Source organism: Lithobates pipiens, unplaced genomic scaffold, assembly GCF_037356315.1.
Source record: "Lithobates pipiens isolate NorthernLeopardFrog02 unplaced genomic scaffold, aLitPip1_a1.2 Scaffold_13, whole genome shotgun sequence".
NCBI classification, from domain to species: domain Eukaryota; kingdom Metazoa; phylum Chordata; class Amphibia; order Anura; family Ranidae; genus Lithobates; species Lithobates pipiens.
Genome location: NW_027507718.1, coordinates 220,938,930 through 221,011,018, shown reverse-complemented (window position 1 = coordinate 221,011,018; position 72,089 = coordinate 220,938,930). Strand labels below are relative to the sequence as shown.

The 72,089-nt window shown below is 42.8% G+C and overlaps 1 protein-coding gene across 1 annotated transcript; it reads right to left on the bottom strand.

The window, feature by feature from the left end:
- Positions 1-29,515: 29,515 nt before the first annotated feature.
- Positions 29,516-55,825, bottom strand: DUSP4 (dual specificity phosphatase 4). Its single transcript, XM_077476243.1, has 4 exons — positions 55,203-55,825; positions 38,962-39,098; positions 36,851-37,070; positions 29,516-33,622 (listed from the first exon to the last, which is right to left on the bottom strand). Exons 1-4 carry the CDS (start codon positions 55,681-55,683, stop codon positions 33,246-33,248), a joined length of 1,215 nt encoding a protein of 404 aa, XP_077332369.1. The 5' UTR covers positions 55,684-55,825; the 3' UTR covers positions 29,516-33,245.
- Between the last annotated feature and the right edge of the window lie 16,264 nt (positions 55,826-72,089).

Sequence of the window (72,089 nt, the reverse complement as noted above, 5' to 3'; positions counted from 1 at the left end):
TCATTTCTGATTTTGTGTTTCAAACTTTATCATACCCGGGCTGTCTACTAGACTCGTTTGGACAGATTTAACACATTGTACCGCTTTGAAAAAAATCTAAAATAATCATACCGCCAGGGAGGTTAAATAAAAACAGTTCATGTGAGGTAGGGGGTTCCACAAGAAGATTGGGGGGGGGGGTTGTGTTGGGAAGGGGATTCTATGAAGGGAAAATTGATGTGGGGGTGCTAGTAGTGGGGATTTTTGGGGGATTTGTGTTGGGGGATTTGTGTTAGGGGGGTGGAGGAAGATAATTTGTGCTAAGAGGGTGGATTGGGGGGGGGGTTGTGCTAGAAGAGGTTATATGGTGGAGGAGGGAGGGGATTCGTGCTAGGAAGGGTATTTATTTTTGGGGTGGTGTGCTAGTAGGGATGTTTTGGGGGATTTGTGCTGGGAGGAAGGATTTGGATTGTGGGGGTTGGGGTAGGATGTGTACTTAGAGGGGAAATTTGAGGGCTAAAGAACTTGTGTTTCCTTTTGGGGGTTGTGGAGGTTTGTGCTGTGGAAAGAAAGAGAGGATTTGAGCATAGAGGAGGGGGAATTTATGCTTAGAGGATTTTTGGGGTTGGGGGGGGGATTTTTGCTGACACATAATTCTTGAGGGGAGGGGTGAAGTTTGGTATGTTCGCCCTGGACTCTAGATCAGTGTTTCTCAACTCCAGTCCTCAAAGGCGCCCCAACAGGTCATGTTTTCAGGATTTCCATTATTTTGCACAGGTGATTTGATCAGTTTCACTGCCTTAGTAATTACCACAGCCCTTTCATCTGAGGGAAATCCTGAAAACTAGGGATGGCCGAACTGTTTGCCCGGCGGTCGTTTCGCTGCGAAATTTGCGTGTTTGCGATTCGCCCGATTGGCAGACTATTGCCGCTGTTCGCCTAGCGGACATATGTGTTTACAGTGTGAAAGAACTTTGACCCATGATGACACATCCATCATGGGGTACAGGACAGCCAATTGAGACATTTCAGCACATGGACAATTGGACATTCCCCCTATCTTATAAATAGACCTGATCTGGCGGCTATTTTATATTCTGTCTTATTTCAGTGTAGGGACAGGACGCTGTGTGGAGCAGGGAGAGACTGTAGTGACACAAATCGCTAGCTATTAGGTTCACAAAAGTCCTTTTAAGGACTGGTATGGTATAGGTGTAGTACAGTATATAGGGTTGAGTGCACTGCTGTGCTGGTGATTGTCTTTTGTCTTTTGTCTTTTGTCAGTGCAGGGAGGGACAGGACGCTGTGTGCAGCAGGGACAGTCAGTTTAATCACTAGCTATTACTATTAGGTCCACAAAGGTCCTTTAAGGACTGGTATAGGTGTACAGTATATAGGGTTCAGTGCACTGATGTGTTGGTGATTGCAGCAGCCTGTCTTTTGTCAGTGTAGGGAGGGAGAGGACGCTGTGTGCAGCAGGGACAGTCAGTTTAATCACTAGCTAGCTATTACTAGTAGGTCCACAAAGGTCCCTTTAAGGACTGGTATAGGTGTACAGTATATAGGGTTGTACACGTATAATATACTTTCTTCCAAATATAGAAAGAATATTATACTTGACTGCTGCCCTATTCTGCAGCAGTCCTTTATCAGTGTAGAGACTTAGGTACAGTCTGCAAATCACTAGCTACTTGGTCCACAAAGGTCCTTGTAAGGACTGGTATAGGTGTACTATTTGGAGGGTTGTGGTGCACTGCTGAAGATTGCTGCCCTATTCTGCAGCAGTCCTTTATCAGTGTAGGGACTGAGGTAAAGTCTGCAAATCACTAGCTACTTGGTCCACAAAGGTCCTTGTAAGGACTGGTATAGGTGTACTATTTGGAGGGTTGTGGTGCACTGCTGAAGATTGCTGCCCTATTCTGCAGCAGTCCTTTATCAGTGTAGGGACTGAGGTACAGTCTGCAAATCACTAGCTACTTGGTCCACAAAGGTCCTTGTAAGGACTGGTATAGGTGTACAATATATAGGGTTGTGGTGCACTGCTGCAGATTACTGCCCTATTCTGCAGCAGTCCTTTATCAGTGTAGGGACTGAGGTACAGTCTGCAAATCACTAGCTACTTGGTCCACAAAGGTCCTTGTAAGGACTGGTATAGGTGTACTATTTGGAGGGTTGTGGTGCACTGCTGCAGATTGCTGCCCTATTCTGCAGCAGTCCTTTATCAGTGTAGGGACTGAGGTACAGTCTGCAAATCACTAGCTACTTGGTCCACAAAGGTCCTTGTAAGGACTGGTATAGGTGTACAATATATAGGGTTGTGGTGCACTGCTACAGATTGCTGCCCTATTCTACAGCAGTCCTTTATCAGTGTAGGGACTGAGGTAAAGTCTGCAAATCACTAGCTACTTGGTCCACAAAGGACCTTGTAAGGACTGGTATAGGTGTACTATTTGGAGGGTTGTGGTGCACTGCTGAAGATTGCTGCCCTATTCTGCAGCAGTCCTTTATCAGTATAGGGACTGAGGTACAGTCTGCAAATCACTAGCTACTTGGTCCACAAAGGTCCTTGTAAGGACTGGCATAGGTGTACAATATATAAGGTTGTGGTGCACTGCTGCAGATTACTGCCCTATTCTGCAGCAGTCCTTTATCAGTGTAGGGACTGAGGTACAGTCTGCAAATCACTAGCTACTTGGTCCACAAAGTTCCTTGTAAGGACTGGTATACGTGTACTATTTGGAGGGTTGTGGTGCACTGCTGAAGATTGCTGCCCTATTCTGCAGCAGTCCTTTATCAGTGTAGGGACTGAGGTACAGTCTGCAAATCACTAGCTACTTGGTCCACAAAGGTCCTTGTAAGGACTGGTATAGGTGTACTATTTGGAGGGTTGTGGTGCACTGCTGAAGATTGCTGCCCTATTCTGCAGCAGTCCTTTATCAGTGTAGGGACTGAGGTACAGTCTGCAAATCACTAGCTACTTGGTCCACAAAGGTCCTTGTAAGGACTGGTATAGGTGTACTATTTGGAGGGTTGTGGTGCACTGCTGAAGATTGCTGCCCTATTCTGCAGCAGTCCTTTATCAGTGTAGGGACTGAGGTACAGTCTGCAAATCACTAGCTACTTGGTCCACAAAGGTCCTTGTAAGGACTGGTATAGGTGTACAATATATAGGGTTGTGGTGCACTGCTGCAGATTGCTGCCCTATTCTGCAGCAGTCCTTTATCAGTGTAGGGACTGAGGTACAGTCTGCAAATCACTAGCTACTTGGTCCACAAAGGTCCTTGTAAGGACTGGTATAGGTGTACTATTTGGAGGGTTGTGGTGCACTGCTGAAGATTGCTGCCCTATTCTGCAGCAGTCCTTTATCAGTGTAGGGACTGAGGTACAGTCTGCAAATCACTAGCTACTTGGTCCACAAAGGTCCTTGTAAGGACTGGTATAGGTGTACTATTTGGAGGGTTGTGGTGCACTGCTGAAGATTGCTGCCCTATTCTGCAGCAGTCCTTTATCAGTGTAGGGACTGAGGTACAGTCTGCAAATCACTAGCTACTTGGTCCACAAAGGTCCTTGTAAGGACTGGTATAGGTGTACAATATATAGGGTTGTGGTGCACTGCTGCAGATTACTGCCCTATTCTGCAGCAGTCCTTTATCAGTGTAGGGACTGAGGTACAGTCTGCAAATCACTAGCTACTTGGTCCACAAAGGTCCTTGTAAGGACTGGTATAGGTGTACTATTTGGAGGGTTGTGGTGCACTGCTGCAGATTGCTGCCCTATTCTGCAGCAGTCCTTTATCAGTGTAGGGACTGAGGTACAGTCTGCAAATCACTAGCTACTTGGTCCACAAAGGTCCTTGTAAGGACTGGTATAGGTGTACAATATATAGGGTTGTGGTGCACTGCTACAGATTGCTGCCCTATTCTACAGCAGTCCTTTATCAGTGTAGGGACTGAGGTAAAGTCTGCAAATCACTAGCTACTTGGTCCACAAAGGACCTTGTAAGGACTGGTATAGGTGTACTATTTGGAGGGTTGTGGTGCACTGCTGAAGATTGCTGCCCTATTCTGCAGCAGTCCTTTATCAGTATAGGGACTGAGGTACAGTCTGCAAATCACTAGCTACTTGGTCCACAAAGGTCCTTGTAAGGACTGGTATAGGTGTACAATATATAAGGTTGTGGTGCACTGCTGCAGATTACTGCCCTATTCTGCAGCAGTCCTTTATCAGTGTAGGGACTGAGGTACAGTCTGCAAATCACTAGCTACTTGGTCCACAAAGTTCCTTGTAAGGACTGGTATAGGTGTACTATTTGGAGGGTTGTGGTGCACTGCTGCAGATTGCTGCCCTATTCTGCAGCAGTCCTTTATCAGTGTAGGGACTGAGGTACAGTCTGCAAATCACTAGCTACTTGGTCCACAAAGGTCCTTGTAAGGATTGGTATAGGTGTACTATTTGGAGGGTTGTGGTGCACTGCTGCAGATTGCTGCCCTATTCTGCAGCAGTCCTTTATCAGTGTAGGGACTGAGGTACAGTCTGCAAATCACTAGCTACTTGGTCCACAAAGGTCCTTGTAAGGACTGGTATAGGTGTACTATTTGGAGGGTTGTGGTGTACTGCTGCAGATTGCTGCCCTATTCTGCAGCAGTCCTTTATCAGTGTAGGGACTGAGGTACAGTCTGCAAATCACTAGCTACTTGGTCCACAAAGGTCCTTGTAATGACTGGTATAGGTGTACTATTTGGTGTGTAATACACATATAAAATACTTGCACATATAGAAAGCATAGTATAGTGCATTTCCACTGTGCAGCATTGTGACTGCTGAGTGGTTCTGCAGCGATACTACAGAGAGCGACAAACACAAAAAAAAAAAAAAAAGTATTATAGACCAGTGGCCCCCAAAAATAACAGATTGAAGTGGGGTGTTATATACCTTGTTCCACATACATACTGCACTTCTCTAGAGACTTTTGTCACAGGGTCATTTAAAAAATGACAGGCAGAGGAAGAGGCAGGCCCTTCTGCAGGGGTGGTAGGGGTAGGGCAGGAGCAACAGACTTGAGCCAAAGTGCCAAATTGCAGAAGGTGCGTGCAATTACGTCAAAGGACGCACCAGACTTGGTTGAGTGGCTCACTCAGCCTTACTCTTCTGCACCCTCCTCATCCTTTCGATCTGCACCTTCTTCTTCACTCTCTGCTATGTGCACCCCCAAAGACACTACCACCAACACCACCACCACCATATACCTTCCGCTTGAGTCACAGGAATTATTTTCGGATCCATATCAAGACATTTCCGATGCGCAGCCACTCTTGGCATTGGATCAGAAAGAGGAGGTAGCAACAACCGCCGCTCAGCAGTCTGAGGACAGTACCCAGATCAGCCCAAGGAGGAGGTTTGTCCCTGCTGTTGCTGACTACTCTGAGATCTCTAATTATAGCGGTGGGGAAGGTGATGTCATTGATGACGTGTCTAGTGATGCCACGTGGGTGCCCACAAGAGAGGAAGAGGAGGGGAGTTCAGAGGGAGATATGGACCAGCAGATAGGGAGGAGAAGCAGGAAGAAGTGGAGGAAGTGCTCTATATCACGGTGCTGGTGTCAGTGCTCTATATCACGGTGCTGGTGTCAGTGCTCTATATCACGGTACTGGTGTCAGTGCTCTATATCACGGTACTGGTGTCAGTGCTCTATATTACGGTGCTGGTGTCAATGCTCTATATATCACGTGCTGGTGTCAGTGCACTCTATCACGGTGCTGGTGTCAGTGCTCTATATCATGGTGCTGGTGTCAGTGCACTCTATCTCAGTGCTGGTCTCAGTGCTCTCTATGATGGTGCTGGTGTCAGTGCTCTCTATCACGGTGCTGGTGTGGTGTCAGTGCACTCTATCACGGTGCTGGTGTCAGTGCTCTATATCACGGTGCTGGTGTCAGTGCTCTATATCACGGTGCTGGTGTCAGTGCACTCTATCAAGGTGCTGGTGATCATCTCCTGCACCCTCGTCATAGCCTACCCTGACCTTTCCTCTCCTCCATTGCCTTCATGCGCTCCTGAGTCCTGAATTGTCAAAATTTCACATATAAAAAAAGAATCCTTGTAGTTGTCGATGCCAGATTCACTTCATACATGTGTTATGTCAGTGGCCATGTGGTGGGACTATGTGTGCACAGCTAGTAATTATTTTGTGGCTGGAAATATGACCTGTAGGTTTTTAAAGTTCGCCTGCCATTGAAGTCAATGGGGCCCACTGCAAACTTTGCGGTTCGTGAACTTTCGGCTACGTTCGCGGTTCACGTTCGCGAAACATCCCGTCGGAAGTTCGTCCATCTTTACTGAAAACATGACCTGTTGGGGCACCTTGAGGACTGGACTTGAGAAACACTGCTCTAGATGACCTTGTCCCCGGCACTGCTGGGTGATGTACTATAATAGTGTGCAATTATAGCACACTTACCTGTGTGCCCTTCTCCGACGCATTAAAGTCTATGGGGCCAAGAATATGCAGTTTTGCTCAAAAAATGAGGTGGGGTAAGGGACACAATGCTCAGAGGTAAGTGGGCCTATTGGAAGTCTTCATTTTATGCATTGTTGCAATTGAGGAATCGCACATCCAAATGCTCAGGTGGGATTGGGGGTTTATGTAGCATTTCCACAAACTCAAAAATACTGCTAATCAGTCAAAAAGAAAAATGTTTTGCGAGCCAAAATAAAACATGCGTCATACAATAGCAAAAATACGCATCAATAAAAGATGAGGGCACTATGTAAACCGCTTCCTCTTTAGAGTTCACGGCTTTTTGACAAAATAGGAAAGCTTTTCTGTGATTGTGAAGCAGGGTATTTGTCGTCATCCTGATCCGAGTTATGAAATAGCCCTGATTCCCTCTTGTTTGTGTTACATAATTCCACATCTGCTGGCTGTAGCTAAGCGCTATGTGAATGTTGTGATACAAATGCAGAGAGACCAGGCAGAATCAGATCATCCGGACTTACATAGAAAAAAAAAATCTCATTGGCACATTCATTTGCTTTAACTGTCTCTGACTGAAAGCCTATTGTGCAGCACTCTGTTTAAAGCTAGACTCCAGGCGAATGTAAAAAAAAAAAAAGCATTTCAGACATGTTATGTATTAATAAAAACATCATTCAATTTTTTATTTTTTTTGTAATGCAAGCAGTTTGGTACCAGAATATGCTTTTACTTATCTTCCTGTGATCTCTTGCACTGCATTACTTAGCCTGAGAGAGAGAGACACCTTTCTGAGCCAATCAAGGCTCTAATGCTCTTGTCAGTGCTGTCAGCAACGCTGTATCCTGGCCTAGGGCAGCACTTTGCAGGGGTGCAGCACGGAAAGAGTCCCCGCCGGCTTGCGCTGCACTGTTAGTGTAGTGCCAGTCTTATGGGGCTGACTGGCCTGAGAGGCAAATTAGTCTAGCGCCCCCATAAAATGGCTGCACTGCTTGCATATGCGGGCGGCCGGCATTTCGCAACTGTGGGAGGGGGGGGGGGTCGCCGCTTCTAATTTTGACTGTCCTCTCATCCTGGACCTCAAACCTTCCTCACTGTGCTATGTTTTCTGCTGCACCATTGGCATGGTTATATCTTCTTAGTTCTCTTCATAAAATTATCAGAAATTTGTGCTTAACCACTTGCCGCCTGCCCTATAGGCAATTGACGGCTGCAAAGTGGTTGCATAATCCTGACCGGACGTCATATGATGTAATCAGGATTATGAGCCGCTGCGCGCCCCCGGGGGCGCGCATCGCGGCGATCGTTGTTGCGGGGTGTCAGTCTGACACCCGGCAACTACGATCTCGGTAAAGAGTCTCCGACGGAGACTCTTTACCACGCGATCAGCCGTGTCCAATCACGGCTGATCACAGTGTAAATGGGAAGAGCCGGTGATCGGCTTTCCCTCACTCGCGTCTGTCAGACGCGAGTAGAGGAGAGCCGATCGGCTGCTCCTCTGACAAGGGGGGTCTGTGCTGATCGATTATCAGCACAGCCCCCCCCCCGAGGATGCCCACACTGGACCACCAGGGACGCCACCAGACCACCAGGGAAAAGGTAATCCTCCCTAGACCACCAGGGATGCCAGTCAGCACAATGGATGCCAATCAGTGCCCATAATGGATGCCAATCAGTGCCCACAATGGGCATCACTGATTGGCATGCATTATTGTTTGGCACTGATTGGCATCCATTACTATAGTATAACACCAATGCCGCCTATGAGTGCCCACCTGTGCCGCCTATGAGTGCCCACCTGTGCCGCCTATCAGTGCCCACCTGTGCCGCCTATCCATGCCCACCCATGCCCATCTGTGCCGCCTATCCATGCCCATCTGTGCCACCCATCCATGCCAATCCGTGCCAGCTATCAGTGCCAATTTGTGCCACCTATCAGTGTCCGTCCGTGTCGCCCATCCGTGTCGCCCATCCGTGTCGCCCATCAGTGCCGCCTATCAGTGCCACATATCAGTGTCCATCAATGCCACCTCATCAGTGCCACTTCATTGGTGCCACATTGGTGCCCATCAGTGCCGCCTTATCAGTGCCCATCAGTGTAGCCCCATCAGTGCCCATCAGTGAAGGAGAAAACTTACTTATTTACAAAGTTTTGAAACTGAAACAAAAAAAACATTTTTTTTTTCAAAATTTTCTGTATTTTTTTATTTGTAGCGCAAAAAATAAAAACCGTAGAGGTGATCAAATAACACCAAAAGAAAGCTCTATTTGTGGGAAAAAAAATGATAAAAATTTCATTTGGGTACAGTGTAGCATGACCGCGCAATTGTCATTCAAAGTGCGACAGCACTGAAAGCTCAAAATTGGTCTGGGCAGGAAGGTGTTTAAGTGCCCTGTATTGAAGTGGTTAAAGTAGAACTATAGGCAACACTTTTTTTATTTTATTTTGGATAGCGTAAGGGAGGGTTATAGCCCCTATCAGTTTATTATTTACCATCCCTGTCCCATTACAGAGATTTCCCTTCACTTCCTGCCCCATAGCCAAACCGGAAGTGAGAGGGAATCTATGCAAGTTAAGGGAATCCATCCTCCCTCCCCCAGGCCCTCAGAACTAGTGTCCCCACTTTAAAGTTTCAGGGCGGGTCTTAAACAGTAAGGGGTGTGGCCTTGACAGGAAGGGGTGGGTCATATTTAAATTAGGGGTGCATGAGTTTAGTCAGCCCTAGGGCACCACAAAACCTAAATACACCACTGGTGGCAAGAATGGGAAGTAGAAAAATATAAACCTTAGTGCCTTTGGATGAAAGAACTGATCATCAAACTCCAGCTGCAGTAAAAAAACTTGCTAATAAGCAAATGGCAAAGAAGCAAAGTGAGAATGTAAAAACAGTTTGCTGCGCTTAGGGCTGATCTTAGTCATGTAAACATGCAGAACACACAAAAAAAGTCCCATCAGGTGATGAAACAAAGTGCTTGTGCTTAAATTTACATCTCCTGTGCAATGGTGTTCAGACTGGGTGCTCCACATAGATGTACACGCACCCTGGATGTTGACCAACTATCGCTGGTATGGTCACTTAGGCATGTGGGGATACCCCTAGGGAGCCTGTTAAAATTACGTCTCATGCATATATGCACCTCATAAATATGGATGGAAACGATAAAAGGAGAATCTTCATTGCGCAATGCCGTAAAACCAGGTTTATTAAATACACAAATTTAAATAATTCGCTCACATTTAAAAGTGCCTTATAGTCCTGGCACCTGGCGTGTGTAGCAGTTGATTATTTTTTATTTTTTTTTCCATAAAGATTTTATTGAGGTTACAATAAAGACAAGTATAGGTACTTACAATTTAAACAGGTACAGTGGACAATGCAGTCAAAGACACAACTTATGAAAAGCCAGGAGTAACCTCCTGGGTGTACCCAGTTAGGTATAGGGGGAGAGATTCCCGTTCCAAAAGCTATGCTAGCCTTAATTCAAATAGCACTGCGTATGAATACTAGTGTTGGAGGAGGTGACACGGGCGACTACCAGCCCACGTCCATGACGCCGGAGGGTAAGTGTATGGGCCAGAGGGTAGGGTAAAGAGAGGCAATGACAGCGGGGAAAAAGGAGAGAAGATATAGGGCAGTGATGGCGAACCTTGGCACCCCAGATGTTTTGGAACTACATTTCCCATGATGCTCCACTACACTGCAGAGTGCATGAGCATCATGGGAAATGTAGTTCCAAAACATCTGGGGTGCCAAGGTTCGCCATCACTGATATAGGGAGACGGGGCAACGGGGATCGAGGGGGGGGGGGCAAGGAGGGGGGGAGAAAGAAAGAAAGAACGGGGTGTAGCACCTCGCCCAATGTCCGTAAGGGGAAGTGGGGAGGGGTTGCAAGTTCCCGGGGGAGGGTCAATTCTTAATCGGGGGGAACATGTTGTTTGAATTCTGGGGTAGTTTTAAAGTGAGACCAGCAGGCCCAGGTAGTCGAGAATTTCTCCATCCTTTCTTGTGCGATGTGGATCAACTCTTCCATGTCACCAATCCTGGAAATGGTCCCAAACCATTCGCCCAAAGTTGGGGTGTGGGTAGTCAGCCAATGTCTGGGGATACACAGTCTTGCGGTATTGACCATGTGCATGGCCAGGGATTTGAAGTAAGCCCTTTTGGATAGAGACGTGTGGTGGAGGAGAAATTGCGCCGGTGTAAAGTCTAAAGCAAAGGTGGTAACTGTTAAGATGAGTCTATGGACTTCCCTCCAGAAAAGTTGGATGCCTGGACAGGCCCACCAGACGTGTATCATCGTCCCTACATCAGCGTTACATCTCCAGCAGATGTTCGGGATGGCAGGGGAAAATTTGTGGAGGCGGGAGGGGGTCCTGTACCATCTAGTAAGAATTTTGTATCCATTCTCCTGGATAGCGACATTCAGTGAGCCACCGTGTGCGTATTCGTGGACCCTAGTCCATTCCCCTGGTGTTAAGGGGGTCATCAGGTCCCTATGCCAGGAGGATTGCGACAGAGAGAGGGTCAAGTCACCCGGGTCCAGGATAAGAGCATACAGGAGGGAGATGAGATGTTTTTGAGGCGTCTTACGGTTGCATAAGTCCTCGAACGGGGTGAGTCGTCTCGTCCAACTGTCTGAGGCATCCTGAGTGGATAGGAAGTGGCAAATTTGTCGGTACGTCCAGAACGAGAAGGACGAGGATCTCGAGAGGTTCCTAAGAGTATCAAAGGAGGCAATCCTGCCCCCCGGGTAGAAGTGAGAGGCAAGGACGTCCTCAAAGGGCCATTCCTGCCTGAGAAAATTAGGTGAATTTCCAGGGGGGAAGTCAGGATTGCCCCGCAGTGTGGTTAAGGGGACCGGGGTCAGGGCGATAGGTATGCTGGCAGGGATTTTCTTACATAACGTCAGGGAAGTGTAGATAAACGGGTGTGTGGCAAGCGTTTGTGGCCATTGTTTCGGGAGCAGCCAGGGAAGAAGATGGACAGGAACAGGAGAAAAAGCGTTTTCCAGAGAGACCCATAGCTTTTCAAGGGGATGGATATTCCAGTCCGCAATTCTGGTGAGGTGGCAGGCTACATAGTATTTATGTAGATCTGGGAGGGCTATACCTCCTTTAGATTTGGGTAGCGTAAGGCGAGCATATTTGATCCTCGGGGGTGAATCCCCGGAGCAGGTCTTCCGGTAGAAGAAGAAGTAAGTGGGTAAGGCCATAGGAACGGTTTTGGATCAGGTATAGGAAGCGAGGTAAAACAATCATTTTGATCAAGGCTGCCCGGCCAAACCATGATACATTTAAATGCTGCCAGTCCTTAAGATAGTTTTGGGTTTGGACCAAGGCGGTATGAAAATTGAGTGGAGTAGTTGAGTAGAGGTCTGAAAGACTACGTGGGAGTTTAATTCCTAGGTATGAGATCGCGGTGCGTTCCCATTGAAAGGGAAAGGATTCTTGGAAATGGGCCACATCCTGGGTGGGTAAGGTGACGTTTAAGGCATGAGATTTGGTATAGTTGATTCTGAGGTTGGAGATCTTCCCGAAGGCTTACAAGTCCAGAAGTAGTGATGGCAGGGAGGTGCGTGGCGACGTCAGGGAAAGCAAGATGTCGTCAGCAAAAGCTGAGACCTTATACTCCCTGCCCTTCCCCAACACTCCCCTGATATCAGGGTTCGCTCTGAGTTTGTTTAAAAGGGGCTCTAAAGTAAGGATATAGATCAGTGGGGAAAGGGGGCAGCCTTGGCGAGTGCCATTGTTGATGGGGAAGGTGTTCGATAGGTGGCCATTAACTCTCACCTCCGCGTTGGGGCTGGAGTACAATGCCATTATGGAGGCGAACATGCGATCCCCCAGTCCCGTTGCTGCCAGGACTGCTCGCATGTAGTCCCAGGCTACTCACAGCGCCTAGAGGCGATTCAGTTCGCATTGTGCGCTATACAAGTATTTCGTTCATTCGTACTCTATCGAACGCCTTCTCGGCATCTAGTGAAAGAAAAAAGCCTTGGGTTTTGGAAGAGGTGAGCCAATGATGTAGGTTTAAAGCACGGGTGTTGTTGTCCCGGGCTTCCCTGCCCGGGACAAAGCCTACCTGATCATTGGGAATCAAGCCAGAGATCAGGGGCAATAGCCTGTTGGCAAGGATCTTGGCATAGATTTTTATGTCTACGTTCAACAGCGATATTGGCCTGTAATTTGCTACTAGGAGGGGATCTTTGCCTTCCTATCTGGTTGCACTTGTGGATCGGCCAAGGCGTTAAACGTGTGTAGAAGGTTAGGGGAGAGAATGTCTAGGAAGGTCTTGTAATATTGGAGTGTAAACCCATCGGGTCCCGGGCTTTTGCCGACTTTCATTTGTTTCAAAGCTGTGTCGAGCTCAAGGGGCGAAAACCGTGCCTCGAGAGATTGCACACACGGGGGGGGGGGAATGGACTTGGGACCATGCAGAGAGAGAAAATCCGCGATAAGAGTGTTGTGCGCATCACGAGCGGTCTGGAATTGTCGGTGTGGGTGAAGGTTGTAGAGCTTGGTATAAAAGTTTCCAAATTCGTTCGCAATGTCCTCGTTTTTGGTCAGTAGAGAGCCCCTGGGGCTGCGTAAATTATGGACAGTGGAAGACAGTTTGGCCGATTGGACCGAGCGCGCCAAGAGGCGGCCACACTTGTTGCCATGTTCATAAAAGATCCTTTGGCCGAGGATATATCGTCTTTTAGTGCGCCTGCCCAACTCCTCTGCGAGTAGAGTGCGGGTGTGAATCAGGTCTTGGAGGGTAGTCTGTGCTTGTGATTGTTTGTGAGACAGTTCCAGAGATTTTAACTGCTTCAGGAGGGTCGATACACGTTCCTGGTGCAGTTTTTTGGCGTGTAAGGACATAGCCAACAATTCTCCTCTGATCACGCATTTGTGCGCCTCCCAGAGAGAAACCGGGGAGACAACAGATTCTGTGTTTTCTTGAAAGTATAACCGAATACGCGTGCGTATACGTTCCAGGGCGAGGGGGTCCTTAACTAGAGATGGGTTAAAGCGCCAAATTTTTGTTTTGGGACAGGATTTGGGGAAAGATAGCGTGAGCGTGATAGGGTGATGGTCGGAGAGGAACATGGGTTCAATGGAGGAGTATTGTAAGAGGGGGAGGTCGGTCTGGGACAGAAAAAAGAAATCAATTCTGGAGTATTTTTGGTGGGGGGGGGGGGGCGAAAAGTATGTATAGTCTTTAGTGGAGGGGTAGAGGGGGCGCCAAGCGTCATGGAGAGATAAGGCTTGGAGTTGGGATTTAATCTGGCGTAGGGCTTTGTATGTCAGTGAGGATGTCCCGGTAGACGTATCCAGCAGGAGGTTCAGGGGTACATTGAAGTCTCCAGCCAGAAGGAGCATTCCGCTCTGGAAGGAGGCTAGAAGGGCGCAAGTTTTGCGGAAAAAATTACCTGGTGTTCATTGGGGCAGTAGATGTTGGCCAACATGATCGGTGTGGATGCGTAGGTACCCTTAAGGAAGATATACCTGCCTTCTGGATCTATCAGGGAATCGGTCATATGGAAATTAGCATGCTTAGAGATAAGGATGGAGACGTCCTTCGATTTCGCGACAGGATTGGTGGCATGGAAGGCGGACCTGTATATGTGGTTCAACAGCCTGGGAATGGCGTCAGAACGGAAGTGTGTCTCCTGTAGGAGAATAAAATGTGCTTTGAATTTGGTTAGGGAGGAGAGCACATGGGACCTCTTTTCCGGCAGATTGAGACCCTTTACATTAAAGGATACACACTTCAGCTTCAGAGGGCTACTAATTGGGGGAGTGGGCTGCATTGTAGGAGGCTAAACGGAGGGAGAAGCTGTTACCCGGGGGTGAAGATGTAGGGTTCTGTACGGAAGTAGAAGGTGGGGAGTGGAGGCAGTAGAGAGGAAGAGGAGAGGGGGGTGTAAGAGGCGGGCAGGGAAAGAGAGCAGGGGGGGGGGGCAAGGGGAAGGGTAGGGAGGGAGAGAGAAGAAAAGAGGAGGAGATGGAAGGGGGAGAGAAAGAGGAGGCAAGGGTGGGGAATCTGGGGGAAAAGAGTACCAGAGGTAGGGTTAGTCCAGCTACCCACCTGAAGGGGCGGAGGGGGGGGGGGGCTGGTATGTCAGCCTGATCTCAGAGAGACTGCTGTGTGGGGACTGTAGAACGGGCAGGGACCACGGGATGGCCGTGGTCTGGGGGGCTAGATGGAGGTAGGAGGGACCTCACCTACACTAAGGTGGGTCCAAGCGTAGTGGGGAGCCTACCAATGAAGGGGAACCTGAAGAGAGAACAAGCATTTAAACATCAATAATAAACCTTGAAAACAATATAACTCAGCAATCAGAAATAACGGGCTATAAGCCACAGAGCATGAACAGTATGAACACACTGTAGAAACAGTTCGGCCAACAATCAAAACACATTTCAAAAATGGAAACTGGCCAAAGAGGGGGAGGCCTGTGGGGTGACCTGCTCGAGTACCAATCCCCCCAGGAAAAGGCTAAGGAAATTACCCAACCAAGGTTGGAGTGTTGAGCCCAGGGAGGAGGGGAGGGAGGGGAGGGGGGTGAGGAGGGAAAAAAGGGGGGGAGAGGGGGAAGAAGGGGGGGGAGGGAAGGGGGATGAAGGGGGGAAGGGGAGGGAGGGGGTAAGGGAGGGAAGGGGGAAGGGAGAGAGGAGGGGGCAGGAAGGGGGAGAGGGAGGGCAATGGGGGGGCAGGAGCTGCCTTGGGATAGAAATCCTGTCCGGAGGGTGGGGTAAAAACAAGTGCACATCATCCGGAGCCAGCCTGAGGGAAGTGCAGGGGAAAGCGACAAAGGCTAGGGCTCGCACCTTCCCAGCTTCAGTCAAAGGGGTGGGGGAACAGCCAGGTGGGCAATCTGGGCTGCAAGAAGGAAGGGAATCGGGGGGCTAACCGCGCCTCAGGACCCCTGAAGGTGGTGAGCAGAAAGTTCCAATAAAATTAACCATCACCAGGGAGGTGTAGCGTGAGGAACAAAAAAGAGAAAGAAAAAATCCAGGGGGAGGTCCAAGATGGCAGGGCGAGGTCATCACGGGTGCAGATACTAATCTGGGGTACGAAGGCAGCTCAACCTGCACAACCGGGTAAGTCGTGGGCCATTCCGGTCGCCTTCTGGGCTCCAGGGGGGCCGGAGTGGCACCAAACAGCATGGCCTCACCAATGCCAGGGGGCAGGATGTGCAGATACACGGTGGCAGGTGCGAGGAAGGCTGCAGGGGGTGGTACACAGGAGTCTCGGAAGTCTTATGTGAGCACGGGAGGTGGGGGAGGCGATTGGTTGAGGTGGTCACCCTGGTCCGTCTGTGATGGCACGGTGGGGAATAGGGGAGCGGGCAAAACAAGTCTCAGGTGAAGTGGGGGCAGGTGGGGTTGGTAGGCTGGGACAGGTACTCACGAATGGCAGACCTCCAGCGATATTGAAGTCCCTCAGTCCTCCAGGGCCTCACCTCTCGCCAGTGGAGGAGAGGGGCTGCGTTGACGTAGATTGCGGCGCAGCGAGCGGGCATTCTGTGACATCGGTCCAGGTCTGCGATGACAGGATCTCTATCGAACGGCTTTCGGCGAGGGGTTGAGCGAGACAGGACGACAGGGTTCCGTCGGGAAGAAGATCGCGTACCAGTCCGGAAGCTCGATGTGTGGGAGGTCGAGTTGGTCACAGAAGGCCGGAAGATCTTCAGGGGTGCGGAGGAGGGCGGAGCGCCCTCTGGAGGAAGCAGACAGGCCAAAGGGAAATCTCCAGCGGTACTGAATGTTCCTGGTGTGCAGGGCCTCCAGCAATGGTCGCAGTGCCTTCCTATTCTGGAGGGTGATCTGCGAGAGATCCTGGAACAATTTCACCTCTGCCCCATTAAACAGGATACGGCCCCTTATCCGTGCCTTGCGAAGAATTTCTTCTTTGAGGGGAAAGTTGACAATAAAGCAAATAATATCCCTGGGAGGCTCAGAGTCCCTGGGCGGGGGGCGGAGGGCGCGATGAGCTCTTTCCATGTCTATGGGGGAGTCTGCCGGGCGCTCCATGAGATCATTGAATATGGCACACAGAGTAGATTGGATGGCGTCGGGTTCGACGGTTTCGGGGATTCCCCGCAACCTGATATTATGTCGTCGCCCACGATTGTCCAGGTCCTCAACGTGCCTGTGGAGCTCAAACACCTGAGAGAGCTGGGAATCATAGGCAGATTGCACCTGACGAATGGCTGCGGCGTGAGTCTGGGTGGTTTGTTCCACGCTGTCCATGCGGTGTGCTACAGCAAGCAAATCCGCCTTGAGATCCGCAATCGCTGCTGTCACCGTGCATTTAATGTCCTGGGCAACCTTCTCCAGGTCTAAGAGGCTCGGGGATGGGCCACCCCGGAGGCAGATGAAGACGCACCTGGCATATAAGCGGGCGGCGATCCGTCAGGCGAGGCCTGTAGAGGCGGGGGTGCCTGGTGTTTCTGTGACCGGAATATCTCCGGAATATGTCTCCCCTGCAGGGTCTGGGAATCCTTAGGGGTGCGGGAGGTAGACGAGCTTCTGGTGGACCTGTGCATAGCAGGAAAGGGTGGTAGGCTTCCGTATGAGCAGGTAATATATCCCCAGAACGCAGGAGCTCCCAAGTTAGGCAGCCATATCGGTCTCCGTCCAGGCCACGCCCCCTCAGCAGGTGATTATTAAGGGTAATTGGCCTTGATAGGAAAATCCGCCGTTTGTGGCGTTCAGCTCAATTCCCAGGTAGTTTTGTATGGGCGGAAATAACGCGATGACGCGGTGTAACCTTCAATGTTTTTGGCCTATCACAAAGCCATCATCAGGAAATGGTCCATGAATGGGAAGTGTTATTATAATGGGGGATTTTAATTATACAGACATAGACTGGGTGGAGGAACCGTGCATTCATCTAAGGCTCGCCATTTCCTAAATGTCTTGCAAGACAATTTCATGGGTCAGATGGTAAATGCACCAACTAGAAACAAAGTGTTACTAGACCTACTGATTACCAATACAGACCTGATCACGGGTGTGGAAATATGGGGCAATTTAGGAAACAGCGATCCCAGGTCAATTAGTTTTAGTATAAATCACAGGAAACATAAGGGGAATACAAAGACACTGAATTTCAAAAGAGCCGACTTCCCTAAACTAGGATCCTTGCTAGAGGATAGTAATTGGTATAAAATCTTAGGAACAAAGAACACTGAGGGAAAAATGGGTATGCTTTAAGAGCATATTAAATAAGGGCAATAGCCAGTGCATCCCAATGGGAATACATTTTACATTTTAAAAGAGCTAGTTAACATCCTGGATGGCTTAACTCCAACGTAAAAATGCATATAAAAGCAAAGGAGAAGGCCTTCAAAAAATTCAAGGCTGAGGGATCATGATCTGCTTTCCTACTTTTCAAAGGATACAACAAGAAATGTAAGGGTGCAATCGGGATGGCCAAGATAGAACATGAAAGGCACATAGCGCAGGAAAGTAAGAAAAAAAATAAAAATTCCCAAGAAATTCTTTAAGTACATAAATAGTAAGAAGGGGAGGTCAAATAATATTGGTCCCATAAAGAATGATGACGGGAATCTGGTTACTAAGGATGGAGAGATAGCGAAGGTTTTGAATTTATTCTTCTCCTCGGTCTTCACGGGGGAATCAGGGAGCTTCAGTAACCAAAACGGCAATGTTTATCCTCATGACATCACAGGAAGCACCCTGATGGCTAACAGAGGACAGAATTAGAAAAAGACTTGAAAAACTTAACATTAATAAGTCACCGGGACAAGGCAGCTTGCACCTAAGGGTCCTTAACCAATTCACACCCGCACTATAGCCAAAAGACAGCTACAGCATGGACGCTATCTGCCAGGAGGGCGTCCCTGGACGTCCTTCTATTTACTTCCCCTCTGCACGCCGCCGTGGGCGCGCTGTCGAAGTTCTGTGCTGGCCCTGTGCCCCGGACACAGCCAGTCACAGATCGCTGTAAACAGCCAATCACAGTGGCCGTTTACAGCGCAATCGGCATGTCTGGGAGATGATCCCATATGTAAACTTATCGCCGGCTCTCCCTCCTCACACAGACAGTGTGTGAGGAGAGAGAGATGAACCGCTGCAGAGGTACAGTGGTTAGTGACAAAAAAATGAAAATAAAGTGCCCACCTGCCCCCACTGCCATCTGTCCCCACTGCCACCTTTCATCAGTGCCATCTGTCCCCAGTGCCACCTGTCGTCGGTGCCATCTGTCCCCAGTGCCACCTGTCATCGGTGCCATCTGTCCCCAGTGCCACGTATAAGTGCCATCTGTCATCAGTGACACGTGTCATCAGTCATCCAATAGGGCGATCTGTCATCAGTGCCACATCAGTGCCATCTGTCATTAGTGACATATCAGTGTCACGTGTCATCAGTGCCACATATTAGTGCCACATATCAGTGCCATCTGTCAGTGTCACGTGCCATCTGTTATCAGTGTCACGTGTCATCAATGCCAGGTATCAGTGCCATCTGTCATCAGTGCCATGTATTAGTGCCATCTGTCATCACTGTCACATGTCAGTGCCACGTGTTAGTGGCATCTGTCATCAGTGCCACCTATCAGTGCCATCTGTCATCAGTTCCACATGGGTGTCACATGTCATTGTCCTGGTGCTCCAGGGCCTTCAAAAGTGTAATAGGTAGTCAACAAGTTAGATGTGTAATTTATGCTCCTAGAACACGTGACGGTGCTCCCTGCATTTTGGGCCTCTCTAAGTGGCCAGGCTGTGAAAAAGTCCCACACATGTGGTATTGTAATACTCAGGAGGAGTAGCAGAATTTATTTTGGGCCATTATTTGTGGTATACACATGCCAAGTGAGAGAAATAACCTATTACAATGACAATTTTGTGGAAAAAAATAAATAAATAAAAAAATCTTCATTTTGCAAAGAATTGTGGGAAAAAATGACAACATCAAAAACCACACCATGCCTCTTACTAAATACCTTGGAATGTCTACTTTGAAAAAAAGGGGTAATTTGGGGGGTATTTGTACTCTCCTGACTTGTTCGGGTTGCAAGAAATGAGATCGGCCACCAGTACATCAGATGTAATCAATTTTGTATGATTCGCACCACAGCTTGTAGACTGTCTAACTTTCACAAAGACCAAATAATATACACTGATTTGGGTTATTTTTACCAAAGATATGTAGCAGTATAAATTGTGGCCAAAATTTATGAGGAAAAATTAATAATTTGCAAAATTTTATCACAGAAAAATTTTTTCCAAATTTTTGGTCTTTTTTCATTTATAGGGCAAAAAATAAAAAACCCAGAGGTGATCAAATACCACCAAAAGAAAGCTCTATTTGTGGGAAAAAAAGAACAAAAAATTCATTTGTATACAGTGTTGCATGACTGAGTAATTGTCATTGAGAGCACCGAAAGCTGAAACTTGGTCTGGGCAGGAGGGGGGTTTAAGTACCCAGTTGTCAAGTGGTTAAAGTGGTTGTATACCATCATTTGTAACTTTTACCTACAGGTAAGCCTATGATAAGGTTTATCTGTAGGTAAAATTAATATCTCCTAAACCTGTACAGTTTAGGAGATATTCATTTTGCATGCAGCCGCTGAAGTCAGAGGCACATGCACTCTGAATGCCCGGCTGGTGTTGCCGGACCTTGCCAGGAAGAAGACTCCCATGCGCATGGGCAAGAGTGACGTCATTGCGACTTCCGCCACTCACAGTGCTGCGAACTCGGAAAAGAAATGTCTAGGGCACAATATCAGCTTTTATCAGGGTTTTTTTTAATTTTTATTTTTTTATGTGCGGGTATACAACCTCTTTAAGGAACTCAGTCAAGTAATTGCCAGACCATTGTTCCTAATTTTTACGAACAGTCTACTGGCTGGAATGGTACCGGCTGATTGGACAAAAGCCAATGTGGCACCAATATTTAAAATGAGCCAAGATATATCCCTGTGTGCTGGGTTATTTTGAGGGGACAGCAAATTGACACTGTTATACAAGCTGTACACTCACTACTTTACATTGTTGCAAAGCATAATTTCTTCAGTCTTGTCAAATTAAAATATATAATAAAATATTTACATAAATGTGAGGGGTGTACTCACTTCTGTGAGCTGTGTGTGTACTATGTATATATATACACACACACACACACACACACACACACACACACACACACACACACACACACACACACTCTAAGGAGGCTATAGCCTACCATTTACAGAGGTGATGATGTACTAGATGAATTGGTGTCATTTGTTCAACCTGACTATGTAACTATGCAGTATTTAGTATTATTGCCATTATGGATTTCTGATGCCATTACCGATTGCTGATTTTGTGGATTACCAGGTATACTCCAATTTAGCTGCATATAACTTAATTCTATGCTGCTATAGCATAGTGAACATATTGTCTAGTGAACTGTGATTGACCTAATCCTTTCATTACTCATTTATGTGCATACTGCTATTTACTGCAACTCATGACAATATATTGGATTAATTTACCATTAACCAGTCTGATGTTTGTTTTCTGATACTAAACCTTATTTGTGTGCAGGGTATCTATATTTGTGCTCCCCGGTAGCAGTTCATTATTTATTCGGTTAACTTGGTGTGTCAGTGGGACAGAGTGTTCTCAGAATCGAGGCAGAACAGAGAACCCAATCTACCAAGTGTCTCCTGCTGGGGTAAAGATATATATATATATATATATATATATTCATTCATACATACATACATACATAACACACACACACACATAGTGCATATATTAGGGTTGCAACGATACCACTTTAAGAACGAGCTTCAAGTACTCGCAGATACCGATTATGATACATATTTTATTAATGTCACGTGACAGTGGCACTAATATGCAGCACTGATGATGCGTGGACTGTCAGTAGTTTTTAATTTTTATTATTACTTTTTTTTTGGGGGGGGGGGGGAATCAGCGTTTTTATTTATTTTTTCATTATTGTTACAATTTAACCTTTTTAAATATTTATTACAATTCTTTATTTTTTTTTTTATCAGTCCTGTGAGGGGGCTTTGGTGAGATATCAGGGGTCTTGACAGACCCCTGATTTTTGAGACACAAAGAGGGACCAGGGACACAGATTCCCCAGTCCCTTTCTCAGCAGCCTCAGCTGCACTGGAGATGAATGGACAGGAGACAGAGTCTCCTCCCCATCCATAAACTGAAGATATATATATATATATTTATATTACATACGGTACATACTAGGGTTGCGAACATACCGTGAGTATTTGCCTGAGTACTTGGTACTTGTACTGATGCTTTAGTTACAAGCACCAATCCCCCCGTATAGATTTCAGTAAAGTAGCTGACAGCCGCTTCTCCTCCACTGCTTCTTGGGGGGGGGTCGACATCACGGGCTCCCTGGACAGGTAAGTGTCCTTATCAAAAGTCAGCAGCTACAGTGTTTTAAGCAAACAGAGAGCTGGCAAAAACACAAGACACGTCGTGATAGACTGCAGAAAAGAAATGTCATCAATTCTGTCTGGCAAGCTATGCACTATTTGTTTAACCACTTCAGTTCCGGACCAATAAACACCTTAAGGACCAGAGGTCTTTTTGCAATTTCGCACTGCGCTGCTTTAACTGGTAATTGCGCGGTCATGCAATATTGCACCCAAACGAAATTTGCGTCCTTTTCTTCCCACAAATAGAGCTTTCTTTTGATGGTATTTGATTGCCTCTGCGATTTTTTTTTTTTGCGATATAAATGAAAAAAGAGCGAAAATTTTGAAAAAAAAAGATATTTTCTTCTTTTTGTTATAAGAAAAATCGAATAAACAAAATTTTAGTCATACATTGAGGGCAAAATTTATTCAGCCACATGTCTTTAGTAAAAAAAATGTCAATAAGCGTATATTTTTTGGTTTGCGCAAAAGTTATAGCGTCTACAAACTAGAGTACATTTTCTGGAATTTACACAGCTTTTAATTTATGACTGCCGATCTCATTTCTTGAGGTGCTAAAATGGCAGGGCAGTACAAATCCCCCCCAAATGACCCCATTTTGGAAAGTAGACACCCCAAGGAAATTGCTGATGGGTATGTTGAGCCCATTGAATATTTATTTTTTTTGTCCTAAGGGATTGAATAATGACAAAAAAAAAAATAAAAAATTTTTTTTACAAAAAGTTGTCACTAAATGATATATTGCTCACACATGCCATGGTTATATGTGAAATGACACCCCAAAATACATTCTGCTGCTTCTCCCGAGTACGGGGATACCACATGTGTGGGACTTTTTGGGAGTCTAGTCGCGCACGGCACCCCGAAAACCAATCACCACCTTCAGGATTTCTAAGGGTGCAAATTTTTGATTTAACTCCTCACTACCTATCACAGTTTCGAAGGCCATAAAATGCCAAAATAGCACAAAACCCCCCCAAATGACCCCATTTTGGAAAGTAGACACCCCAAGCTATTTACTGAGAGGCATGTTGAGTCCATGGAATATTTTATATTTTGCCAAAAGTTGCGGGAATATTACAAACTTTTTTTTTTTTGCACAAAGTTGTCACTAAATGATATATTGCTCACACATGCTATGGGCAGAAGTCAAATTACACCCCAAAATAAATTCTGCTGCTTCTCCCGAGTACGGGGATACCACATGTGGGGGACTTTTTGGGAGCCTAGTTAACTAGCTACCTAGCGACACTAGCGACACTGATGCAGCGTTCAGAAAAATTATCGCTTAGTGACACTGGCAAAAGGGGGTGAAAGGGTTAACTAGCGGAAATCAGGGGGTTAAAACCATTATTGGGTAGTATATCGGGGTACCTAGCGCTATAAAAACCTGGCGGTGAACCTAAAAAAATAACTAGCTACCTAGCGACTGTAGCGACACTAATGCAGCGATCAGAAAAACGATCGCTTAGTGACACTGGCAAAAGGGGGTGAAAGGGTTAACTAGCGGCAATCAGGGGGTTAAAAACATTATTGGGTAGTATATCGGGGTACCTAGCGATATAAAAACCTGGCGGTGAACCTAAAAAAATAACTAGCTACCTAGCGACACATGCAGCGATCAGAAAAATGATCGCTTAGTGACACTGGCAAAAGGGGGTGAAAGGGTTAACTAGCGGCAATCAGGGGGTTAAAAACATTATTGGGTAGTATATCGGGGTACCTAGCGCTATAAAAACCTGGCGGTGAACCTAAAAAAATAACTAGCTACCTAGCGACTGTAGCGACACTAATGCAGCGATCAGAAAAACGATCGCTTAGTGACACTGGCAAAAGGGGGTGAAAGGGTTAACTAGCGGCAATCAGGGGGTTAAAAACATTATTGGGTAGTATATCGGGGTACCTAGCGATATAAAAACCTGGCGGTGAACCTAAAAAAATAACTAGCTACCTAGCGACACATGCAGCGATCAGAAAAATTATCGCTTAGTGACACTGGCAAAAGGGGGTGAAAGGGTTAACTCTAGGGGCAATCAGGGGGTTAAATCTTTATTGGGGGGTGATAGGGGGCTACCCTGGACCTAACACTAACTGTCCTGACAGTTTTTACTGTCACAACTGACACTGAATGCATTGATCAGTAAAGAAATGATCAATGCAATCAGTGACACTGTGACTGGGGGGGGAGGGGGGGCGGGGGGGGGATCGGGGGGCGATCGGGGGGGGGATCGGGGGGGGTTTGTGTGCCTGTGTGTACCTACATGTCAGTGTAGTGTTCGTGCAGACTTACTTTTACTCTTCTCCTCGTAGTCCGGTCAAAAAGACCGCCCCGAGGAGAATGACATCACTTCCTCCTTCCTGTGTAAACAATACACAGGGGAGGAAGCTTCTCATTGGCCAGGAGCGATCCAGAGGGGGTGGCCGAAAACGAACGGCCATCCCCTCATCACGGAGCGCTCCTGGACCGAATCGGACCGCCGTAACCAGCGGGAGGGGGTCCGATGGGACCCCCCACCCGCTGGAAGGCAATCACGTAGATGTACGTGATTCTGCCTGCCTGTGCCATTGTGCTGACGTACAATGGCAATACGGCGGTCCTGAAGTGGTTAAGGTACAGTTTATATCACTTTTTAGCTTTTTTTGCATTTTGTAAGGACAAAAAAAAAAAGAAAAACAGCAAAACTAGTAGACAGAAGCTAGAGCTGCACGATTCTGGCCAAATGAGAATCACGACGTAAAATCTTTCACATTATACAAAAAAAAAAAAAAAAAAATGGGCCAACTTTATTGGTTAGTGTTTTTTTTAAAATTCATTAAGGTCATTTAAAAAAAAAATTGCATTTGAAAGACCGCTGCGCAAATACAGTGTGACACAAAATATTGCAACAACCACCATTTTATTCTCTAGGGTGTCTACAAAATTTATATTATATATATTTATATTATATACAGTGCCTTGCGAAAGTATTCAGCCCCCTTGAACTTTTCAACCTTTTGCCACATTTCAGGCTTCAAACATAAAGATATAACATTTTTATTTTTTGTGAAGAATCACCAACAAGTGGGACACAATTGTGAAGTGGAACGAAATCTATTGGATTTTTGAAACTTTAATAAAAAAAATGAAAAGTGGGGTGTGCAAAATTATTCGGCCCCCTTGCGTTAATACTTTGTAGAGACACCTTTTGCTGCGATTACAGCTGCAAGTCGCTTGGGGTATGTCTCTATCAGTTTTGCACATCGAGAGACTGAAATTCTTGCCCATTCTTCCTTGCAAAACAGCTCGAGCTCAGTGAGGTTGGATGGAGAGCGTTTGTGAACAGCAGTTTTCAGCTCTTTCCACAGATTCTCAATTGGATTCAGGTCTGGACTTTGACTTGCCCATTCTAACACCTGGATACGTTTATTTGTGAACCATTCCTTTGTATATTTTGCTGTATGTTTGGGATCATTGTCTTGTTGGAAGATAAATCTCTGCCCCAGTTTCAGGTCTTTTGCAGACTCCAACAGGTTTTCATCCAGAATGGTCCTGTATTTGGCTGCATCCATCTTCCCCTCAATTTTAACCATCTTCCCTGTCCCTGCTGAAGAAAAGCAGGCCCAAACCATGATGCTGCCACCACCATGTTTGACAGTGGGGATGGTGTGTTGAGGGTGATGAGTTGTGTTGCTTTTACGCCAAACATATCGTTTTGCATTGTGGGCAAAAAGTTTGATTTTGGTTTCATCTGACCAGAGCACCTTCTTCCACATGTTTGGTGTGTCTCCCAGGTGGCTTGTGGCAAACTTTAGACAAGACTTTTTATGGATATCTTTGAGAAATGGCTTTCTTCTTGCCACTCTTCCATAAAGGCCAGATTTGTGCAGTGTACGACTGATTGTTGTCCTATGGACAGACTCTCCCACCTCAGCTGTAGTTCTCTGCAGTTCATCCAGAGTGATCATGGGCCTCTTGGCTGCATCTCTGATCAGTCTTCTCCTTGTCTGAGCTGAAAGTTTAGAGGGACGGCCAGGTCTTGGTAGATTTGCAGTGGTCTGATACTCCTTCCATTTCAAAATGATCGCTTGCACAGTGCTCCTTGGGATATTTAAAGCTTGGGAAATCTTTTTGTATCCAAATCCGGCTTTAAACTTCTCCACAACAGTATTACGGACCTGCCTGGTGTGTTCCTTGGTCTTCATGATGTTACAATGTTTATACTTAAGTTCAACTGATAAAGAATGTTTTGATTCTTGGAAGACTGCAGACTGTTTTTCTCTTCCTTTCTCTTGAAGGCTGTGGCTTCAGAAGAGCAGAGAGAATTCTTTGCATAGAAAGAATTGTGAAACACTTTAGTCAAGATTGCGATAACTATTCTTGGCGATTAATTGTGCAGCTCTAACATAAGCTTATAGCAGTCCTATTTACACATCATGGTACGATATTGATGTGCATTCAACTTAAAGCAGCTTTATGAAAGCACAAGGAAGAGAAAACAAAGGTGATGTGTTCATAGAAACCAGAGTAGTTTTTCGCACTTTTATCAGTGTAATTTTATCAGTGAAGATTCAAGGAGAAATGCTAAAATCTGACTGGCTATGAAGAAAAGCTCTATACTTTGCAGTGGTTTTCAAAGAATAGAAGGTTGTTTTATAGGGCATCCATTCTAACCTTTGTAAGGAAAGTAGCCTTTTTTAAGTTCTGGGATCAGTAAGACTATAATGTAATATATAAGGTTGAATAGGAGAACCTCCAGAGCTAAGATAATTTTTTATGATTCATTTGTCAACAGTTTTTACTACTGTATTTGATCCAAAGCTAACATACTGCAGTAGTTGGCAAAGCAGTATGACACAATGACGCCTGCCCATGGACCTAGGCTCTTAGAGGTCTATAGGGGTTTTCTCACACATGCAGAAACAAAGCAAGAGTTTTGTTCATGCAAGATGAACATTGTAGGAACATTTTTCATGGTGCAAAAACAGGCGATACATGTGCTCATTTCAATAGTCCTGGTATAATCCTGGTATAATATGTGCATGTGCCAACAAAAGCTACATGTCCTAAACTTTAAGCCAGTATAGTAATGAATGCGATGTCTACTTGAAATGCATGTTAGGCTGTAAAATGCAGGTGTTTCACTGCATGAAAGCAGGCAAGTGTGATTGGGCCATAAGGCTATACTGTGGGCTTAATTTCAATGAAGTTCGCTACCCAAATTCTGTAATATGGAGATGGTTCAATAAAGCATTACAAAAGAGCAACTATTCAAAGTGGAATAACCCATGGCAATAAGATTTCAGTTTGCTGTTGGTTACTCTTTCACTTGGCAAACAAATATTAAAACAAAAAAGTATGGATACAATTTTTACGTTTTTTAAATTGGGTTTTTATTTTTTCTTCAAACAATCTTTCAGGCAATAAATTAACATTTTAAATAATCAGAAAACAGAGACATATATACACATCATAGAGCTGCCCTGATACAGAATGAAATAAAACCACTTAAAATGATAACAAGATACTTCCACTAAAATTTAGAATTATGCTATTGCATCGATTTTAGAATCTCTTGCTTCCAGTGGTAAAGACTAGTCTCCATATCCTCCCGCAGACATTTTCACCAGGTTTAAGTGCATGAATAGTCCTATTTTTTTTGTATCTGCAAAACATTACTTATAGGAAATGAACATATTTTTAAAAAATATTTTTAATGTGGTAAAAGCACTTTCGCTACAACTAAATTACAACACTCATAATGCTTATGCAGTCTGTGGAATCTTTATAATCTGTTAACTTTACATTTAAAAGTTCTACCTCATAATTGAAATGCAGTTCAAATATTTAAATAATTTAGGCTGGTCAGACATGCTACAAAGGACATTTTAGAAAAATGATGCCAGGAACGCTAGCACTTGTTGTCAAGTGTATGAATATAAAAACAGGTGTTTTGGTATGCAATGATTTTCTTTAATAAAAGCCTTGGCATACCTTGTCTATGTTGAGCTGGATAATACTCCATCAGGATTATGTTGGTATATGCCCCCTGATGTACAAGATGGAGATATTCCTCTAAAGCCTCCTACAACGAGTGGATGTAGAGTTCTCACAACAGCATGGGGTAGCACAACAGTGCCTTCATAATTATCATTATTGTGCAAACACAGCTTTATTTCCTTGAAGCACGTTAACATTTTTACTTGTTAGTTCATTTTAGAAACCTGACATACGTTTCAATTGTTTAAAGTATCCCAACTGAATTGCTCCCTAGAACAGATATGTTGCATGTCAATAAAAAAAAGAAAGACTGCTAAAAATGCCCAACAAGCGAGTTCAGGGCCAGATTTATTTTCTCCCCCTCCCCACCCAGGCCAAACTGTTTGCTGCCCCCCTTCCAAGTTGCTTGGTTAGATTTAGTATCACACTAGTCTTATTCTAGCCACATGACAAGCCGATGCTGTGGGTGGAAAAGGTAAAAGGTTTTCCTGCTCTTCCTCAGTGACCTACAACTAGATAAAATAGTCAGTTTGGGTATAGAAGTAAAGAGCAAGAGAAGGTTACATCTAAGCAAACAGTACACTATTGTATTAACAATGAACAAACTGTGCAAAGAAGCAACAATGGGGACCTAGACAGATTGCTCTGGCAGGCAAGGAAGCAGTCCGTATGCTTTTATTATACAGTATATGGAAATATGTTACCGAGAGTCATACACAAAATGAGTGGGTGGCTGTGTATTGCCCCTGGTAGCCTTGCCTTCCCAGCCCATGGCCTACTTTGGCCATGCAGAGATCTAGCCCTGTATGAAATTGATGGGCCCTATCAAGTGAGCTAGTATCTATTATGATTGGAACATCTCACCAGATTAAATCATCGCTGATAACAAGTATTGCCTTTTCAGGCTCTAAAATTCCAGTTTCGTCTGTTGTCACTAATCTTGGTGTAAAAATGGATTCCCAACTCACTTTTGAAGCTCATATAAATCAAGTATGCAAGACTTCTTTCTACCACCTTCGTAATATCTCTAAACTTCGTCCTATCCTTTCTTTTTCCGATGCTGAAAGATTGATTCATGCCTTTGTCTCCTCCAGGCTGGATTATTGCAACGCACTTCTCATTGGGATTCCGAGAAAGAGCATGCAGAGGTTGCAATACGTTCAAAACTCTGCAGCGAGGATCCTAATGAGAGTGCGGAAGCATGAGCATATCACTCCAATTTTAAAATCTCTTCATTGGCTGCCGGTCTCTACAAGGATTGAGTATAAGGTCTCTCTTCTTGTGCATCAATGCATACATGGACAAGCTCCACCTTATCTTAAGGAACTTCTTAGATTGCAAAATCTACCGCGTTCCCTTCGCTCAACTAATTTGAATTGTTTAGAGGTTCCAAAAACTAGGTTGAAAACCATGGGAGATAGGGCTTTTTGTGCTGCTGCCCCACGTCTGTGGAATGCTTTGCCTGATAGTCTGAGGGTTTCTCAGTCTACTGAAAATTTTAAAAAGGGGTTGAAGACTTTTCTTTTTAGCAAATGTTTTGTAAATTAAGCGGTTTGTTTGTTTTTATTGTAATTATGTAGCACTTTGAGGTCTTTTGATGGAAAGTGCATTATAAATAAAATTTATTATTATTATTATTATTATTAATCAGTTTTGATTAATTGAATCTGTGAGTTTAGCACTTAAAGCAGATCTCCAGATAGAATAAATAGAAAATTTTTGGATTAAATGTCTTCTTGAACAATTCTAACCTCACAGCTAATGTGGGTGCAGTGTACCCTCCCCCACTAACAACTGACTTACAGCACTGTCTCTTAGTGGAGCATAAATGCTGTTTGGGTAGAAATTCGGACACTATGAGGTTGATTTACTAAAACTGGAGAGTGCAAACTCTGGTGCAGTTCTGCATTATAGCCGATCAGCTTCTAACTTCGGCTTGATCAATTAAGCCTAGAATAACACCTGGAAGCTGATTGATTTCTATGCAGAGCTGCACTGTAGTTTGCACTCTCCAATTTTAATAAAATCAACCCCTATGAATGCCTCAGTAAGTGTGACTATTGCTGCACACCCACAGTGAATAGTGGAAATTGTAGTTCTGGACTGGTGCTCTACAGCAGTGGTTCTCCACCTCAGTCCTCAAGTACCCACAACAGGCCAGGTTTTAGGAATTCTATAAAATAGCTGTCCAAAATACCAAGCCATTGACTCGGAATTAAACCATGTGTGCAAGATAAAGGGAAACTTACAAACATGGCCTGTTGTGGGTACTTGAGGACCAAGATTGAGGACCACTGCTCCACAGCAATGAACTGTGAAATAGCGGCTCCATTTTTCTTCTCCCCTTGGCCAGCTAGGTTGAGATGCAATGGATGATTTAACTAGGATTTCAGATTAGAAATAAAAAAAAGCTATTTGTGGTAACATTTTCTATGAATAATCCAATAAGAGATACTGAAATAGAAAGGGCAATGAAAAGGTACTTTTGTAAAGTCCTGAATACAAGCTTTAAGCAGATATACAGAATATACCCCACTGAACCTTTCAGCCTAAGAAAAATTAACAAGTGCTAAAAAGAGACTATCTTGTGATGTCATTCAAACATGTGTTAATGTTTGACTAATTGGACAGAATTTTCAGTGGTATTACAATTTATGTAACAAGCATAATACTTGTGTGGCATGGAAAGGGTAAATGATTTTTTTTTTTCCAAATACATAAGTGCCAGAATAACTCTTAAGGGGTTAGTTAATAACTGCATATAATAGCTAATTGTGTACTAAGTGCAGTAAATTTTAAATTTAGTCAAGTTCAGAGAGATTGGCACACAACTCTTTGCCATATATTTCTAATAATGTAACTTAGATGCCTGAAAATTCTCCTTCCTTCCACTAAAATAATTTTATGACTGTAGGAGACATTTATAAACATGCGCTCAAGGACAAATTTTACTAGATCCATTACAGCCAATCAACTTCATTCAGCCTTTTGCATGCACCAATTTAAAAAGCATGTGTTGCCTACCGAATCCCGACTGCTGTATGATGTAGGAAAGCTGGCCCTTCTTTTATGTCTGTGGGCATCTTAACATGCACGAATGGTCTTGTGTTAATAAATGAATGCACAGGACCTGCATATGTCTGGCAAACAAAAACTATCCTGTTCACATTTTATTATCCATACATAGATTGGGAACTACTGAAGAAAATGTCATCTTTTGTTTCCATGGAACAGCATAAAGAAAAATTCAACTACCCGGTACCTTAAGTTCTCAGACATTGACGTTCTAAAGTTTTTTTTGGCAATGGGTTGTAATCCATGCAACATTTCTAGTATTAGGGAAGGAGAAATTCATATTTAGGAGTACCTTCAAGTATAAATAGGGCTAGAAGTTAAACTCATGGGTGCAATCCCCTGTATCTACCTTCTTACAAATACACAAAACACAACAGATAAAACTAAAGATGCAATATCATTTAAAAAAATGATATTTAAAAGCCTACCATGCATCTTCAATGGAAGACTATATGAAATAGTTCAGAGCAAAAACTGCCTTTTTCATGTCTTTTATATGCTTTTTACGGCATAGTTCAAGGAACTACCATAAAAGGAACGTATCACCAAAACAAGCTGGGCATCAAGTGTTTTTTCTGTAGTCTTTATCAACAGGAAACAAAATAAGTGTCCTTTGATATGAGAGGACAAGGGTCATATTCAGATTTTTGCTATGCTGGGCATGTAGATTACAATCTAGATGCTTCTAAAGAACTTAAATAAAAATTCTTATAACAAATTCTCAAATACTTGGTCTAATCTTATTACGCCTATGTTTTAGGTATATTTTATAAGTTTTAGTATATATAGCCGATAACACTTTTAAATTGTAACATTCTATAAATCGTTCTCTTTTTCCAATGCATATATTTATCTGGAAATAGGTGAGGCCTAACTACCAAGTGTCAAAGTACGTAACTGATTTATCCTGCAGATGTGATGCATTAGGATTCCAGTGCCCTGTCACTAGACACCTTTTTCTTTTAGAAAATATAGATCAACAAACTCAAAATTGTGAAATTAAATTTGAATATTTTTAGATGACTCAACAACTACTGTTTAGCAATCTTCTTTTCCTATACCTCTAACTAAATATTTAGAAAGGATCTTGACTGATAATGTATTTGCATTGTTTAAAGCAGTAGACATCAAAAAGGCAGCCTATATGAAGGCATTAAAATGTTACTGTATGAGAAGATCATGAAAGGGAACTTAAACTGCCCATTTCTTTATAGATCAGATATAGGCCAGATAACAAAACCCAACACTGATGAAAATACTCAGGTAAAAAGTATATGCTACATTTTGCATCATATACCCAATTTGTTTTCAGAACAAAAAGACATCACTCAGGTTAGCGGAATACTGACAGCATTGCTAAGGTGTGCAATGCCCATAGGCATGGTTAATGAAACTACACACAGCACTAATTAGTTGCAAACGATGCAGCAGACTGGCATCCACAACCATACAAATACATAGTGTGGGTATGAACAGGATGGAATCAACAGTAATCCAAACAGAACGACTGTCTAAAGCATTAAATAGAATTTATGTCTGCCTATTAAAAGCTTATTACATGAGTATAACATATCCAGTGTCATTTTCCAGATTCTAAAAAAAAAAAAAAAAAAAATGCCCACTAACAGGCTAGCTTATGGTAAGAACATGCCAAGAACATTTAAAATCCATCTTGTATCATAGGTATGAAATACTAGAGAAATGCATACAGAACACCGCAAGTTCCAGGTTTGAGCTTCAGAAATGATGGCCAATGATAACATCCAGTGTAATCTTTGTTGTGCTCTCGATTACAATATCTAGTAACCTTGACGTTCCAGAAATGGTGCTTTTCCCTTATTGCATTTTGATACTTTGGAGGACAGAATACAAAATAATTTAAAATACAATACCAGATTGAAAGTGGAGGAACATATAAATAAAAATAGGCACTTTGGGAAAATAAAAAAAAATTCCCAAAATGTTTTTGCTTTAAGACAAAAAAGCTGCCCTGAAGCCACTCTGTTAAAAAGAAAAAAGAAACTTAAAAAGTTATAAATACAAGTTAAACATGAAATATCCATGTTTATATATTATATATAAATATTTATAATAAAAGTCAAAATCAAATGTTGAAATAAAAGCGACAACTACACCTCAGATGGCTTTGAAAAATGGAAAACTGCTAAATTATTATTGCTTGTGGGGTTCCCCCTATTTCAGGATTTATATTTTCCGCAGTGTAAGTTTTTCTTTCTATATAAAAGGTCTTTTGGGCCTAAAGTGGCCAAAGCCAGTCAGTTTGCTTGTCATATTCTATTCACTTCTAGCAACTGGGAGAAGTCGTGATGGGACTGTGAAGATAAGGGAGGCTGTTTGGAGCTGCTACTGACACAGGAAAGCTGAAGACAAAAGGAGATGTGGGTGAAGAGGAAGCCTTACTGCGTTCTAAAAGTGTGGCAGAGGGACTGGCAGCCTCTGTCGCACAGGTAGTGGTCAAGACCTGAGTTTCAAATTGTAGCAGTTGTCCCATGAAGCTGAAGTTGGGAGAGATTATACTCCTGCGTTGCTTGACAAATTCAAAGGCCTCTTCCAATTTCACCCTTTTCTTCATCATCAAGTAGGCCAAGCATATGGTAGCAGACCGGGAAATGCCAGCTTGGCAATGCACCAGCACACGTCCGTGATTATCCTTGATGGAGTCTGAAAAGAAAAATGCAATTACTTTAGCTGCAAAGGAAAGTTGTGATTCCTCACATGTATGCTCGCCCCCATCTATTTAGGGAAGCGTTAAAAATATTTAAAAAATCCTCTATCTTCACATTTTAATACTGAGCTGTCATGCAGAGTACAATAAAGTGCATCACAGACAAGGGAAGTTACCCTTTGTAACAAAGTATGCATTAGTACTACAAGTACAATGAAGTATGTATTAGTACTACAAGTAAGGGAAGTTACTTAAGCATAAATAATTAAATATCCATAAATAGAACAATAAAATTCCCCATATGTTGAGAACAGAGGTAATCGACAAATATTAACAGAAGTAACTAGGCATCAAAACAATATGAAGTGTCCAAAGGTATATTTTAAAGCGGTCCTCCACCCTGAAGTGGAAGTTCCACTCATCTGATCCCTCCTCCCCTCCGGTGCCACAATCGGCACCTTTCAGGGGGAGGGGGGTGCCGTTACCTGGATAATCCAGGTATCTGCACCCACTTCCGCAGATGCCCCGCGCCCTCCCCCCCCCCCGTTGTGTTCTGGGAAACACACAGTTCCCAGGACACAGCGGGGACCAGCAGAGACGCTCAGCGAGACTCTCGCATGCTCAGTAGGGAACCGGGCAGTGAAGCCGCAATGCTTCACTTCCCGATTCCCTGACAGAGGATGGCGGCGGGGGCAGCAGAGAGACGAGCGATTGCTCGTCATCTGCCGCCGACATCGCTGGACCCTGGCACAGGTAAGTGTCAATTTATTAAAAGTCAGCAGCTGCAATATTTGTAGCTGCTGGCTTTTAATATTTTTTTTAAAGGTGCAGAACAACTTTAAGTCAATGACTGGGTTATACCCAGTAATTTATTCAAGTTAAGCCCCATACACACTATCAGTTTTTCTGCTGAGTTTTTCCTTCAGGTTTCCCAAAACCATGTAGTGCAAGGGACTGCCTGATTGCATACAAATTGAAACTCCTAAGGTTTGACCTCATATTATATGGTTTTGGTAAATCTGAAGGAAAAACTCAGCAGAAAAACCTGATAGTGTGTATGGGGCTTTAAGGTTTTCAAAAGAACGCATATCAGTCTCTTTACACCTAAAATTTCCCAATAACATTTTCTTCATTTTTCTTTAATGAAGAAAAGTATATTGAATGTACATGAAAAGGGAAGCAAATGTTAAAGGATGAAAAAGGAGAAAGTCAAAAAAGGGTGAAGAAAAGAAACATGGAGGGATCTCCAGGGATTGGAGAGGTAAATGGACAGTGGCTTGTGACATATTATTAAGTTTAGTCAATTATTGGTACATAAGGCCTCCTGCTGTGATTCATCCAACACATATGGGAGTATGGTTTTAGTGACCCAGTGTTAAACGCAGAAGGTTTGAATACTCTGCAGTGGCACTAAATTTCTTCAAGTAAAACCAGGTTTAAACAGAAAGATTCTGCACTACCTTTTTTACGCCTATTGTTAGGCTTTCTAGATATCTGTAGTTAACTTATTGAACCAGAATGTTATGAGTAAGGTTGTGGTTTCCTCCATTAAAGAGAGAAGAAAGTTCTAGGAGCTCTGACCAGGTGTATAAGCACCAAGTTTTTTTTTGTTTTTACAATAAAGCAGGAAGGATCTGCTGCTATTTATAAGGATGTGAATGTCTGGGAGATCTTTTGTACATTTTCCCAGAACTCATCATTTATATTGTTCAAATCTGAAGCACTTCTGATTATACTAGAATTTACGATGCAACTCAAATTTAATTAGTAGCCATTTCATAGTAGGCAAACTATTACTTTTAGTTGCTGAACAGGACGTTAGCACAGTGTAAAGAAATACCCTTTTCCTACTTCATATGCAGGGCCTTAGAAATTTTGCATAAATTTAAAGTTGGTCATATACTTGTACAATTTTCTTATTGGTTATATAGTGTCTATGTAGCTTGAGGGCCTGTCTGATGGATATTAAAGTGTTTGTAACGTCTGAAGGTTTTTTTTTTACCTTCATGCATTCTATGCATGAAGGTTAAAAAACAAAAAAAACAAAAAACAAAAAAATAACACTGTAGCAGTCCCCCTAATACTTACCTGAGCCTGAACTTCCTCCAGCAATGTGTAAGAGCCTCGGGTCTCCCTCCTCACTGGCTAAGGCAGCAGCAGGAGCCATTGGCTCCCACTGCTGTCAATCACAGCCAGTGAGCCATTGGCTCCCACTGCCGTCAATCACAGCCAGTGAGCCAATGAGGAGAGAGAGGGGGGTGGGGCCAAGACACAGCTGTGTGTGTGAATGCACATGCAGAGCCACAGCTCAGGAGTGGGCCTGCTCAGGTGCCATTGCAAGCTGCTTCCTCTAGGGGCACTTGACAGGAGAAAGGGGCCTCTGTTATTTGTAGAATGTGAATTTATATATTAAACCCAAAGCCAAAAGTGTAATATACGGCAGCTTACCAATCATTAAATATGGCGGCTGCATTCATTTTTTCTAGATTTTTCTACCTCTTTAACCAGTGATCTGGCCAGCAACACACCTCCTCTATTAGAATGTCCCAACTCTGCATGAATATACAAAAAGTCACCCTTTAAAATGAGGTGAGCACAGTTTCCAAGTAACAGAAGTAGGTACAGTATAGGTATTTATTCAATAATTGGTATACCTATACGTGTGAATGAGCACAGAGGGCACATTTGGACAGCAGCATTGTTAGTCTGGGGGGGGGGGGGGGGGGTTAAAATGTAAAAGAAGATTTAAATACACCAACAAATTTAAGCCAAACTCCAGCTCACACTTTAGAAGCAGTTACAGAAACTTTTTCCTTCTTAGAATAAGCTTTTTACATAAATAAAAGCTGATATTTGTATGCACCCCTGCTTGTGTTGAATGGTTTGTCTCATCCCTGTAACTGATACAATTGCAAGAACTTGTTCTTTTGAAAAACAACTGATTTACTGGCCAGATCACCAAATGAAAAGAAAGCAAGCCTAAAAAAAAGGAAAACAAATGCAGCCATCACATCTACGAATTGGCTGCAATATAATAAATGTTTGCTTTTGGGTTTAATACTCCTTTAACAAACCTCTGGAAATGTTGTATTTTTTTGTGACTGTCTTAAAATCACTGTGATAAATTGTGATAATTGTACTGGTGCATTCAGAAGCAAGTTCATAGCAGCCAAAACATACATGTACACCAATGGTACCTTGGATATTACAATAGAAATACTTACCAATATATTCTATTGCCTCCATAAACCAGGAGCTAATGTCAGCTTTATGGTTGTCTTCCACTGGAATACATTTGTATTGGAAATGACCTTCAAAATGGTTTGGACAGTCGGAAGATACGTTCAGTAACGCTGTGATACCTAAGGCATCCAACATGTCTCTTCGGGCAGCATGATAAGCACTACCGAGGTAAAGGAAGGGAAGGATGTCCACTGGACCACCCTGTTCAAAAAGGAAATACAAAACAATTGTTTCTCAGCATGGAGGAGGAAATATACTAGATATGCATAAGAATATTTAAAAAAAAATTCTTAGTTAAGCTAAACAGACCACCCAAACATTGGTTTCTCTACCGTTCTAAAACATCCAGCTTACAACATGCTTTTATCTTGTCATTTTTTTATTAGGCCTGCACACATCTGTGCTGTGTGGTTTAGGTGCCTTGCATTTTAGATGGCTCAGTTGTGAATGGGGCCTGTAGTAAATTAAAAGTGCATCTAAAACAGAACAATCATTTTTCTACATTCATTCTCCTATCTCTTAAACAGGTGATCCTACTTGTAAAAACACTGCTCGTCTTTAGTTTACAGGAAGTTAGAAGCTAACTAGCAGGATCAACAGGTATTTAAATAGTACACCTTCCGGAGTACATTTAACAGACCAATAGAGAGCAAATAAAAGTGTATTGTTTGGGTTTACATACTGTACACTTTATTTTTTAAAATGTGCTATTATAAAACATAATGCCTGCTGCATATCCAGTACTATCACTACATTCGTATAGTTCTCCAGTCAGAAACTTAAAAGCAGACCTCCAGGAATTCAGCAGGCATACTATTAACAGAGATGCAACCCACCGCCTGGACTTATCTCTTTAATTTACATTGGCCAGGTTTACTGTGCTCCAGGAAGATAGCTCCCATGCTGGATGCTCTGGTCTCAGCGCCTTCAAGTGCAGAGTCAATGCAGATGCTATGCCTGTCCCTGCCCTCCTTCTGCCCAATCACACTCTGTTATGTGAAATCATTCACAAAATACAAAGGCTTCTGTGAATGGGCAGCAGACAGGAGAGGTGTGAGAAGAGCGGCCACTGAGAGCTCCAGGTCTACCAATCATGTTCACCTTGACAGCCAATCACAGGGTAACAGATATTTGTTGGCAAACTTCCCATCTAGAGGTTTGATTGAATTTATTTTTTTAATATTATTTATTTATAATAAGAAATGCTGACCATGGCATTTATTAACACAAAATACGGGCCTAATAAGTCTTTAAAAAGACAGGATGGATAATTAATTTAGACAAGCAATTTAGTCAAAAGGAGTTAAGATGGCCATACACTGTTCCCGATGAACTAGCTGAAATTCAATCAGTGAGTGGCCTGGTTAACTTCCTCCAGTCCGACATCCCATCTATTGAAAAATATAATGAGCCAGGGGGAAAATTGTCAGCATCCAATCAGATGCAGCTGCTGTTCAGGTATTTTGATAGCCAGCCCCAGCAGGAGATTCATCCATAGGTGCTGCATAATATGGATAGATGAATCAGATTTTTTTTATATTCAGCCTGTAGGCTGAGGGAAAAAAAAACTATTAGTGTATGGCCAGCTTTATTGTTAAGGTAATTGTTGAATACAAACACTCCCAAGCCTTGGAGTAGTAGAGGGGCAGCCTTAGAGTGACCATATATGCGGTCCGACTTCTCGTGAGAAAGGGGGTCATGTCCATTTGGTAAGCAGGCACTTTATTACACACTTGGTGAAGGTGGCTGTTGAATTCATTTAAAAGGAGCACCTTAACACAGATTCACTGGATCTGAGCATTGGGACTTTTTGGACTATTTAATATTTCCTTTGATTTATTAAGGAACTTTATCACTGTTCACTGTCTTTGTTGAATTTTGGTCTTTATGCAATACTCTATGTATATTTGATATACTTTTTTATATGTTTATTATTGATTTCCTAATTTGTTTTGAGCATGCAGCCTTAAATGACAAAATTCCTCCTCTATTCAGAACCTGTAAGCCTAAACCTTCCTGCTAGACAGCATACAAGCATGCCATAAATCAGTTCAGGAAGCATTTGAACAAAACTAAATATATAGACCTTTACCTGATCATGAAGTGGTGTTGTACAGGAACTGTAGCCTGTTTCAGTAGGCTCTAAGCTGGCAGGCAGGGAAATACTGTTTATAGATCTTGTCTTTGCACAGAATTCTGGGTACTCCGAGTGAAATCTTTCATAACCTCCTGCAGCGAAAAGAAGAAGGAAAAAAAAAAAAAAATGGTGAAAATCCTTTGCAGCTGCAAACCCAAATGCAATCTGTTAGGTTTGAATACATTCTGCAGACAAAAAAAATTAATTAAAAAAAATAAAACACTGAAAAGAAAACGTTATCAAATATTATAGGGATCGCCTTAGTCCTATGCACGTAGGTAAAAAATTTTATATATAAATAAATGTTTTTCTTACATATATAAAATATCCTACAACATTGGCACAGTGTTTGAGTGTATTACAAGAATAGCTAATTTTCTAAATACCCCGATACAAGCGTTTACGCATTTTCTGGTTTATACGTGGCACCTGGGATTCCCAGGCAGGAGAGATATGCGTTTATGTAGCACGTTTGTGAGAGCTCCTGTATTATCAGTTTCACAGTAGCTAGTGTTCTCCCAGACCTATTGATACTCAGAAATTCACATTTTACACGCAAATGGATAAAAAGGTGATATTTATAGTCTAGATCTATAAAAACACCAGTAAAATATTGCGATTACGTGGGGCACCGTTATTTGCACTCATAATGACCATTTCGCATTGCATTTTTAAGTATAGTGCAGGATAAGTGGATCGGCCAGGGAACCAGTACAGTATTTTTTTTTCTTATCCTTTTTTTTTAATATTTATATATTTTTTCTTCTTTGAAGAGGTTAGGAATGGCAGTCTCCATACTCCCTATAAACCTTTAACCCCACACCTGCAAGAGTCTATGTGCTTTCATCATGCACATTACTTTTTTTTTTTTAACCTCCTTTATTTACGTAATGTTTTCCATGGTTCGATTACTAATTGTTATATTTGCAAACATTATCTTGAAAAGCAGATATTGTCAAGCTTGCCGAGAGCTGTTATTTACACTACAGCTGTCTGAAAAAAGAACGCCGGCCTAATTAAAAAGAAAGACACTGTAGATGTAATCCAAATCTCTAAAGATCTCATAAAAGCTTTATTGTGTTCACGTCATGTCAAACATTTTTTTTAAACTACAACTTTCATTAAAAGAATGAATACCTGGTGATCCTGCAATGAAGGCATTATCTGCTAACGGGGGGCAGCACCCCGTCACTGCTCCTGCACTGCCCCCCCCCCCCCAATCATATGTGCTTCGATTGGGGACATTAAGGAGCAGTGACAACGAACATAGGAGACAGACATGAGCTGCTACTGTCACTCTACATCAAGGATATATACAGAATTGGCAGGAAGAGGCTGCAGGGAAACAGCTGCACAGAGATGCAACAAAGGATAAAAATAGGAGAAAAAATAAATAGGAGCCATTTACATTACAGTGCTTTATTAAACTAAATTACAGTCAAGGTTTTATGTCCTCTTTAGAATGGGAAGGAGTTGAAATCACAAAATATATTCAGTTAACAGTTTGCAACAGGAAAATTAGAGGGTACATTTTTGTTTTAGGTACATTTGGCCTACTCCCGGGCCTATTCCTATTCCTATTCTTGCCTCCTAGGGTACCCCCATCATATAGGCCAGGAGGCTGCAGCAGGAACTCATAGTGGCTGGTAGGCAAAGTTAGTGTTGCGTCATCAGGGAGGCTTGGCTGCTTGAACCCAGAAAAGACAGCCATCTCTCGATGCCAGAGAAGATGGCAGTGTGTGACCCAAGCTGTGACAGCGGACTGGCATATCACAGCAGGACAAGAACAAAGCTACATAACAGGTAATGGGAGACAGAAAAAAAAAAAAAAAAAAAGGAACTACAGTACATATTAAAAAAAATAAAAGTATTGTTTATCACGCACATCATACCTTTGTAATTTAGTATGCATTTTTAAAGTGAAATACAAATTCTGCTTGTATATTCTAAGATGCTATGGGGTTGGTTTACTAAAGGCAAATTGGCTGGTAACTTTTCAAGGGAAGTTGCACTGTGCAGGAGAATTTTCCCCAGAGCTTAGGGAATGTGGTGCAATGTAACTTTCCCCAGAATACCCAATCACGTGCAAAAAAAATAAAAAATATAGCATTTTTTTCTTGCACATGACTGGATGATGGAATTCAGCAGAGCATTTTTTCTTGCACATAATTGGATGATAGAAGTCAGGAGAGCTTCACCTCATTTACTAAGCCCTGGGGGTAATTCCATTGCAAAGTGCGTTTTCCTTGTAAAGCAACCAGTCTATTTGCCTTTAGTAAATCCACCCTCATGACTCTAGAGTAGTACACCTCAGTTGAGCACGCAGCAATGAGATGTGTAATATCAGTTACGCAGAAAAGAGCCTCTATTTACGAGGCACAATTTCTTCAACTGATGCTCCAAACACTTCCCCATATGATAAAGCTCTAAGAACTCCGTGATCCAATGTATTTTCTTTTGTTCCTGCTCTATGTTTGAGCCAAGCTGCAACAATTTTAGCCCAGGAGAACTGCCTTCACATTTGTGAATGGAACCATGAGGAAAAATCTGTGTGGGAGGCAGGATTAACACCTCAGCTACAACTGGAAACACAAGCTCAGGAAGGAAGCAGAGCAGCTGCCCCACTTTAATTTCCCTAGGGCTTCTCACAAATTTCTGAATGGACCCACGTTGCAACAGCATCCAAGGACGGACTTCCTGTGTCCATTAATTATCATCATCACAGGGCTTGAAGAGAGGAGCCGCGCTGACTATACGATGGGATCACTGCAATTATTCATATTTTCATGCACAGCTTTGCCACCACTTTAAAATATACCAAATCACATAGACCAGTTTCTATGGCAGCATATCTGTTGTATCACAATGCACGCTCCATGAAAATGGGATAAAGGAAGATGGATGTCTGGCAAAAAAAAATAAAAAAATGGCATTTCCCTCAAGCATTCGACCAGTCAAGTACTTTTTCATTATATACTTTTGTTACTTTGGCATTGCAGTGTGTTGAGTTTTGCGGTCCTTTAAATTACACAAAAAAATGGTCTGTAAATAGCAGTGGCAAGTCTATAATTATGAGCAGCAGTAAGGCAAGACCGGGCAGAGCAGGTTTGCTTGCTAGGTCAGACATTTAAAACCAGACACATTAAATATTCATGCTCCAAGGTTGTTTTACAATTAGTCCTCCATACTGGCTACAGTTCTACTTGCTGCTATGTTAGCATGTATCGGAATCAGGCAGCATGTGATTTTATGGGTGTCCATTCTTAATTAGCTGACCTGGCAACCAACTCTAATTCGAGACTGAAAAGTAAGGCGCCTGTTTCCGGTTATCTTCAGTGCAAATAAATATACTAATAATGATATGATTAATAACTATGTACTGTAACAATCCCATCTGCCATAACCACACACTCGGTTAAGAATACCTTAAAACAAGTGCAATAATGTAAATAGAAATACAGCTAAAGTGCAATTTTATAAAAAAAAATTGTATTCCTATTCCTTCTGTATTGAACTGTATTGTAATTGTACTGTCTGCCCCCCCTTACATTGTAAAGCGCTGCATAAAATGTTGGCACTATATAAATCCTGTATAATAAAATTACATTTTTAAAAATATTTTTGCAGCTTCACAAAATAAGGAACCACATTTTATATTTTTGACAACATTGCCCTCTAGTCAGATTTTTAAAAATGTAGACGGTTAAGGTTTGCTGCACAGCATGGCAGTGCAAAACAAGAACAGGCAGATGTACAACAAAATCAATGCTTAATTCATGCCTTCCTCTATGCCAATATAAAACATGCCCCTGACCACTTCCAAAGCTTGTGTTCTTTAAACCCTATATAAAGCTATTTTTTTCCTAGTTGTTGAGAGTGGGAAACGATTAGAACCACGTTTTTGTTTTTTTTTGTTTTTTTAATACTGCTCTCTGGGCTTCCATTGGAAAGATTTACACCTTATTGGGTAAGGGCACAGATATGCTTAGAGTAGTTCCGCTTCATGGCGGTAAAGGGCCATCTAGATTAATAGGCAATGCAGGAGCCGCTAGAGGTCCCCATATGTAGGGTACCAGTGATAGTTTGGAGGAATTTAGAGTTAATGCCAGCCCTGCCCTTGCCAGTAGTTCTGTAACTTGGGTAGAGGGCTAGAGTACATTGGTGGGGAGCCATCAGGGGTTCATCGTGGAAAGTGTCTGAGGACCAGGCTACAACAAGGTTTAGAATGCAAGGCTCCACCTTACCCCTTCCCCTTAGGGGTTGGGAAGAAGGGGTGGAAAGAAAGGATTTTTGGGATTACTTGTAATCCCGTAAGGATACAGGACTCTGGTAAAGGCTACTCCTCGACTCTCTCTTCTCAACTATATAATGGCTGTGGGTAACCAAGCCCCTTTTTGGGACCAGAATGGCCGTGTGTGTATATATGGATTTTACAGACTGTTCAGTAAAGCATCGAAAAAAGGCCGTCTACTTCTGGACTCATTCGTCTCCTAATCTCTGATGGAAACATCACCTGCTTGTGCCGGCTGCTGTGGGACACACTCATTGCTGTAAAGCCCATAAAGGTCATGGAGAAGCACAGCTGGCAAATTCTGTACAGGCTAGGCTTCTCTGAAGAGTTCAGCTCAGGCAAAGGGGGCAAGTAATGGAGGCTTCCAAAGTCCCCAGGTATTCTGAGGAGTCCTGTGCCCAAAGTATCTCAGGGTGCTTAGGGGAACCACTCAATGTCCAGGCATGAATAGTTTAAAAGTACATGTGGCAATCATGCAGCCCGGCACAGGGCACGTCACCATTACACAAAACACTCACTTCCTGTCCCTTTAACAACAGTATCCTAGACAGGAAGGAGGGTAAATCTGCAATAGGGACACAGGCATTTTTTTCTAGCCTTCCCCTACTCTACAAAAGTAAAACCTTTTTATTTCTGTCTGTGCTGCTGTTGGCGAGTTTCCCTCACTTTTTTTCTGGTAAAACATCAGTAGAACTAAACGTTTTGGGAACTCTCTTCCTGAATAGCAGTTAAAACCCAGGAGATGTTCTAACCCTTTCCTACACCATACAAAACTAAAAAGGAAAAAAAAATTGCTACAAAAGCCATGATAAATCTGTTTGCTCACATCTGCTAAATCATCTCAGTTAGCTGCCCAAGACTGCAGGTACAGGAGTTTAAATCCTTTATTAAAAACCGAGACAGCCTGATATAGCCAGTTTGGAGCCCAGGTCTGTTGGTACCAAGTCATTATCTTGGTTTGCAATAGCATTAAGTGCACACGCTGCAGATTTTTTTATGCTTAGTGGCTATAAAAAAATATATGCAAATAGAAGTTTTTGTGTTCAGAGGTCAGCTTTAATTGCCATCTCTGCCCAAAGCACACTACATCCATTAGGTCCCGTATCCAGGAGTCAGGGTATACATTTCTCACTAGGTGGTACAAGACTCCATCTCATTTAGAGCAGATGTTTGTTTTCCACTGCTGAGACCGCTGTGACCAATGTGGCACATTTCTCCACCTTTGGCGGTCCTGTGCCAAAATTTTTTTTTTGGGGAAGCAATCACCCCTTTGATTAAAAAATAAAAAAAATAAAAATTCACCCTTAGCCAGATAAAAAGTTCTCCTTTTCAATTTCTTTTTCACTGGGTTCCATCCTTGATGAGACTTTATAAGAGAAGCGTTACTCTCCACCTGTTAAATTCAGGCAAATCCTTAACCCCTAGGTTCTGGAAACAGAACGCCTGTCTCAAACTTTCATATTGGAAGAGGAAGGTAGAACGTTGGGAACACATGGTCAACCAATAGGATAAATTTAAAGACGTGCGGACATGCTGGATGTACTATTTTGCTGAGATCCCAGGTTATTGATCACCAGCTTGATTAATGGTAGTACTCAATCCTCTTGTTTTTTTCTTCTACCCAGGTACTAGTTGGATAGGATGATGTTTTTCTCCTTTTTTTCCCCCCTCGGGATGTTTTTATTGCTTAGTTATTTGTACGCTAGTGTACTTCACCAATTATACATTTTATGAGGCCTGTCCAGGGATGTTAGTATCTTGCCAGATACCTAGACTATACCTGGACCTTGCTTATTTTGGTTTTGTGGGATCTTCTGTACAATGTCTGTACTTGATATCAGCCTCTCATTGATTTCCTATTGTGTTCTTTTTTGTAATGTCTTTAAAAACTTTAATAAAGTTTAATTATGTGAAAAAATACCCAATTCTCCACATAAAATGAATATTTCTGGGCTCTGTGGATTCTGGCAAGATTAACTGCATGCTAGCCTGGTAAATCCCTCAGAGAATTCAGTGGTTGGAATTCCCAGCTCCGCCAGATTGAAGGGGCCATTTTACAATGTGTTATGTTTCCACATCCAATTCTCCATAATCTACAATAAACAAATGATCTATCAGGTTATGAGTGTATGACACGTTTCTTATTGGCCCTGTGGGTGGGGATACAGACTATAACGTATAAATACTAGTAGCAAATATTAGCAATATTAGTCTGTTTATTTTTCAAAATAATTTGGATATGGCATGGAGGGTCCTGTTCATATGTGTGTATTTTAGGTGTCTTGCAGGTATGGTTCCAAGTAGGCACTTTGGGGTTGATTTACTAAAACTGAAGAGTGCAAAATCTGGCGCAGGTCTGCATAGTATCCAATCAGCTTCTAACTTCAGCTTGTTCAATTAAGCTTTGACAAAAAAAAAAAAAAAAAAGAAGAGAAGCCGTTTGGCTATCATGCACAGCTGCACCAGATTTTGCACTCTCCAGTTTTAGTAAATAAACCCCTTTGTGCATTAGATGCGTTTGACATTCATTACCATTGAACTCTATGTAATATGTGTTTTGGTGAAAACCACAATGAAGATGCAGCAAGCGGATTTTACAATGCATAACTCCAGGTTGATTCTTGCACTGATGAATCAATGTTTTAGTGTTCAGAACAGCTATGAAAATAGGAGTAACCAATTGGTGAATCCACTGAATTCAATCAAATATAGCTCACCTACCATAAAAATGTTCTATAAAGTATTAAATAAAAATTAGGTAGCCAAAAAGGTCACCACTGGACCTATTAACGTAGACTTGCCTTCTTATCCACAAAAATAAAAATAAAACAATAACTGAGTTTTACTTCAATGCTAAAAAATGATATATTTGATATTAGAAGGTTGCCACAAAATAGAAATTTCCCAGAGATGTAGTGGGGTGGTAAAGCCAAAAGTAAAAAGTGCACCTTTTCATTTAGATGCATTGTTTCCCCTTTCCTGTCCCATAATGACATACTGTACGCAAGACATAAAAAAAATTGTTTAATTTTAAATGTGACAATAAAATAATATTGTGCTAGGTTTACATGCACAGAAACAGCCTGATTTATAAAAAAATAAAAATAAAAACAAAAAAACAAAAATAAAAAAAACTCAAAGTGGAGTACTTGCCCATAGTGACCAATCAGAATTCTTGCTAAGAGACAGTTGCAGTTGATTTACCGCATGGAGAAGAGAAAAAAAAAATGGTGGTGATATGTTGCTGCACAGGGAGGCAGGGTAGAGTTTGGTCCCCTTCAAGATGGCTGCTAAAACTTGTAGGGACAATATAAGAGATTTTGTTGGGACATCCCATGTAACCACAAAGCAGAATTGGCTAAATTGTGGTAAAGGGTACAGTGGCCTCCGTCCTACATTTATCTGGTCATCATTTGGGTTCCAACCCTACGATACTTGTATGCACCAACTGAAAACCATTGACAATTTAAACTGTGCTACGGCTTAGATGAGCTGCTACTACTACTACTACTACTACTACAACAACGCAGTCTGGGGCTGAGTTGGCCAAATGAAAAAAATATTTTTTCTTTAAGAAACATGCAATAACCTTAATGCAGATATTGTGTTTTAATATAAAAAAAAGGATATACATTATATATATAATAAATCTTGCCACTTAATAATAAATGATATATTTACTACATATGAGTTTTATTCTTATACTTCTGAGTCGCATTTGCTTGCCACGACTGCTTCCTGTTGTGGTAGTGTTGTGCAAAAGATGTGGCTTAATTTTCCCTCTCTTTTAACACAATCAGTTGACTCAGAATGACTTAAAACAATATACTATGTGTGGTGTATTCATTATCACAGAGGCTCTGCCACAGGCCTAATTATTTCATGCATACAGACATTGAGCTGGGTTTAGTTTTCTTTTTGTTCAGAGAAAGGGCTGAAGAATAAATAAAAAAAAAAATAAATAATAAAAAAAAAAAAAACACAAACAGACTCCCTCATTCACACAAAAGAGAAATTTTCCCCATTAGGCTACTGGATTTCAACAGCGGGAATCCTCTGCTGTCAAGAATACACTGATCATCTGCTGCAACCAATCAGCTGCAGCTCTGATTAAAGGAACATTTTCCAGCTGTACTGATCAAATTATGTTGGACAAGAAGGGTCACACAAATTAAAATTCAGCAGATCCCTGTTTAACTGGTTGAATTTAGATCTGTGCGTACCCAGCTTACACAAGCATCACAAAACAGAAGAGGATACATTAATTGCACCGTTCCATATCAAGTATACCATATAGTAGCAGACAGATAGGGTAATCCAGCCACTCTGTATGCCGACTGAAATTAAAAACAAGTGTTTAACGAATTTAATCAATGTTTTCTACTTCCTGGTTGAGTGAGGCACTGTAAGCAGCGCCTCATAGATGCATCCTGGAAAGGCGATATCACCAATGCCTTTCTGGAAAAACGTATCTCTAAACTACAAACATGCAAGATATCAGGGGAAAGTGAAAAAGTCCTCCACCCCAACTTACAAGATGATGTGCACTGTCACATACCAGGAGACAGTCCCAGAATTCCAGTAAAGGGAGATGAATTCATCTGTCCTTAGTAAAAATGGCCACAGTGGAAATAATGGGGAGGAAAAGAAAAATAAGGCATGCCAAGGGTAAAAAATAAAATAAAAAAAATTATCCTTGCTCTTCCACTCCAGTGTTATGCTAGCATAAAAAAAAAGCCAAACCCTTTATCATAAGCATCTCCAGATAGTCTTGGAGAGTTGGTGGGTTTCTCCAGGTCTGTAAAGCATCCCCATAGAGGACTTGGTTTTCTTTCCTTCCACCACGGGAATCCCTCCCAAACTGCTTTTGGGTTCTGCCTTCCCGGCCGGCAGAACACATTGATTACCTCTGGTGGCTATAGCCCATGGCAGTACTTACGTGTAAAAAAAAATAATAATAATAATAATAAAAAATCAGACAAGCTGGATGGATCACCTTGGGTACCACCAGCCTACCCTACATGGGTCCCTGCTAAACCAGCCCAATTTGATCCCTGTATGGTCAGCTTTAGATTAGAGTGCACTGGGCAGCATGGTCAAGATCTGCTGTCTGCTGAACAACACAGATATATTTAGACACGCAGTGCAACTGCTATAACAGGAAAGCTGGGGTAAGACTAAAATATTGACGTTTGCCAGTAAAATGTCAAACTGACTGAAAACCTATTTGGGCTTGTTAGCACACATGATATTCTCGTACGAGAATTTCCGTAAAGAGTAACCTCTTCATTTTCGATATGGAGACTAGTATAGCAAAAAAAAAAAAAAAGGACGAATATTTGTCCGATAATCTCATCGTGTACCAAGCTTCAGAGCAGAATGTTCTACTCCCAAGTACACACGCAAAAAAAGTGCTATAAACTAGAAAAATCTCATCCAGAATAATGTCTCAAATCGCGCTGCTGAAGAATCGCATGTGATTTGAACAGGAATGCAGTGCAATTCCTTTTAAAAATTGCATGCGGTTCCTGCACTGCATAGTGTGAACTGGCACTAAAACCTGGAAGGCAATTGATTACTATGCCAAACTGCACCAAATTCTGTGTGCACCAGTTTTAGTAAAATTGCCCCCAATATTCCTTCCTGTATAGAAAACAGTAGGTTCATACACATGTCCTCTGATTCCTACTGTATTAAATTGTATTTTAATTGCACTGCCTGCCCTTATGTTGTAAAGCGCTATGTAAACTGTTGGCACTATATAAATCCTGAATAATAATAATCTCAAATGGCTGAATATTGGACTATCCTGTGCCAAATATGATATGCAGTAATTGTATTATAGTCAGTTATATGTCGTATCCGGTCACATATTATATATACAGCTGTTCCCAGGTAATAGGTCCTTTTTCAAAATGAAATAAAACGTATTGAATGTGGTAAGAAGGGGAAGTTTGAAAAGGAAGTCTGTAGGGTTAGAAATGTGAATGAAACATAAGAGCTACTAACATGATGACTAATCTAACCCAACATGTCTAAAAACAATACCCTTAGTATGTAATAATAATTATTAATAAAAATGTTTTATTCGCTCACAAAAGTGAGTACACTCCTCACATTTTTGTAAATATTTTATCTTTTCATGTGACAACACTGAAGAAATAACACTTTGCTACAATGTAAAGTAGTTAGTGTAAAGCTTGTATAACTGTGTAAATTTGCTGTCCCCTCAAAAACAACTCAAAACACAGCCATTAATGTCTAAACCGCTGGCAACAAAAGTGAGTACACTCCTAAGTGAAAATGTCCAAATTGGGCCCAATTAGCCATTTTCCCTTCCCAGTGTCAATCGACTCGTTAGTGTTACATGGTCTCAGGTGTGAAATTTGGTGTTATCGCTCTCACTCTGTCATACTGGTCACTGGAAGCTCAGCATGGCACCTCATGGCAAAGAATTCTGAGGATCTGAAAAAAGGAATTGATGCTCTAGATGAAGATGGCCTAGACTATAAGAAGATTGCCAAGACCCTGAAACTGCACTACAGCGCGGTGGCCAAGACCATACAGCGGTTTAACAGGACAGGTTCCACTCAGAACAGGCCTCACCATAGTCAACCAAAGAAGTTGAATGTACATGCTCAGTGTCACATCCAGAGGTCGTCTTTGGAAAATGGATGTATGAGTGCTGCCAGCATTGTTGCAGAGGTTGAAGGGGTCAGCATGTCAGTGCTCAGACCATACACCGCATTAAATTGGTCTGCATGTCGTCCCCGAAGGAAGCCTCTTCTAAAGATGCAGAAGAAAGCACGCAGTTTGCTGAAGGCAAGCAGACTAAGGACATGGATTACTGAAACTATGTCCTGTGGTCTGATGAGACCAAGATAAACTTATTTGGTTCATATGGTATCAAGCGTGTGTCGCAGCAACCAGGTGAGTCGTTCAAAGACAAGTATGTCTTTCCTACAGTCAAGCATGGTCAAGCATGGTGGTGGGAGTGTCATGGTCTGGGGATGCATGAGTGCTGCCGGCACTGGGGAGCTACAGTTTATTGAGGGAACTATGAATGGCAACATGTACTGTGACATACTGAAGCAGAGCATGATCCCCTCTCTTCGGAAACTGGGCCGCAGGGCAGTATTCCAACATGATAACGACCCCCAAATACATCTCCAAGATGACCACTGCCTTGCTAAAGAAGCTGAGGGTAAAGGTGATGGACTGGCCAAGCATGTCTCCATACCTAAACCCTATTGAGCATCTGTGGGGCATACTCAAAACGGAAGGTGGAGGAGTGCCAACATCCACCAGCTCCGTGATGTCGTCATAGAGGAGTGGAAGAAGACTCCACCAGAGCTTCACAGGTTGCCACTGAACTCCATGCCCAAGAGGGTTAAGGCAGTGCTGGAAAATAATGGTGCCCACACAAAATATTGACACTTTGGGTCCAATTTGGACATTTTCACTTAGAGGTGTACTCACTTTTGTTGCCAGCCATTTAGACATTAATGGCTGTGCTTTGCGTTATTTTGAGGGGGACAGCTCATTTACACAGTTATACAAGCTGTACACCTCACTACTTTACATTGTAGTAAAGTGTCATTTCTTCATTGTTGTCACATGAAAAGACAATAAAATATTTACAAAAATGTGAGGAGTGTACTTGCTTTTGTGAGATATTGATAGAGAGATTAAAAAATAAGAAGGATATAGATAGAGAAAATGTTTATATATATATATATATATATATATATATATATATATATATATATATATATATATATATATATATATATATATATTATACACACATACATACACATACACACACACACACACACACACACACACACACACACACACACACACACAATTATATATTTTTTCCCTGTAAAAGCAGGAACATAGACTGGCAGCACAAAATAAGAATCTGAATCAAAAGTGCTGTTATCTATATGAACCAAAAGCATCAGTAGATCAGACTACTGTAATATATAAGATGTTGTTGTAGATACCTTTCCTTTGTATCCCATTCTCACTATATGCACCAATAGGCTTAGAAGAGCAAGCACATATTTTATTTTGATGGCTTCAGCCTCTGAAGTCTGCTCTGCATTCTCTTTGTTTGTAACACATGTAGGAAAAAAAATAATAATATTCCGACCATGCCATATATTAAACCACTTCAGTCTGTGAATAAATACGCACAAATGAAACAGAGTACTATAGTTGTTGGTATTGATGTTTCATTGATTATGAAAAAAGGTAACAATTGTGGTCTTTTTTCATTGGATAATAACAGGGTGGGCTGAGGGGGGGGGTGGTTCAGGGCTGTTCACACACTCACAGACAACAAAGGCTCAGACATGACAAGAATGTATGCTAAATATTCAGCAGAAAAAAACAAAAAAATTAAAATAAAAAAAAATAAATGTAAAAAGTCAAAGGCAGAATTTTTAAAATGAATGCAATGCAAGTAAAAAGGTCTTGTGATCAGCAGGCTCTTCCGTTGTAGAAAATCATGAATGGGCATAGCTGGATATCAATGAGAAACCGTGAATGGACGGGTAGGTTTACAGACAGCAATGAATTAAATATAAACACAGCTCCATCCATCACGTATAAATAGAAATTCAGGTTCTCCGATTTCACAGGAGCACTGCATTTAACAAGTATTGAACACAATAAAAGAAAAATGTAGGGATCGTATTTACTAAATAGATTCGGTTTTAAAAATGTCTGCAGCTAGCAGTTTGCAGTGTTCAACCAATACAGGATATAGCGAGAAAGGTTTTGTAAGGCTGTCCGCTGTACAGGTAATACTTATTACTCTTAAAACATACACATCTTTATGTCCAACGATTAAAGTACAGTAATAAAAAGAAAAATAGAACCCGACCTAGTGACATATGGCATTTTCCCACCCTGGTTCATTGGGGTCAAGGCTTGTTTGCAATGAGGTTTAGCTATTAAAATAAAAGAGGAGCATGTCTGTATTAAATATGGGTGGCAGTTTGAGAAACCCCAATCTTACTCTACCTTTAGAGTCTGAATGACTTCATTCTACAACCAAAGTCAAAACGGATTGTCGGTTAGAAGGTATTTCAAGTTGTATGAATGAACAATGACATCCGTATGATTTTGTTACAAACCCAACGTTTGTGTCCACTGTTAAAACCTGCTAAAAATTTCACGTTCTAAATCTTTATACCACATCAAAGAAATAAAAATCGAAATGGTAAACAACATAGCAAATAAATTTAGGTAACCATAAAAGGAAAGGAAACAAAAAACTGTACTTGACAGCTCATTTAAAGAGCTGAAACCAACTGCAAGCTCAATATTCCTGGCAGTAAATGTAATTCTTGTATGTATACTGACATAGAAGTAGATGGTTAGTCTCCCCTTTTACCACACAAGAGATGTGTCCAATGTTATAACATTTTATTGCTTGATTTAAAAATTATAAATATTTTTAGTTGGTGCACACAAAAGAAAAATATTACACTTCTAAAAGAATGACATCACAAAGACGTGTTTATACAACAATATTCTACAAAGGAGAATCACCAGAAAGCCATATATACAGGATTTCAATCTACTCAAAGCAGTGAAGGATCTATTCCTAGTTGCTGTGAGATAACCTGCGTTACACTGCCTTACTAAGGACCACAAAGGCCTATTAAAGCTGTTCCTTTAAACTTTAAAATACAGTGATGGTCGGAGGGTCATTTTAAGCTTTCCTTGAGCATAAGCATTAACTTGTGGCCTACCACACAACAGCAAACCTTCCAAGAGAAATGGTTTTAATACATTGTGAATTCAGTAGCACACTGATATAACAGACACCATGTATGGTAACCATATGGTGTTTAAAATTCAGACTGGTGTATAGAGCAAAAATGTGAGGGCTTAAAACATTGGTTGGTGTATGGGGCAAAAATGTGAGGGGTTAAATCATAGGTTGGTGTCTGGAGCGAAAATGTGAAGGTCTAAAAACGTAGGTTGGTGTGTGGAGCAAAAATGTGAAGGTCTAAAAACGTAGGTTGGTGTGTGGAGCAAAAATGTGAAGGTCTAAAAACGTAGGTTGGTGTGTGGAGCAAAAATGTGAAGGTCTAAAAACGTAGGTTGGTGTATGGAGCAAAAATGTGAAGGTCTAAAAACATAGGTTGGTGTATGGAGCAAAAATGTGAAGGTCTAAAAACATATGTTGGTGTATGGAGCAAAAATGTGAAGGTCTAAAAACATAGGTTAGTGTATGGAGCAAAAATGTGAAGGTCTAAAAACATGTTGGTGTATGAAGTAAAAATGTGAAGGTCTAAAAACATATGTTGGTGTATGAAGTAAAAATGTGAAGGTCTAAAAACATAGGTTGGTGTATGGAGCAAAATGTGAAGGTCTAAAAACATAGGTTGGTGTATGGAGCAAAAATGTGAAGGTCTAAAAACGTAGGTTGGTGTGTGTGGAGCAAAAATGTGAAGGTCTAAAAACGTAGGTTGGTGTGTGTGGAGCAAAAATGCGAAGGTCTAAAAACGTAGGTTGGTGTGTGTGGAGCAAAAATGCGAAGGTCTAAAAACATAGGTTGGTGTGTGGAGCAAAAATGTGAAGGTCTAAAAACATAGGTTGGTGTATGGAGCAAAAATGTGAAGGTCTAAAAACGTAGGTTGGTGTGTGTGGAGCAAAAATGTGAAGGTCTAAAAACGTAGGTTGGTGTGTGGAGCAAAAATGTGAAGGTCTAAAAACGTAGGTTGGTGTATGGAGCAAAAATGTGAAGGTCTAAAAACGTAGGTTGGTGTGTGTGGAGCAAAAATGCGAAGGTCTAAAAACATAGGTTGGTGTGTGGAGCAAAAATGTGAAGGTCTAAAAACGTAGGTTGGTGTATGGAGCAAAAATGTGAAGGTCTAAAAACATAGGTTGGTGTATGGAGCAAAAATGTGAAGGTCTAAAAACATATGTTGGTGTATGGAGCAAAAATGTGAAGGTCTAAAAACATAGGTTAGTGTATGGAGCAAAAATGTGAAGGTCTAAAAACATGTTGGTGTATGAAGTAAAATGTGAAGGTCTAAAAACATAGGTTGGTGTATAAAGTAAAAATGTGAAGGTATAAAAACATAGGTCGGTGTATGAAGTAAAAATGTGAAGATCTAAAAACAAAGGTCTTAAAACCTTGATTGATTTAGGGAACAAATATGTGTGCTTCTAAAACCTTGATTTTGGTAAGGGACAAATATGTGAGCTTCAAAAACCTATATAGGTTGGGGGATCAAACATGTAAGCTTCTAAAGCCTAGGTTGCTGAAGGGATCAAAATTGTGAGTTTCCAAAACCTTGACTGGTATAAGAAGCAAAATATGTGAGCTTCAAAAACCTAGATAGGTGTAGGGATCAAAAATATGAGCTTCTAAAACATTGATTGGTGAAGGGGTAAAAAAAATGTGAGCTTCTTAGCCTAGATTGGAGGGCTGACAACCTATGATTATTTTCAACAAATAGTGGCCAGAAGATACCAAATAAGTCACAACATGACACCTCTAGTAGTGACCATATACCTAGTCTACTCTACATTTAAAGTGTCAGCATGTATAGAAGTATAGAATGGATGCATAGACTTTGGTTGTTGGTGTTCTCTGGGAACCCAAGCTACAGCAAAGCTATTGTTCTGAGACTCCCCAAAAAAAGATGGCTACCGATACAAGGCACTGTCATTTTGGGTCCCCCCCACCTGGTCCAATACAGGTGATTATTAAAGCTTCTACTATTCTTCCTTTTTGCACGAATTGACCATATGGGGGTTGCAGATGGAATAGTTATTGCTAACCGACTTATGAATGGAGCTGGTGCCTTCATTGATAAAGACCCCCTCCTCCCAGTGTTGTGGTATGTGAATGGTACCCTGTGCATTGTTGTACCTTTGAGTAGACAGATGTCAGTGGTGTCGTTGTCCTTGCGCAGAGCCTGCACCACCAGTGACACCGTGCTGTCCTCCCGCAGGCACTCGGCTCTGGGGCTCCTCTCATCATACACAATGATAGCAGAGTAGAGTCCTGAGCGGAGCCGGGTCAGAACCTCCTCCTCGTCCTTACTACCTGCTGGTAGGATCTGCTCTAGGCTCACAGAGCCCTTGGCCCTTCTCCGGACTATGGTGTTACAGCGCACATTCACCGATCCCTGGATGAAGCCTGCACTGTGCGCCAAGAAAGGTCTACAGTCCAGAAGCAGGCAAGTGCCTCCGACACCCACACTGCCGCCGCCTCCTCCGCTCATCTTATTACTATTGGCATGGTGCTTGTGGCCGCTCTCCGTAGAGCTCCGGTTGGGTATTCCGTCTCTTTTTAGTAGCCGTTTCAGTACGCTGCAATCCATCTCCCTCAGCTCATCCATGATCAGCATAATAGAGAGCGGGAGGAAGGAAGGCAGACTGCTACTAAGGTAGGTACCTGCTGGTGGAGGAGGAGGAGAGGAGGCAACAACTACCTCCCTCACTGACGTCTTGTCTGCAGCCAGAGAGATGAGTGAGACCAATGTGCTGCACGTTGTCCTTCTCTCCGCCCTACACTGGTGACGGGGAGAGGGAACACTGCAGCCCCTGCCTCCCTACACACGTGTCTTCTCAGGGGCCTCTCTCACACTTGGGGGCCTTCAACCAGCCCTCCACCAACACCAGGACGCCACTATTCCTCCCATTGATACCAACAATGGGGTACTATTCCTCCCACTGACACCAGTGATGGAGCATTATTCCTCCCATTGATACCAACCATGGGGCAAATATTCCTTCCACCAACACCAGTGATGGGTCACTATTCCCCCCCCCCCCCACTGATACTAACTATGGGGCACTATTCCTTACACCGATACCAGTGATGGGGCACTATTCCTCCCACTGATATTAACCATGGGGCACTATTCCATCCACCAACACCAGTGATGGGACACTATTCCTCCCACTGATATCAACCATGGGGAACTATTCCTCCCACCTACACCAGAGATGGGACACTATTCCTCCCACTGATATTAACCATGGGGCACTATTCCATCCACCAACACCAGTGATGGGACACTATTCCTCCCACTGATATCAACCATGGGGCACTATTCCTCCCACCTACACCAGAGATGGGACACTATTCCTCCCACTAATATCAACCATGGGGCACTATTCCTCCCACCTACACCAGAGATGGGACACTATTCCTCCCACTGATACCAACCATAGGGCACTATTCCATCCAGCAACACCAGTGATGGAGCATTATTCCTCCCATTGATACCAACCATGGGGCATCTATTCCTCCCACTGACACCAGTGATGGAGCATTATTCCTCCCATTGATACCAACCATGGGGCACTATTCCTTCCACCAACACCAGCAATGGGAAATATTCCTCTCACTGAGACCAACAATAGGGCACTCTTCCTTCTACCGTCACCAACCATGGGTCATTTATTCCTTCCATCAACACCAACGATGGGGCACTATTCCTACCACTGATACCTACCATGGGGCACCTATTCTTTCCACCAACAATGGGGCACTATTCCTCTAACTGATACCAACCATGGGACACTTATTCCATCCACCAGCACCTTGATAAGGCACTATTCCTTCTATTGACACCAACAATGGGGCGCACTTCCTTCCACCGACACAATAATGGGGCACTATTTCTACCACCAATGGGGCACTATTTCTTCTACCAACACCAATTATGGGGTACTAGTCCTCTCACTGACACCAACAATAGGGCATTATTCCTTTTACCGACACCTGCCATGGGGCAATATTCCTTTTATCCACACCAACAATGAGGCACTATTCTTTTTACCAACACCAACAATGGGGTACTATTCCTTATACCAAAACCAACAATGGGGCATTATTCCTCCTACCGACACCAATGATGAGACACTCTTCCTTCCACCAACACCAACAATAAAGCACTCCTCCTTCTACCGACACCAACGATGGGGCACAATTTCTTCCATCCACACAAACAATGGGGCATTATTACTCCCACTGACAAGAACAACAGAGAACTAGATCTTCCAATGCACCAACAATGAGACACTATTAATCCTACTGATACCAGTTATATCTCTCACTTTCACAAACAATGGGGCACAATTTCTTCAACGGACACATAGATTGATGGAGTACAATACCTCCCACTGATACCAACAATGGGGTACAATTTCTCCCTTCAAAATAAATAATGGGGTACAATTCCTTCAACTAACATCAACAATGGGGCACTATTGCTTCCTTTGATAGAAACAATGGGTCACTACTCCTCCCAATGACAGCAATGATTGAGGACTATATCTCCCAATGATGGGGCACTCTTCCTCCCACTGACACCAACAATGGGGCACTCTTCCTTCCACTGACACCAACGATGGAGCACTATTTCTGATATACTGTATATGTAACTTTAGCTATTCAGGGCAACTGCCCAACTATTACAGTCACTTAAGGTCCTGTAGGTTGTGAGGTGGGGCCCCCAGGGATTGGACTTTTTTTTTTCAGCACTTCCCATAGTTGCTTAAGGCTGGGTTCACACTATTGTGAATTGGATGTGGTGTAGTGGTTAGAACTTTCACCTAGCAGCAATAGGGTTGCTGGTTCAGGTCCAGAGATCAGCAGATCACTGGTGTCTTGCAGGTCTCCTGTAGATCTGGCAGTGTATCGGCTTCTTTGTATCTCGTATGAGGAAGCCGATACATGCTGACAGAAAGAATGAATGAGCTACCATAGCACTCGCAGCACCGTGCTAGTTCATTGGAAACTGACAGCCGATAAGCCCCCCACCTGCTGACCCCTGCAACCAGAGCCCTGGGTTGTGGGGAGGAGGCCTTTGTACCCATCAACATGGGGACAAGGTGCTTTGGCTCTGCTCCCCCCACCCCAAAGCATGCCAATATATTGAAGGCATGTGGCCTGGTGTGGTTTCGGGGGGGGGGGGGGGGCGCCTGCTTGTCCCCTCCCTTTCCTGACCTGCCGGGCTACATGCTCAGATAAGGGAAGGGTTTGGTATGGAGTTTGGGGAAAGGACCCCTCTACATTTTTTTTTTTTACATTTTGGCATGGGGTTCCCCTCCAAATCCATACCTGACCTGAAGGGCCTGCTATGGATTTGGGGGGGGGGACCCCACGCTGTTTTTTTGCTGAATTGTTTAGCCGCCAATTATTATTTTTTTACATTCAGCTGATAACTCATAGGTTGTTAACCACTTCTCCTTAGGCGGATATCATATGACGTCCTGGAGTTTAAGTGCTTAAATCTGAATGATGCCTGCAGCTGCAGATATCTTATTTTTTTTGCCAGCGATTCCCTGTCATGTAAAAACAATCACAGCGGCTGTTTAGCCGCTTGATAGTTTTCCCCCTCCTGCCGCTCTCCCGTGCGATTGATAGGCGTTTACCATAGAGAATACTATAGACTAGATGATCCCTGGCAGTCTCTATGACTTTTGGAGGCCGGGTGCGACTTATGACGTTATATCCAGCCTCTGCAGATACACTGCAGTTTCCTCAGCCTCCGAAGCCAAGATCCAAGATCGTTTTTATTTTTTTTAATTTCAGGCTTGGCGGCACAGTGGTGTAGTGGTTAGCACTCTCACCTAGCAGTAAGAAGGTCGCTGCTTTAAATCCCAATCACGACACTACCTGCTTGGAGTTTGCATGTTCTCCCTGTGTCTGCGTGGGTTTCCTCTGGGTACTCCGGTTTCCTCCCACAATCCAAAGACATGCAGGTAGGTTAATTGGCTTCTGTCCAAAACTGGCCCTAGTATATGAATGGGGACCTTGGATTGTGGGCTTCTTGAGGATAGGGATGTGAGTGTGCAATGTACAGGGAAAGGGACAATTGTAGACACTCACTCAGGTTGAACTGGATGGACTGGTGTCTTTATTCAACCTAACCAACTATGAAGCTTTCCAGCCTAGAGGCAAGGTCTGAGGACTTATAGACCCCAGTTCTCATTGTTAGACCCCTTTCTCACTGGAAGCGTTTTTCAGGCACTAAAGTGCTAAAAATAGCACCTGTAAGCATCTGGAAAACGCCTCCCCTGCACCCCCAGTGTGAGTGCTTTCACACTGAAGCGGTGCACTTGCAGGACATTAGAAAAAGTCCTGCAAGCAGCATCATTGGAGTGGTCCACCGCCCCTGCCCATTGAAATGAATGGGCACTGCTGCCAAAGCGCCCGCAAAGCGCTTCGGCAGCGGCACTTTTAGAGCACATTTAACCCTTTCTTTGGCCGCTAGCAGGGGTTAAAAAAGTGAGAGCAATAATTCTAGTCCAAGACCTCCTCTGTTACGCTAACAAGCTAACCTGTAACAATTTTTAACCACTTAAAGACCATACCTCTTTCTGAGATTTGTTGTTTACAAGTTAAAAACATTTTTTTTTGCTAAAAAAATACTTATAACCCCCCAAACATTATACATTTTTTTATAAAAAAAAATCCTAATACCATAGAGAATAAAATGACGGTTGTTGCAATACTTTCTGACACCGTATTTGCGCAGCGGTCTTACAAGCGCACTTTTTTTTTAAAAATACACTTTTTTTTAATAAAAAATAAGACAGCAGTAAAATTAGACCAATTTTTTTTTTTATATTGTGAAAGATATTGTTACGCTGACTAAATTGATACCCAACATGTCATGCTCAAAAATTGCGCCCGCTCGTGGAATGGCGACAAACTTTCACCCTTAAAAATCATTTTTTTTTTTATATTGTGAAAGATATTGTTACGCTGACTAAATTGATACCCAACATGTCACGCTCAAAAATTGCACCCGCTCGTGGAATGGCGACAAACTTTTACCCTTAAAAATCTCCATAGGCGATGTTTACAAAAATTCTACAGGTTGCATGTTTTGAGTTACAGAGGAGGTCCAGGGCCAGAATTATTGCTCTCGCTCTACCGTTTGCGCCGATACTGCACATGTGTGGTTTGAACACCGTTTTCATATGCAAATTCTACTCACGTATGCGCTCGCTTCTGCACGCAAGCTGGTCGGGACGGGGTGCCTTTAAAAGAAAATAATTTTTCTTGTTTATTTTACCTTTTATTTTTTATTCTTACACTGTTTTTTTTTGTTTTGTTTTTAAGTGTCACTTTTATTCCTATTACAGGGAATGTAAACTTCCCTTGTAATAGAAAAAAGCATGACAGGACCTCTTAAATATGAGATCTGGGGTCAAAAAGACCTCAGATCTCATATTTACAATAAAATGCAATACATTTATTTTTTTTGTCATTGAAGTAAATCATTTAAAAAAATGGCTCTTTAAGAGCTATGGGTGGAAGTGACGTTTTGACGTCACTTCCGCCCTGCAATGTCATGGGGACAGATGGGGGCCATCTTCCCCTCACTCGTCTCCATGCACAGGCAGTGAAAGGACCGTATCGCCTCCGCCACTGCCGACGGCTCCAGTAACTGGCGGAGAGAACAGGAGCGTGGCAGGGGGGCCCTCTCCTGTCGCCAATAAAAGTGATCTCGTGGCGAATCCACCGCAGAGACAACTTTTATCTTGTAGCCGACCGCCCGCCGAATATGAAGATACCGGGTTTATGGCAGCTAGCTGATCCATCCTCAAACTTAGGACGTATATCGGTGTGCGCTGGTCGGCAAGTGGTTAAAACAACGCCTATGGAGATTTTTAAGTACCTACATTTTGCGCCATTCCACCAATGTGCGCAATTTTAAAGCATGACATGTTAGGAATCTATTTACTCGGTATAACATCATCTTTCACAAACAATACAAAACATACAAAACAATCAGGCTAATTTTAGTGTTTTTTTGTTTTGTTTTTTAGATTCATAAAAGTTTTTTTTCCTAAAAAAATGTATTAGAAAAATTGCTGCACAAATACCATGTGACACAATCATCATTTTATTCTCTAGTGTCTCTGTTAAAAAAAGCATATATAATGTTTGGGGGTTCTGAGTCATTTTCTAGCAAAAAAAATATGATAATCTTTACATGTAGGAGAGAAGTGGCAGAATAGGTCTGGTATGGAAGCGTATCGAAAAAACAGTTGTATAGTCAGGAGGACACAATCTAATAAAGTTGTAACAGCAGAGGGGAGTGTGTCAATATCTAATGATAATAAATTATTCAGTAGTATGGTATGGAAGCGGTTAAGGGCCCGGTTTTTCGGCCTGCTCCTTAGCAACCATTTATATACAGTATTTTTAATAAGGAAAAAAAGAACACCACAAAACCTGAAAAACACATCAAAAATGCGAGTTTAAAAACACAAACCGTGCCTGACAAACGCATCAATCGCATAGATGTGAACCTAGACTTAGGTGCCATTGTAACCATATAATCAATGTTATTCACTTAACCTTTCAGTGGTCATAATGTTATAGCTATGTATATATATTTTTTAGATTGTAAGCTCTAACGAGCAGGGCCCTCTGATTCCTCTTGTATCAAATTGTAATGTAACTGTAATGTCTGCTCTCATGTTGTAAAGCGCTGCGCAAATGGTTGGCGCTATATAAAACCTGTATTATATACACAGGCTATTGTTTCAGCGCACCTGACAAGCACAGCGCCACATGGAGGTCATCAGGAAGAGTGCGGCACGTCTGGAGGTATGCAGGGATGCGATATGAGTCGCTCTCAGCTTTGTTGCTGTGTGTGTGTTGGGGAAGGGAGGGGGTGAGGAAAGAAACGGAATAGGAAGAATGGGGGGAGGGGAGAGCGCTTTACCCTTCACCCTCTATACATCCTGTCTTTTCTTACACACCTCCGAAGCCGGTGTCTGCTCTGTTACACACAAGTCTATAGGAGTACTAGCAATGTGCTCCCCCCCCCTTGTAGTAGCGTTACTTATTTGTCCACACGTCAGGGTAGGGTTGCCACCTCATCCCTCTAAACCTGGACACATATTAATTCCACAGGTTCTGTGGCTGATTAAGGTGGTAATTAAACTCACTTGGTGCCTTATCTGCATTTAATTAGCCTCAGGACCCGTGTAATTAATATGTGTTTGGGCTTAAAGGGATGAGGCGGCAACTCTACGTCAGGGAGAAGTATGTGTGAGGAGCCATGCCTTTGTCTCCTGTTCCCTCCTTTCACAATGGCCGGCCCGTGAATGAATGAGCCGGAGCTGGAGCCGTGACGTCACCGGGCCGAGCGGTCCAACAACACGTATGTGTGGGAGAGCTCCATTCATAAGTGTGTGCGGGGAGGGAGGAGGTGGGTGTGGCCTCGTGTGAATGGACGCCAGGGCTCTGCAGTCGCTTCCTGCTGTTACACGTACACTCCATCTCCCATTCACAGATCGAGCTATTGTCAGCTACATGCTGTCCTATCATGTCATCCCACCCCCTCCTCTGTCATCACATTCATAGGGGAAGAGAGTGTGCTCTGCTTATTTTATAGATTCGTTCCTTTCGTTTTCCCTATTCCACACGCCTTTTATTTCAAATTTTTCTGCACCGTGACATTAACCTCTTCCTGACTGTGATAGCAGAAAATGTGGGCCTTAGAAGAGAAGTGTGGAATAAAAATAAAAATAAAATTCATATTCATCTGGGTGGATGCCACTGTCGGGGTGGATGCCACACCGCCACTTTTAAGAGCGAAAACTGAGTCCACCAATCGCCTAGTTCTTGGTCTTATTGAACAGAGAGCTTCTGCTCTGTCCCTCGGGCTGTGGAGGTAGGTGGGAGCGGCTGGCTCGGGCTCTCAGTGGCCCTCTGAGAAGCTCAGTGGCCCATCTGGGTGGATCCCGACATACCACCTGAGGGACGTCAGCCAACAGCATACTTTAGCTCAGTGGTCATCAGGGGAGTTGCTGGGTCTACAAAAGATCTGGGGCTAGAGCCCATAGCAGCTCAGTAAAGAAAGTCATACGCTTGGGCGGGCATACACATGTATATACAGTAATATACATGAAGTCTACATGTGTTACCTTTTATCAATGCGTTTTTAGTATATTTACCTCAGAGCACTCTTTGCACTTTATTATTTATACAGCGCAGCATTACTTTCTACTCTATTAATATACATGTGTGTGTATATGTGTATATATATATATATATATATATATATATATATTCCCAGAGAGCCCCCACTTACATCAGGGTCCCCAGAGAGCCTCCTCCTTAAATCAGAGTCCTCAGAGATCCTCCCCCTTGCATCGGGGTCCCCGGAGAGCCCCCCCTTACATTAGGTTCCCCAGAGAGCCCCCCTTGCATTAGGTTCCCCAGAGAGCCTCCCCCTTGCATTAGGTTCCCCAGAGAGCCTCCCCCTTGCATCAGGGTCCCCAGAGAGCCCCCCACTTACATCAGGGTCCCCAGAGAGCCTCCCCTTCCCTTGGGGACCCCTGCAGAGACTCGGGGCAATGGGCCCCAGATTTGGGGCTATAGCCCCAAAAGCCACCCCCTAGTGACGGCACTGATGGTCATCAACCCTATCCTCAGGGCCCACTAACAGGCCAGGTTTGCAAGATAACTGAAATACATCACAGGTGATATCATTTGCTGCTCAGTGATTGCAGTATTCTAGTCTGCATCTCCCCAAGGTAATACATAAAACCTGGCCTGTTAGTGGGCCCTGAGGACAGGGTTGATGACCACTGATTTAGCTCACTTTTGAGTAAATATGGGTCCCAAGAGTGCAGAACCAGTGCCCTCCTATGACCATCAGGAGCAGTATGGCCAAAAGAGCTTTGGCCGTACTTCTTTAAAGGAGAAGTACAGCCAAAGCTTGTTTGGCTGTACCTTTCCTGTGGATCAAAGGAGTGCAGTTCGTTCTGTACTCCTATGACTTGTTTTCAGCAGACAGCGGGCTGAAGCCTGATGTTGGCTGACATCACAGAACCGGTCCAGGCTCGGGCAAGATCTCAACAGTATGGTTGGGATCTGCCCACAACCCTGAACCAGCGAGCTGCTGAGAGCCTGAGTCAGCCGCACCCGCCCATCCACAGCACAGCGCTCCAGTGAGCATGGGTGGGTGGGGTTAAATCAGAGACTGACAGTTACCAGCTCTCTGCTCAGGGAGCTCTGAGAACCGAGCGATCGGCGGTGTTTGATCTCAGTCTTAGAGATGGCAGGGGACAGATGCAGCATTAGATCGATGCTGCATCCATCTATGTTAGTATGAGTTTGACCCCCCCCCCCCCAAACTTCTCTTTTAACACCCGACGACAGCACATATACAGATTGGCCATAACTTTATGAACGACCACCTAATATTGACTAGGTCCCCCTTTTGCCACCAAAGCAGCCCTGATCCATTGAAGTATGGACACCAGGGTCGGTACAAAGGGGGAGGGGGGGCGGGAAGGGCACCTGCCCTGGGCAGTGTCAAAATCTGTGATGACGGGGGACTCACTGGGAGCTTCTCCTGCCCAACGGGAGTTAGGCCGCGTACACACGCGGGGACTGTTCGGCCAACTTTGTCCGTCAAACAGTTTCGGCAAACAGTCCGCTCAAAATTAGCATGGACGGACATGGCCACACACGACGTACGAACAGTTTGCTGAAACCGTGCGCGATGACGTGAACGGCACGTACGACGGGACGAAAAATACGACGTCCTATACACTGCATTATAACTTTCGGCGTGTAAATCCTTTCTGAGCATGCGCGGAACTTAGTTTGTTGAACAAGCCTACACACGAGGGAACTGTTCGCTGAAACAAGGTTTCAGCGGACAGTTTCGAAAAACCTTGTTCAGCGGACTGTTCGCTGAAACTGTCCGCTGAACGCCCACACACGGGCGGACTGTCCGCCGAAACACTGTTCAGCGGACAAAGTTGGCCGAACAGTCCCCGCGTGTGTACGCGGCCTTACTGTCATTCTCCCTCCTGTTACTGCACAATGTATCGATTGGCACCCCACACATCTGCTAACACATGTAAAAATGTACACAAAAAAGAAAATTATTAAATTTTAAAAACAATATAAAAAAATTTAAAAGAATTAATAAAATAAATAGTTAAGGGCTTGGAAGCACATGTTTTGGTCTCTGAAAATCAATCAGCAGTTAGATTGCATTTAGGGTGCCAGTTTTCCCTCTCCTGGCCATCATAATTTAACCACACCCACCCATCGCTTCGGCACGATACACGTGCCACATGCCACTTTCTCCCTAAAATGTTCCTCGTTTCAACTTCAAAAGTTGGATGGTATGTTAGCACTATTTCAGTGGATGTCCCAAACATTACATGCATATCAAACCTTACATCATTAATAGCACTAAAGTGTGTGTGTGTGTGTGTGTGTGTGTGTGGGCGCAGCTTGCCATGTTCGCCCTGGTCACTGGATGACCTTGTCCCGGCACTGATGGACACCACTAGCCCTCTGAAGGTGTGCTGAGGTATCTGGCAACAAGCAGTGAGTAGCAGATAATTTAAAGTGCATCCCCCATCCATCAATGTCTCATGCTTTATTTTAAGAAATTACTTTGTAAAACAGCCACCTAGCATTTCTGGCTGTGGCTATCTTGAGTAAGGGAAAATGATTCGTAGCATTTACTTCCTGGAATCCATCTGCCCTTAGCTTGAATATTCATGTAGGAGAGGGTGCTTTGAAAACCCCTCCTCCTCCTCTCCTCCCCTCCTGAAGACTCTTGGGATGTATAACACCATTTGCCTAGGCAAGAAACCAGGAAGTAACTGAAGAAATATATAAAGAAACTTCATGTAAAACAAGTGAATATTATATACTTTCCAATCTATTTACTAATGCTAGCAGCATGAGGATTAAAAATAATTATTTAGTATTTAAGGTTCTTATATAGCGCCGTCAATTTACGCAGCGCTTTGCATATACATTGTACATTCGCATCGGCCCCTACCCTCAAGGAGCTTACAATCTAAGGTAATAAATAATCAATGGTAATTGGGAGAGGGAAGTTCCATTTTAAGTCCTGCAAGTTTCAAGGTGGGGTTCTCCATGGATCAGACTTGTTTTTCCAGCACATCCCACAGATGCTCAATGAACCTAGATCTGGAGAATTTGGCTCAAACTCCATGTGTTCCTCAATCCATTCTTGAACATTTTTTGCAGTGTGGTGGGGCACATTTTTCTGAAATAGGCCACTGCTATCAGAAAATATAGTTTCACTGAAGGGGTGAACTTGGTGGCCATCCACATGATGTGAAAGAAAAAGTGATTCCTCAGACCAGGCCACCTTCTTCCATTGCTCCTTGGTCCAGTTCTGATGTTCATGTGCCCGTTGTAGGTACGTTTGGCTGTGGACACGGGTCACCTGGTCACCTAACCAGTCTGCAGCTACACAGCCCCATACACAGCAAGCTGCAATGCCCATTTTTGTCTGCGCACCAGTGCACAAAGCAAGGTCAATAAAGACATGGATGAGCAAATTTGGGGTGGAGGAACCTGATTGGCCTGACCTCAACCTGACAGAACACCTTTTTGGTTGAATTAAAGTAGAGACTGCGAGCCAAGTCTTCAGTGCCTGACCTCACAAATGCGCTCCTGGAAGAATGGTCAAACATTCCCATAGACACACTCCTAAACCTTGTGGACAGCCTTCTCAGCCCACGTACACACGGTCGGAGATTTTGCCAACCAAATACGTCGGATTTTGCCCGTCGGATTTAGTCCGACGGATTGTGTCCGAAACTGTTGCATACACACGGTTGGGCCAAGTTGGCGAAAAATCCGATCTTTCAGAACGTGATGATGTCATTTCGTTACGATGGGACTACATTCAGGCTAGTAGCCAATAGCTGTGATGTAGGAATTTGATCTGAGCATGCGTGGCACTTGGTCCGATCAAAATGCTCTACACATGATCGGATTAGGTCCGTCCGGCCCAGTTGGTCGGGAAATATTTCCAACATGTTGGAAAATTGGGTCGGACGGAGATTCGGACGGAATCAGTCCGATGCATACCACACACAGTCGGATTATCTGACGACACGGTCCGATAAGACTCATTCCGACAGATTCTCCGACCGTGTGTACAAGGGCTCAGAGGAGTTGAATCTGTTATAGCTGCAAAGGGTGGGCCAGCTCAATATTGAACCCTACGGACTAATGCCGCGTACACACAACCGTTTTTTCCGTCAGAATAAACTCTGACGGTTTTTCCGACGGAGTTCCCGCTGAAACGGACTTGCTTACACACGGTCACACCAAAGTCCAATTAGAACGCAGTGACGTACAACACGTACGACGGGACTAGAAAAAGGAAGTTCAATAGCCAGTAGCCAATAACTGCCTTTGCATCATTTTTGGTCTGTCGGAACTGCTTATAGAGGAATGGTTTTCTTGATAGGAATTGATTCCATCGGAAAGATTTAAAACATGTTCTATTTCTAAGTCAGTCATAATTTTCTAAAAAAAAAGTCAGCTGAAGCCCACATACGATCGGAATATCCGATGAAATGATTCCGTCTGACTTTTTCTGCTGGAAAGTCCGACCGTGTGTACAAGGCATTAGACTGTGATGCCATTAAAGTTCATGTGCGTGTAAAGGCAGGTGTCCCAATACTTTAGACAATATAGTGTACATTAGGTGTAAACCACACTAGCAGATATGGATTTTGCCATAAGCCACTCACCTTGAGAGGTATATATATCTTCTTTAACCTTGGTTCACACCTATGTAGTTTGTTTTTGATCCATTTCTGCAGTATTTTTGCGGTGCATTTTGTGTTTTTGCACACCTATTTTTGAAGCTTTTTTTTATCCTTTTTCTTTTTTTGGCCAATTTGCTGTTGGGTGCATTAAAAAAACGCAAAGCGCAAATCGTGGAGAAATCATCACAAAATGCACTACATGTTTTTCTGCAGCTTCTCTATTGAAATCTAACCAAAAATGCACCATTTTGCTTTTAAAAAAGGTCCCTAAGGGCTCATTTACACTTGCTTCGGCTTCAAAAGACATAAAATCGTCTACCACTTCCACATGCTTTTATGATGTGTTTTTGATGTTTCAGTGGTGGTTCAATGAAGCTTAAGTGGTGCTTCGATGAAGCTTTAGTGAAGCTTCAGTGATGCTCTTTTGAAGCTGTTGAAGCAGATGCCCTGTGTTTGTGTTTGGATATCTCATACCTGTAATTTCTCCAAAATAAATTAAAGCTAAAGCTGAATTAAAGCCTCTCAAAAGCTGCAGGTGCTTCAAGCGAGCTATGCCATATACTTCCATGGAGGCTTTGAAGACTCTATGAATCATCACTAAAGTGACACGGGGTATAATTTTTGAAGCAAAGCAAAGCAAATGCAAGGTGTAAACAGGACTGTAAGCTAACCATTTTATTTAGTGACAGGGGCTTTGACTGGCGTTTTAGAGAGCTTTACCAAAGCTTGTCTGAAGCCTTGCTTTGAAGCAAGTGCAAACTGGCCCTAACTCTTTTAAAAAATTCAGTGGCTAAAAAAAGCATTGATGTGAATGTATCCTATAGGAAACCATGTTAAATGGACTGTAGTGCGTTTCTGCCAAAAGTAATAAAAAACGCATAGGTGTGAACCGAGAATAAGGCTCGATTCACATCTATGAATGTTGTTTTTGAGCATTTTTTCAGCGCTTTTTGCTGTGCTTTTGCTGTTTTACAGCGATTTTTCTGCAATTTGCACTTTGCGATTTGTGTCTTTTTTATTTTTTTTTACATTTACTGTATATAGCTGGTTGCCAAGGAGTGGGTCGGGAAGCCAGCCGCCACATCCTTAACCACTGGTTTACTGCCCACTTAAACCTCCCTCCTGCCCAGACCAATTTTCAGCTTTCAGCACTGATGCAATTTGAATGACATAAAACACTGTACCCAAATTAATTTTTTATCATTCTATCATCACAGCTGGGATTTTTATTTTTTGCTAAACAAACAAAAAAAAGATGGAAAATTTTGAAAAAAAATCATGTTTCATGGTTTGTTATAAAATTTTGCAAATAATAATTTGGTAATTTTTCTCCTTCATTGATATGCACTGATGAGGTGGCACTGATAGGCACAATTAAGGCGGCACTGATGGTCACAGATAAGGCAGCACTGATGGCCACTGATAAGATGGCCCTGATGGGTGGCACTGATAGGTACCACTGATAGGTGACACTGATAGGCACTGATAGGTGACACTGACGTACAGCACTGTTGATGAGGCACTGATTGTGGGCACTGATAGATGGCACTGTGGGCACTGATGGGTGGCACTGTGGGCACTGTTGTGTACTGTTGGTGGCACAGGTGGACACTGAGAGGCTGGTGGCAGCTCTGTGTGATTGGGACCGATGTCACTCTCACAGCCGCCGGTGATCAGCTTTTTTTTTTCTCCTCACGCTGTCAGTGCGAGGAGAAAAATTAGCTGATAACCGGCTCTGTTTACATCACATGATCAGCTGTCATTGGTTGTCATTTTTTTTAAATGTTGGCAAAGGGCTGTCCCCTCCAAATCCATACCAGACCAAAGGGTCTCCTGGTATAGACTGTGGGGGGTAGGACCCCACACCATTTTTTTTCATGATTTTTTTTTAGCCAGTAATTTATTTTTTTACATTCAGCTGTCTGCGGGGAAGCCCGCTGACAGCTAATGACTCATCCGTTGCTAAGGACGCAGCAGCCGGCTTCTCGACCCGCTCCTTAGCAACCAGCTATATACAGTGAATGTAAAAAAAAGACACAAAATGCAAAATGCAAATAATGGCAAAATTGTGTTAAAAATGCAATACTTGCGTTTTGAATGCGGGTCCATTGAAGTCTATTACATGCAAAACGCTGCATTGTGCGGGGAAAAAAAAAGTTCCCGACTCTTTCCAGAAACGCAGAAGCACAAAATGCATTGATGTGAACGTGTTCCATAGGAACCCTTGTTAAAAATTTTCCCTGCATTTCTGCAAAATGCAAAAAGCATCAAAAAATGCATTAGTGTGAATCAAGCTTTATTGCTGGTTATAGACTTGCATCATATACTAGTTTCAATTTAATACGCAAAACTGTTTGTATAGGCTAGGGTTTTGTATTATCTTGTAAGGACAGGAAACAGAAAATGAGGAAACTGTTTCTATAATTTGCATTTTGTATTCGTATCTTTCTGTGTGCAGTGTAACTTATGACATAGTCAGTTAAAATAGTTTGCATGTTATTTTGATTACAAAAAAACACAGTAGTCATTGTCCAGAAATAGAGCCTACATACAGTATAGTAGATCCTGTATATATGTCTCATCATATGTATTAAGAAGGAGTGTCACTCATGCAAAATGAAACATCAACATACTATAACGTGTTTAGTGACTTTAATACATAAAATTTGGTTACCTCTTTGGCTTCACAATACCATATTAGGTAAACAGTTAGACGGATTTGCATGAAATGACAGTTTATGATGGGAAATTTCTAGGCACTGTGTCAGCTGAATATAAATGATGAAGGGGTCCTGCGCGGCTCCGAAACGTTGCACTTGTTCTTTTGTGACCCCTCTGTAATAAAAACTTTGGACTGCATTTGAAGATCCATGGTGGCGAATATGTGCATTGATCAATAAATTCACAGCACACATAACAAAATGCTCTGTTAAAAATGTGCAAAGCTAAAAAAGATACTTGAGCTTCTTTGCTGCCTTTTATCACCTGTAATGCAACCCATTGAAATGAAAGGGCTATCGTGTGAGCAACATGCGTAAACATTCATATGCGTGAAATGCTACATAGTGTAAATACAGTGCCTTGAAAAAATATTCATACCCCTTGAAATTTTCCACATTTTGTCATGTTGGACTGGCATACAGACGAGCAGATTTTTCGACAGCACTCGAGTCCCTCGGACAGATTTGAAACATGTTCTAAATCTAAAGTCCGTCTGATTTTTCTACAGCAAAGGTCCAATGAAGCCCACACACAGTTGAATTGTCCGACGGATTCGTTCTGTCGGACCTTTGCTGTCAAAGTCCGGCCGCGTGTACATGGCATTACAGCTGTAAGGTGATTCTAAAAATGATTGACTCAGGGAGGCTGAATACAAATGCACGCCACACTTTTTAGATATTTATTTGTAAAAAATGTAGAAAAACATTTCTCATTTTCCTTCTACTTCACAATTATGTGCCACTTTGTGTTGGTCTATCACATAAAATCCCAATAAAATACATTTACGTTTTTGGTTGTAACTTGACAAAATGTGGAAAATTTCAAAGGGTATGATACTTTTTCAAGGCACTGTCGAGGGTAAAAGAAGCTGGTATTGTTTTTTTTTTTTAGCTAAAGGCTTCAAGCAACACTACACAGGTAAAATTGGAAACCGTAGAATTTGTTGGGATTTGGATGTTGAGTGTTTTGGACCTTCAATCTACAAAACACAGTTGTGAATGGGGTCTAATAGCACTATGAATGTGTCCAGATCTGTTTAGTTAAATATTAACAATAATTTGTTGGACAGTGAACGTTTTTTCAAGTGACAGTGAACGTATTGCACAACAATGGCTATAAATTACACCAGTCAGGAGTTTTTAATGTACAACATAGTGCATATAGTGCAACAGTCAGTGGCGTAACTAGAACCTTCAGGGCCCCGGTGCAAGAAACCATGGAGGGCCCCCCTGACTTTCAGCCAAGGCTCTTCCCACTGATCCCAGGGGCAGCAGGACCTGGATAGGAGGGGGAACAAATCCCCTCTCTTTTCCTCCTGCAGTTACTTAATCCCTATCAGAGGGAGAGGAGGAGAAGCAGACTTTTAGTGGCCGCAGGAGAAAAATTTAGGGGATTTGTTCCTCTAAATGCCCCCCTCCCCCATCTAGGTGTTCAGGGGCAACATGTGCTCTATTGCAATTGTGACCCTTGTAGTTACGCCCCTGGG

Coding starts and splice junctions, on each gene's coding strand:
- DUSP4 (XM_077476243.1), bottom strand. CDS start 55,683: ATGCTGATCATGGATGAGCTGAGGGAGATGGATTGCAGCGTACTGAAA. Junction 39,099..55,202: donor TGACATCTGTCTACTCAAAG/GTACAACAATGC, acceptor TTTTCGCTGCAG/GAGGTTATGAAAGATTTCAC. Junction 33,623..36,850: donor GGAGGCAATAGAATATATTG/GTAAGTATTTCT, acceptor TTTTCTTTTCAG/ACTCCATCAAGGATAATCAC.